This window comes from Nyctibius grandis, chromosome Z, assembly GCF_013368605.1.
Source record: "Nyctibius grandis isolate bNycGra1 chromosome Z, bNycGra1.pri, whole genome shotgun sequence".
Lineage (NCBI taxonomy): Eukaryota > Metazoa > Chordata > Aves > Nyctibiiformes > Nyctibiidae > Nyctibius > Nyctibius grandis.
In genome coordinates, this window is record NC_090695.1 from 69,104,524 (window position 1) to 69,176,612 (window position 72,089).

Here is a 72,089-nt window from a genome sequence, read left to right on the forward strand (position 1 = left end):
TTTAACATGATGGTTGATGGAAACTTTATTTTAGAGACTGTGTCAAATACTAGGCCTAGCATGCATAAACCTGAACTCCAGAGCAATTTGCTAAGCAGATCAAGTCTTCAGATTGCAAAAAGTTACTTATAACTGTTTTTAACTCCTAAACATTTAGATGGAGGTTTAGAAAGCACTCTAAGGGATTCAATGCATTTCTTCCTCTGAAATGTCCCAGGCAACTTAAAAAAAATCATGACCCAACTTTGTACCCAAGACAAAGAGTGTGAAAGTATAGGAAGCAGGAGCCTCATGCAGAAACAATACAAAGCACTATGCAAACATTCGGTCTTGCTTTACAGCCTTGGAAAAACCAGAAGAATTAAAGAACAGTTATGGGGAGTCACAGGGAAGCTCCACCTGACCCACTAGCTTATCACTCAGTTTCCTAAAAAGCAAAACTTATGGCAACAAGGTGATCCTTCCTCTGCCATAGCCTGAAGGCTTCCAAGACTCAGTAAGAGTGCAGCTTTCTGAACTGGAGATTGTTTGTGGCCACCAATACATCTGTCCTCTATGTTTATCATTTTAACTCTCTGCCAGTTGAATCTGCATTGTCTGAAAACCAACCTCGTATTTGATTGAAGCCTGCTGTGTGGCAATTCCTCTAGGTGCTCAGTGGTTATATTATTATGAAAAAGACTCCACAGGCATTTCCTTTTTTCCTCCCTGCCTTCTTTATTGCAGGAAGAGGGAAGACTGGCATAAGGTGAAGGACCTGGTAGCATTTCCTTGAGCAGAAGATGGGATGTTTCAAACTTGCCAGGTCTCTGTTCGAGAGCAATTACATCTTCTAAACAGGGATTGCTATAAAATGACTCCAGAGATCATTAAAGTTGTTACTGATGCTATCTGAGATGGTTTAGAAGTAGGTGTACAAGATGGTCCTTTCCTGGTCAAATGGAGGGTAATGTAATGGACACAGTACCCCATTCCCACATGGTCTCCCAGATCTGAGAACAAACTTCTCTTATCAGCATTTATATGAATACTGTACTGTGGAGGTGTCTGTCAGCAGCTTTGCTCTAAAACACCAAATCAAAGGAAGCAAAGAGTGAGAGCCATGTATTGATCATAGGTCCAGCCCAGCTAGGAGAAACTTTTATCAAAACATTGGCACAGACCTCATTTGCAGATGAACTCACAGATGTAGAAGATGGAGACTCCCTTTTTACAAGGAGTCACATGGAAAAGATGAGGGGTAATGGGTACAAGTTACTCCTGGGGATATTCTGATTGGACACAAGAGGAAAATTTTTCACAATAAGAACAATCAGCCATTGGAATAATCTCCCCAGAGAAGTGGTGGATTCCCCAACATTGGACACTTTTAAGATTTGGCTGGACAAGGTGCTGGGCCATCTTGTCTAGACTGTGATTTTAACAAGAAATGTTGGAGCAGGTGATCCTTGATGTCCCATCTAACATGGTATTCTATGATTCTATGATTCTGTAAGTGAAGGGAACCCACGAGATCCTGAGACCTCTGAAAAAGCTAGAAGGTGTGCTGTTACAAGTCAGTTTTCAAAACCTTGATCCACTTTGTTTTCTTGAGGGAGCCAGAAAACAGGAGCCAACACCTTTGACCTGACTGACAAAATGATGATGCTTGGAATTGACATTGTGTGCTTCTTCATGGACCAAACAGTGGATACATAAGACCTCAGGTTCTAGTGAAATCTTGCATCCCCCTCTATTTAATGCCATATCATTCTTCTTCTGGGTTGACCCAGAATCAACAGAACTTTGGTCTCTCTGTTTTCCCCAGCCCAAGAAATGATTTCTGAAGAGTGAACTTCAAACCGCTTGGCCATTTGTCAGAAATTACCACAAAACTACAAAGAAATAACCCAACAGTAAATCAAAAATCTGAGAGAGAAACTTCTCATAAGGACTACAAAGGAAGAAAAAACCAAATGGCATAGAGAGTTGATTATAACACCAGCAGTTTGCCACGGCAAAGGAGAAACTGATACCAGATGCTGCTGGGAGCCTTTTCATTACCTTGTGCAAGACCTGCAGAGCCGTGAAGGGGCCCCACGCAGCACTACCTCTCTATCCGGGATAAATGTGCAGCGCTTGGGCACAGCAATTCATGCTTGAAAGAGATCTGCAGAGCTAATTATTATTTTATTTGAATGATGAATTCAGAGGCCAACTCCTTGTAAGTTTGCTGCATCCTTTCATCATCTCCCAGCAAGCCTTTTGAAGTTAGCTTGTCTTGAAAAATTACACTGTCAGGGCTCTTAATGTCAGCAGCATTGCTATTTAAACAAGTGAATGTAACAGATGAAAAATTAATCAAAAATTGTTCAATATTGGATGCAAGGGTTGCCAGACCTTATGGCCCTTGGCATGTACTTTCTCGCTTTTTAAATCCTCAGACATCTTTGTCTGGCTCTTTAAAACTTATTTTTAATTCGACTGGCTATTTGGTGATTTGTGAACAACAGCAAGTAATACAGCCATTTTCTTCCACTCTCCTAGAAATGAAGGTCAGCTAGAAACTGGATTGTTTATGTTTAGGCAGTATTTTATGCAATGTTACTCCCTCACTCAGATTGCATCAGATGAAGAAAACATACAGTGCACTAAGGGAGGGAGGGATTTTTATTCTGATCTGATTTTTTTGATTAGCATGATTACAGAGAGTTGTACTCAGCATCTGCTCAAAACTTGAAGTGTACTGCATACCAAAACCATGAGGGAAGGTTGGAAAAAAATTGCCATGATATTGTCTTAATAAGTTTAGGATTTTTTTTTTTTTTAATTAAGTCCCTTTTTAGTTGCCTTGTGGTTTCTGAGCTTTTCAGGTTCACTTGCTTTGTGTTTCCACAGTTTTCTCTGCAACTATGAGGGATACAAATGCCCTTTTCCTAACAAGTGAAAGCAGAGATTATATGAACTCAGTAGAGTCTGCCAGCTGAGTTTTTTAGCAAAAGTGTATCAAAAGCAATGGCTGTTGTAATAAAACTGCTAAAACTGCCAATATTGAAGCTGATAATGAGGCAAAGGACGGACAAGCAAAGAGACAGCAGCAGCAAGCTGCAGCAAGCCAGGGGATAAATAGACGGTGGGGACATTATGAGCAGAGCTGGTAACTCGAGAAGGCAAATGTTATCAGCGTTAATGGTTTGTATAATTTTGAGAGACACTTGCCAGCCTTTGTGGAAATGTGAAGGCTACAGCAGCTGACTGAAAGGTGTGGGCAGGTTTTCTCCACTGAATACGTACCTCACGTGTGGTGCTCTTCAGAAAAAATTGTCACATTAAAGGCTGCTGAGTGCTTTCAAAAACTCCTGATTATTGTGCTATTAACTTCCTGAGTGAAAGGGACAAAGGCAGGACAGCATCAGTGACACTGATGCCACTGTACCCCAGTAATCCTCTAGCCCTTGCCAGACTCCCAAGTAGATTCAGTTTCACTGTGTGTCTGAATGTGGTACAGTGCCATAATTTAACTGGGTTTGATGAAGATAACTCTGTCTCCAAGCCTGTAAGGGAAGGAGAGATTACCTTATTCATCAGAAAAAGGCATACCAACTTGCCCTACGTCAAGGAACCTGGTTAAAGCAGTAGAAACTTGTGGAATTTATTATTGAGTGAGCCTTCATATTGGAGTGAGAAAAATAGAAAAATTTAAAATAATGTTTTCTAAGCTTACAACAGTTTCTTCACTACGTTGGTCATTGTTTCTGAATAATAACTTCTCAGGAAACAAAATGACATCACTGCAACACTGGGCATGTCAAGTATACTATTATCAACATAAAATACGGTGACGGTTTCCTTTACTATTTCTAACATTATCTTGTCATGTTTCTTCTCTTACTCATACTCATTAAATACATAGAAAGAAAAAGAAAATGCTTCCCACTTTTCCACTTTGGTTGCAAAGCCATCTTCCTATCCATTCATACACATTGTGAGGGTTGTCTTTAACATGTCTTTGGATCAAGTCACACAGACCAAGCCAGAAAGGGTTATAAATGGTGCTATAAATGTGACCAAAAGCCAGAGGAATGAAATGTAACACTCAGGGTTTCTACAGTGCTTAAGCAAATATATTCTCATTCCTTTTGGGCAAGGAAAAACTTCTTGCTGCTTTTTGTACAGTATCTAACACATGGTACTTGCGTTAGGTACCTAGTCTTAGTTGTACTTTGGATACCTCCATAGCACAAACGATGAATAACAATTAGTTTCTGTGGCTGCTTTCCTCCATGAGAAGCATGTGAAAACAGATCAAAAGTGTCATAAATAGCTAGAGGAATTTATTCTTTTGCCCAAAACAGAAAGCAAACCCCAAGCAAATATTAGCTTTCTACTACATATTTCTCCCACCTAATTGCAAAACTAAATCAAGCTATAGAAAAATATTTTTCATTTTTCTTCTGAGGAGTTGTTTACAATACTGACGAAAAACAATGGGGTTTTTATTGCTGCTGGAAAATCACCAGTCTCTTTTTGAGCCTTCCATTACTTAAGCAAGGATCTAAGTCCAGAAAACTTCACGTATTTGTAGCTGAATCAGCTGCACAGTGTAACGCGTAACAGCAGCATGCCTGGATTTCTGTTGGTGGAACTGACAGCAAAATTTGGCCTTTGTGATGACATACCTTCAAAGTTAGGAACCACACAAACTACATAACTGCTGTAAATGAAGAAGGGTCTCACGACCCCTTTTTAAAAGGAAGGAAAACAATAAAAATATGGTAGCAAGACTAGAGTGGAATGTTTCACCCATACTGAGTGGGGTTTTTTTGTTTGTTTGTTTTTTACACTGTGGAATAATGTCACTTGGGAAGTGGTCAAGAAAGGGGTGGCATGAGTCCCTTAAAACAAGTTTTCCCATCAGTGATAAGAAGAAAATTTTGATAGAAAAATGAGTGAAAGGGTACTATAGTCCCAAAGCTAGTGGTTTTCATTACACCTGACAGCAACCTCCATGTAATTGTCAGATCACTCTCTGAACCCATCCGAAACCTTTGGCTTCCCTGTCACCTTGTGGCAATGACTTCAACAGTTTACATATGAGTTATCTGAGAGAGGACTTCCTTCAGCTCCTGTCTGAAAACTTCATTTAGTTTTTTCACAGTGAGAGTTAAGGAGTAGCATTTTGTTATTTTTCTTCCTCTTTGTCATTTGTGATTTTTTAAAAATATCTGTCATATCTCCCCTTCATCCAAGTCTATTTTTGCTTTTTCCTCATAGAATTTCTCTTGTACTTCCATCAACCATTTTGCCATTTTCTTTGCCTTTGCAAATGGGGTGTTTTTTTTTAAAGTGGGGTAACTAGAACTGAAGGTGGTACCCAAGGGATAGGTGTATCAGGCCTACGTTCAGTGACATAATGATATTTTATGGTTTATTGCCTCTTCTTTTTCTAATAGTTCTTGGTATTTTCCTTACTGCTTTGGATCAAATAGGAACACATGCACCTATCTTTTACTTTAAGACATCCCACCCAAGTGCAAACCTGAGTCAGCATTACGGGAGAATATCAACTGAATTAATTCAGCTTCAGACAAGGATAACAGAGGGTTAATGTTTTATAGCATGATTTTCAAAAACTCAAATGATAAAAGAGTGGTGTGAAAGAATACTGTAAACAAGCTCAAGAAATATTTACAATACAATGATAAAAGATAGGCTATAGTGAAAATATTTTCTTTCAAATATGGTGCTTACTATATTGTACCACAAATCCACTGATAAGACATTCAATGATATCTGAACTCAATATTAATAGAAAAAAATAGGAAGGAAGAAAAGAATGTAAACAAGATACAAATGTTTGGGGAAAACATCTGAAAATCTGCAGAAACACTTGAGGCAGCCAGGTAGTTTGAAGGCAATATCTGTTGAAAATGTACTAAAATATACCAATAATATCCAAAACCTAACTGAGAAAAAAATTGTGGAAGATTGAATACTGGGATAGAAAAAGAAGCTTTTTACAACAAGCCCAATGGAAAATTACCACAACAGGAGGAAGATTCTCTTTAAGCAATGGAAGTAATCCATAAGTAGGGGGAAAGGTGTTTGTTGAGTAAACTTGGGCACAGCTTTGGAGTGCTGATGGAGTTTTGGGTGCTCCAGACAAGAGACCGAAGTCCCCAAGTGTCTGGGAAGCGGGAGTTTCCATGGCATCTATAACAGCAGCTACTGGGTACCCTGCAAAATTAAAGTGCACTGTTGGACATATTTGGCTGAGATAGTGAAAGCAGATACAAGGATTCAGACAGGCGCCGTCTCCAATGGAAATCATGCTGCATTGCCACCACAGACAGGGGGGTTATGTTTTAATCCTTATGTAAAGTCCTGCATGATATCAGAGATTTTATTTGTTTGCCTTGGGTTCCAGGTCTTCATCTACAAAATGGGGTAAGGTTTCTTCCCTCTCAGATGTAGGCATTTATGGTGGCAAGGGGTGTACTGTACTTATTCTGGTACTGTAATGGAAGGTTCTTCAGTCCAACTTTTGCACCTATTCAGACTGGCCTGTGACTCTCCCACTGCCTTGTAAATATAAAATGAGAGTTGGCAGAAGACTAAATCTAAATCAGTCCAAAGGCAAGAAGCCAAATAACCACTTGGCTGTGCACTGAAAGTTAGAGCATGCCTAATGTCCCCAAATTTTCACAACAATTATTCATTCTTTCCTAGAAGCAGTTGGCTAGTTAACTCAAGAGAAGAAAAACCTGAGGCTTTAAAAGAGAGACATCAAGCACAAAACAACACTATGGAAGAAAAGTGAAGAAAATCTAAAAACAATGGGAAAACCCCCTTTTATCAATGAAGTGGTGAGAGAATCAAAACTAAAGCTTTTCATACTCAAAAAATCAAAGGAAAACAAGCTTGGCAAAACAAGCTTTCCAGTAAAAAAAGTTTAAAAAGTCAGATACTGTGGCAACACGTAGCATTGAATTCTCTTCTTGCACAGATACCCCCAAGTCTTCTTCAGTATAGGCTGTGGAAGTGCGCCTGAGCACATAATGTTTCACTGCCAATCCACTAATCGAGCACTTGCTTCTTCTATGGACCTTGTTTGAATTTTGTAATCCAACCAGTTTCAAAGCAAGGTTTCTGAAAAATGGAAACACTGAGGATACCTACTTAAATGTACACACTGAAACAAACTCATTTCTCATGTCGCTGTCTTTGTCCTGTACTGTTTCACAGTCATGCACTTATATCCTCCAAGGCAAGTTCTGGTTTAATCTGAGTACAACTGTATCTGAGGGGAGTTTTATCCTTTCTTTTTCACATAAGCCATAGGTTATGACTGCTGAGACACCTCTGGAGTTCAGAAAAAGTGTCCTCCCAGATTAAAAGAGAACTAGCAATCAATTCTGAGAACTGGTTACCTGAACCATTTTAATTTTTAAAAAAATATTTTTTAATAAGAGAGAGATTGTTGATCTTAGTGGAAACTTTGCAGTCAGACAAAAACAGGACATAAGGTTGTCTGATGTTAGTGCAGAATCATTCCGCAGTGCTCGAAAGAAAAGTAAGCTGTAAAACTAATTACTAACCCTGTTAGAGCAGATGTATTTGTAATGAAGATGTCCCAGGAGAGGTAACGTGAGACTGAGGTGAACTTCTTATCCCTTACAACAGCTCAGGCTGACAGAAGGTGACTATGTTTGTTGCAGGAACGTGAAGGAGGAGGAACACAAGGTCTGAAGGCACTGCAAGGTGTGCAGGGAAGCAACGCACGGGGAAAACTCCCGTACAGTGCTCTTTGTCATCTTCTCAGTCCACAGGTCAGCAAGCTTGATCACTGCAATGAAGATCAGGACATATGAAGACGTATTTTAATAAGGGTAAATGCAGCTCCATTATCTTCCAAGATACGAGGAAGCAGCTGTGTGGACAGGATGGGAGAGGACTGGCCAAACAGCAGCAGAGCAGAAAAGAAGCTGAGGGTTATAGTGAATGTGAGTCAGCACAGCTATGAAGCTCTGAAGAAAGGATTCTGCAGTCCTGGCATGGTGAAGATCACTAAGAGATAGTCTGAGTGACAACAATCAGAAGTCTAGAAAATACTAACTGAAAGGAAGACTGAAGCAAGTGGGAATGTTAACTCTAAAGAAGAGGTGGCTACACTAGTTAATGTATTCTTAAAATATGTAAAAGGAAACTACAACCAGGAAAGGAATAAATTTTTTTTCCATGTCCGCTGGGCCTAAGTTACACCAAGGGTATATTATGCGGTTTGAAGGAAATGCTTTCTACCAGTAAGGCTATAAAGCACTGCAACAGTGTGTACCAAGGGGTGTGGAAATGCTGTTATTGTGGGTTTCTAAAAACAAGCTGAGCAAGCATGTGGCTGCAGTGACGGAGAGCATTGCTGACCCTGCCTTCAGGCAACGTACAGACTGGATGACCTCTCAGGATCCATCCACAGAAATCCCTTCTCTGATTTTTTTTAAAGGAGCACCAATCTTTTCCTCACTGTATTTTATCTTTTCTCTAAATGAAGTTAATCTGCTTCACAGGAGCCTTCTCTACTCTTGAAGTGAATCCAGGTAGAAAGGGCAGAATTGTCCATGAAATATCCTTTCAAAAACTGTTATAGCGAGGATGCCAAGGACACAGACAGGACAAGGTGCAGCTGCCAATAACCCCAAAGACTGGGGTGAACGAAGACAGTGACTGACTGCAAGCAAGGCATCTTGGGCATGTTTGGCAACATCCTGAGCACAGATTTCACGGTGAAGCTTTATCCCAACTGTGTTATTTCACAGGAGACTCCATTCACATGTATCTTTGCGAGGGAAATTTTCTTTGAACTTCAAATGGGGGCCCAGTCCTCAGTTGGTGAACATTAGTGCTAGTCCCTGGGCTTAAAAAGAGGCAGATTTATCTATATAGTCTGCAGGTTTGGCTCTATAATTTTATCTCAGCAACTGAGCAAATCGTTTTACTTGGTCTTGTCAGAGCATTTGGTGAATTAGTGTTGGTAAGTAAGAGTTATTTTTGAAAGTGAGTGTGTTAATGAGGTAGGAAAGCCTCTGGAGACGGGCAAACACTAACACCACGAGCTGTTCCTAGTTCCTAATGACTCACTGATGCTTCACCTGAAAACGTGGCCTGAAAATAACTTGTTCCAGTACTGAGTGATCCATGCTACTTCTAAAGGAGCTGAAGTAAATGCTCCAGGGCTGCAAGGACAAGTGGGGAAAAAAAAAAATCATAATTTCAAGGAAAATCTCAGCAAAAGAAGCATTAGGTTTCTGGAAGTATTTTAATCACCATTTTTATTTAACAAATTTGGGAAAATAATGCTGGTTTATAAGCTTTTTCCCCCCTCCAAAGTGTAATTTATTGCTTTTGGGGCTTTTTTTCCCTCTTTTTTTTTCAAACATACTTTCTATGCCTGCCAATAAAGGGAGAATATTATACCCTGGAATCTTCCTGCGTACGTTAAAACAGTGCTTGGCAAAACGGTCCTGGAATAACAAGTAACAGCTTTCTTAAAATAGGGTCAATCGGTTCCAGGGGAGGCTATTTACTGGATTATATACAGTTCTCTTGGAAGAAGAAAATCTCTCAAGTGCTCTCAGCTTGACAAACAGTTTTTCCATCATCTGGTTAGAATTTTTGTGCCAGTTAGCTTGCAGCCCTGCTATTTCCTCTGCATGTGTTCTGAAAACCGTGGGGAGGATACACTCGTTATTTTGAAGGAGTCAGGAGTGAGATGCAATTATGGGGGCCTAAGCACACAAGAGATAAAATCTCCTTCCTGCCAGCCAACATAGAGGGCAGTCTGTCTGGGCTCAGAGGCAGCTGATCGCATCTGAGCCCAAGCATTTGAAAAAAAAATCTTAGCAGCCTACAGCCCCACTTGTTTATTTAGAAAGAAGCCATCGTTTCATCTGCAGAGAGGTCTGCAACGAGGTCTGCAAAGCAAGTGCTGGCTTCGATATGATTAATTTCAAACACATCCAGCCTGTGTTCAAGTGAAGTGGATTCATATTATGCTGCCTCTTGACATGTATCAAATCCTGTTGTGCAAGCTTGCCAAGGTCTTTCAAACGTACTTTCGACATTTCAGTGCAGCTTATACCCAGACTTCAAATGAGAGGTATATTTGAATGAGGGCAATTTTTGGTAATTTGCCTGAATTCTGCATTTATGCTTTCTTTGGCCTAATCTGTTTAATTGAGATCTGTTCCCTGGCTGGCTGCCAGTATTAGCAGAGCATGTGGGTAGCAGATTGGTTTACCTATATACTGCAGAAAGACTTTTTTTTCACACTGCTAGAGTCGGACTTGCATGTTAAGCTATCATGGGTACAACAAAATGTCCCCAAAACCGAGCATTTACCATTTGCCTCTCAATATATTTCATTTTTCAACACGTAGATGTGGCAGATAACTTATTAAAATTATATACTCGGGAAAGCCTATGTCAGTATCTGACTTAGTGCAGTATTTAGTTTCCATCCTTAAGACCAGAGAAATCAACAGCGACATTTTCTCTTACTAGGGTATTGAAGAGCTAAGTGTGCAGTGGGAGTACTATGGGGCCCTTGACTATCTTGATTAGAAAGTTACACCAGCTTATGTAAAAGATTTCAATGAATTTTAACACTCTGGCAAATTTGGAGAACCTGTAAATCTCTTTCCTTGTGATACTGAATTTCTTGAACGACCTACTTTACAACCAATTTGAAACTCTAAGCTAAATGATTTATTCTGAATCTCTGAGGAAGATGCTTGTGTGAAGATGGAAACTTCCATTTGGGAGCAAAGATGATGACTTCATCCCATCTGACAAAGGGATTTGAATCCTGTCAGTACAGAACTTAAACCATGGGAAATGCCTCCATTTCATTCAAAAGTTTCTGAAATCAGCTCCAGCACACCTCACCCATTCTCTTGAGACAGATAGACAAATGCTACTGGAAAGGAGGATGGAGAAAAAAATGTTTGACCCTAACACACACACAGCTGCTCCTTGCCTGCTGACCCTTCCAAGACAGCATCCTCAAGCTCCCTGACCTCATTTATGTGACTGGTCAACGCCTCTAAATATTGCACATTACTTATCAAGGCATTGGGAGTAATAATACATGCACTGTTTGACCTGCAAATTTAGCATGTGCCTTGTGAAAACAGTCTGTCAGAAAACTGAAAAAGAACCTAACCTCACCATCTCAAACGGAGTGTACACCTCTGTAGGATGATACGCAACCAGCAACACTATGCTTCTTTAAAAAACTCGGTCTTATTTGGCTCTAACCTCATTATGAATAGAAATTCTTAAAGAATCCATTCTATATTGAAGAGGAAGATGGAAAATCTGGTGGCCTAATGAAGAAGCTGAATCCTCGCTCTAAGTGCAAAATGAACTCATCCCCATGAACATGTCCTCCCCCTTGCTTCTGTATGAGCATTACTATAGTGCTAAGATGGGGCCAAGCAGTTCAGTTAGAACAAGCAGGGCTTGCTCCCTCTCAGCCATCCTGCCACCATCTCCTGCTCCTCCAAGCTGAGCTGCACCTGGGTATCTGTGACCCTAGGAACACTGAGCTAACATCTGCCTGCCAGCTTTCCCCAGCAGGAACTGCTCCCACTCTTACCCCACTTTCGGCTACAAAGGCTGTAGCAAGGCTCGGGAGAGGGTGAGATTACAGGAAGCCTTAAACCTCCTTCTGACCTAAGCCTGGACATTCAAAGGACATTTTTGCAGCAGTGAAAATCCAGAAGAAGACTGCAGCCGATTGCTGGTGCTTGGGTCAGACTGCATTGCCTTTCGTTTTTACAGGAAATGCACATTTCTGTCTCTCCTTGGTGCTGGGTCCCAAACCGAGGGACCATGTGTTTCACTGTTAACAAGCAGGATTTCTCACAGACAATTCCTTCCCCATGCTGTTTCCCTTGGAAACATTACCAGCATGACTGTGCTTCTGATGGGCACTCCCCACTGCCTAGAAGAGGAGAGGAAAGATTCAGCCTGCAGTTTCTGAGCTGATCATCAAAATGTTTATAGGGATCTCACCAGAAAGGGCAACAATCAACCTAAATTTCTATTCTGTGTCATCCAGGCAAAATGCACAGGACTGTACGGCAAGGCAGCATCTGACCTTTGCTGTCTAGCTGGACAATGTTAGCTCAATACTCTCTTCCTACAGGCATTTAATGGGTTTTATACTCATGTTTTCCTGTTGCCATTAGTGAAAATATTGCTGTTTGCTCGTAGGGCTAACTATTCCCTCACGTAACAGTTCACCCATAAACATAGGTGTGAAATCACAGAAAAGCACATTTTTGGACTTAACAAATATAGTGGGACTGGCTGTATTTTTCCTCACTTGGTACATTTCATTCTGAAAACACTTCATAAATGTAAACCCTTTCAACTCAGTTGTGAAATGCAAGATGGCTATGCATGACCTCATTTCATCAGGGAAGAAGCTAGTCAAAGACGATGTGCCTGAAATGCTCACAGAAGGAGTCATGATAAGTGTGACAACGAGACAAGTGCCCTAAAATCTCTTCATCCTATGCTTTGGGTATTAGACAATGCATCCTGTTGCCCCAGATGTGTTTATAGGTAGTGAATGTCATCAAGAACCTTTTGCAAATTAAGTCATGGTACGAATGAAGACAATGTTGTTTTCTGATTACATCCCCTTAGTAAAAAACCTCTCTTCAGCCTGGAAAGACTACTTCCAAGAACAATAATGATCCAGAGTAATTTCTACCACTGTAAAGTGGATACTAAATGTTTGCCAGAAGTTCAACATTTCTTTCATTCTGAGTGCTTAGCTATTTCAACTAGCCTTTGGGAAACTACATCTTTAATAGGAAAATGCCATAAACTGGGATTTCAATAACTAAATCAGGCACAGGAATAAAGAATACATAGTTCTGAGATTAGTCAGAGAGCCAAAATTTTGAAGGACTTGATGAATGTGGCTCCTTGAAAAGCTTAGGAAAGCCTATTGATGTAAATTAATTACACACATCCATAAATCAGAGCAATCCAATGAGCCTACCAGCACTCAAGTATCAGGAACGCTGTCTGGTTACAGTGCAGCTTTAAACAAGTACATGACCAGGTACATCATGATGGAAAGGAGGAGACTGAGATTAGGCTTAGCAGCAAAGGTGGCTGGCATCCCAGCAGACTTGTCTGTGAGCAAGGAGGTCAGTCTGAATGAGAGATGGGTGGCTGTGTAGATATGGGTAGAGAGAAGTGGCAAGGACCAAAGCTAGACTCTGTTTGAGAGAGAATCAAGCACAGAAATCCATCAAAAAAAAAATGCTGGTTTATACTTTGTTTTCGCACTTGGAACCATATAGGGTTAAAAAGATAAATATGACTTAGGACTCTAAGGAAAATAAGAGTAAACAAATTTCAGTTCTGCACTTTGTGTGGCTTATGACCACCTCAAATACCACTGCACGGCAAAAGTGCCACACATTGGAAAAGAAGTCCTGCTGTGTTGTACTGCCAATGATTTTGTCCATGAGTAGATCAGAAATTCACTTGCAGATTTTATTTTGCAATCTCTAGACTTCTTTTGAACATGTATCCTTTCCCTTGCTCTGCTTTCTATAGTGTAGCTGTCTATTAGCATCATCTTATGTGTGTTATTTGTCTGTAAGTAATCCCTCGAGCTTGTATAAATACACCTACTTGTGCTGTGTGCTGGAGCAGAGCTGTGCACGTTATAACAGCTGGCATTCAACTGTCTAGTGAGTAAACATTATGGCCAGGGGTTAAAGTGGCCTGGAATGGTTCCAGCTTACGCCTGCTAGAAAGCTACTGGATTAAATATTTGGTTCTTATCCTCACCCTTTGAAAAGGTAAAGCATGTCTAAAAACTGAACAACATCAGTTTGTTATAACATTTTTTCTCAGGAAAAGCTGTATCTGTGGCAGTCTTCTGCGTCAATGAGCATTTCAGACTTTCAGTTCTTGCTGCCATGGTAAGATGTCCTTCAAATGTCAGAGAATGTGCACTTTAACTTTATGTATACTTGGTGTATACCACCTAAGTATACCACCTAAATTCAGCATGATACAAGCTACATCAGAATATTAGCAAACTATATGAACATGCCAAAGGCTGTTGTTAGATGATATGCTGGTACCATGGGATGCTCTGACCCCTTCAGACGGTTCCTGATCCCACTTCAGAGCCGGGTCTGCCTCCTTGGCAGGCCAGGGTGATCCTGGGCTTAGCAGCCCCCATTGGCACATATGCCAGCAGTGAGAAGAGGCAGCTACAGAATAAGTCTCCTTTGCTAAGTCATGGTGTTTTGAGTGACAGAATTTGCAAGCAAGAAGAAAGGAAGTAGGGCAATTGGGCAGCAAATGCCAGGTCTGGGTGGAGGGTACAAACAGTTCCTTGCAGAGAGGGAAAGATGGAAACAAGCATGACGTGTGAAACAGAGGACATGGAGATTAGCTTCATCCTCACACAAAGAATAACAAGGATCTAGTCATTCTCATCTAAATGTTGAAATTATTTAGACAGACAGTATTTGTCAATTCGAGAAGTAACTCATAGAAAAGAATACAGGCTTCTAAGTGTCTGGTTGTTCTAATTAATGAAACTTCTACTTTTCCTGGACTTATTCACAGGAAACTTCTACTCCTGTAAATAAAAATAACAACATTTACCCAATATAGCAATCGTGTTGTAATCCAGAGATAGAACTGCAGTTCTTTTTTACCACTGTTTTATCACTTTTCTGTTGTTTCTGCATATCCATCCAGAGCTGTTATTAGTTCCATCTCCAGCTGCCTTCACACCGTCGTGGTGGGTTTCCTTCCAGGCTACGATCAATTCCTGACTATGTCAGTGGGAATCTTTTCTTCTGTACCACTGGGAGATGGACTAGCTCTTTCAACAGCTGAAAAATAAAAATAGTGTTATCAGGCACTGTTCTAGATTTAATGCTGACAGATACAGTTTCTTAATAGCTTTTATCATGCAATTAACAGTGACCTTTATACCTTGCTCTTGGTGTGACCAAGGAACTATGCAACAGAAGAAATGCTCCTCAAGGCTGGCATGAGACAATTTTGGACCTTCTAGACAACTGCATGGAGCTCAAAGGATTAGACCAATATATTCAAAATCGTCCACTCAGTTTGATGTGCTCTGCGTGGTCCCAGATACAAAAGACCAGAGATGGCTTACCGAAGAGCCAAAAAAAGAGCTGACTGGACAAGATGCTGGACAAGATGCTTAACTTCCAGATGACTAAAATCTACAGTTAGCTGGATCTCACTGGAATATTTTTGCCTATACTCGTTAACTCAGGAAAAGAGAAGCATCACATTATCAGCAGATCAACTGGATGAGTGCTGGGAATACAATGTGCTGGACCTGCACATGTACAATTTCAATGGGGATACTGATGCCATAATCATCACCTTTTTTTTTTTGTCTTTTCTTGCTTTACACATCTTTTCTTTAATAACTGCTAAAGATTCAGTAGCTATAAAATGCTGGAACTTGAAAATCCCTGCTGTTAAGCATGAAGCTTAGCACTCCTTTCAGAACTACTTTTATACAAAAACTGTGTTTGAAAAGAAAAAAACATTTGAGTATGAACAATATAATTATTCCAGTAATTCATGTTCTGCTCTTTAAAAAAGTCTGTATTGTCCAAAAATGGATCAAAAGCAGTATCATGTGACTAGACTGCACTTCTACACTACAGTATCTGAATACTGAGACAGAACAGCTAAATAACACCTAGTAGGAAGACAACTGATTAATGAAATTACTCCAGTAATATCTGAGAATAACAAGTGTATTCCAGGAGAAGATATCAAGATGTCCTTTCTGTCTTGCAACTGATGTTATTAAAAACCATAAAAATCAGCATTGTTTTGATACTAATGTTTCCTGTGTAGCCTACATCTTCTCATGAGATTTAATGTGAAATCAGCTTTGTGTTTTTACAGAAAAAAAATATTGGAGAAAACAAATGTGTTAGTCCTGACACAGAACTGAAGTCAGGAAACTGAGATTTTACTGGCCACCAGGTTTTTTACCAATCTGAGTAATTTTCTTAACTTCTAAAAAGCTTGTCTTGTAAAAAAAAAATTGTCTTTTTAAGGAGTCTTAACATTTGCTTACAAGGACCTGAACTACTAGAGTAATAGTCATCACAGAGACGCTTTTCAGCAAACAAGCCTTTACTGGAGCTTGGAGCTTTATCCAACAAAGGTTGATTTTACCAGCAGAATTCAAGCAGAAGGATGAAGACACTAAGACAGACCAGGGAAGGATGAAACACAGGAAGCAATGCATGACTCATTTCCACGGGGTTTCTCATTCTACCTGCCTGAGGGTAGCGAAGGAAAGAGAAGGAGAGGTAAAAAGGGGAAAGAATAAAAAGTGGCCTTGAGCAGGATAAAGGGAAGAGAAAAAGACAAGAAGGTCAACAGCAACATAATTATCTGTCTTGGGACAGGCTGTCAACTAAAGTGATAATACTCAGCTTTCTGAAAATCATAAGCCACCTTAATTCATTAAGCATCTACTAAGATGCTTTGCAGATGCTAAATAACCTCCTCTGGCTGCTCTGGTTTCAATTATAATGTAAACGCTACAAGCTGCATGGGATGGTGCATGGCCTCCTTCATCCTGCATGTAGTGAGGTGATTGAATTACTCTTGTCTCTACATCTCTTGAGGGTTACATCCCCAAATCTGAGATGCTGCCTTGCCTTGATTCAGAGTGTAGCAACAATGTGAGCTTTACTCAACCCTGGTCAAGCACTGTTGTGCAAGCTGTGTCTAATTTTTACTCCCAGATACAGTAGTGAGCTACAGCTTAAGCAAGCCAAAAGCCGAAACAGCACCAAGTTATCCCACACCCTCAGTCTCATTTCACTATAACTACTAAAATATGACACACTAGAAACTCTCCACATCCACCTAACTTGTCCTGTGTGTATGTAATGTTTTATTGTCTTAGTCTATCTGGATTATTCAAAATATAAAAGCAAATTAACCCTAGGCACATATCTTACCAACAAACAGACACACCACAGATCATACAACATAACATAACTGTGACCTCCTAAGCTTTCCTTGTCTTCTGTACTAAAGCTTCCTTCAGGCTCAGAGGTCTACAGCGGTATACTGGCTTTCACCTTGCGAAGTCAGGTCATCAGTGTGCCCCTCCCATACACTTTTTGGAATAGCTGCTTGATGCAGTAGCTTTTGTGTGCTGAAGGTGAAGAAATCAGCCTATTCCAAATGATTTCTGTGTGAGTGCTAAGGATAAACAGATGTGGTGAAACATCTAAAGCAGACTGATACCTCTAAATTTGCTAATGAGCAAGTTTACCATAAAGCTGATCAAATACTGGACAAAAATTTATGAATTTACTATGAATGTCTGTGTGATGGCTTGATTCCTCCCTGCCTGAGCCTCTTGGAGTTTGCATATTCACAGATATTCATATCCTGTCCGGGTGATTCGGTCACAAGCATGTTTTGGGTTTCATTATACTCAGCCATTAGCATGTGCATCTGTGACAGGCTTTGTACTTTCACTTTAGCAGTGACCCTTGGCTAGGCATTTTGAAGTTGGTACACAAGATGCCAGACATTGCAGCACACATAATCTATGGACAGCTAATTCTTTACTAGTAACATTCAGCAAACATTTTCAAATCCAGTGTAATTTGCAGGTAATAGCACTGTTTCCAGGATACAAGAAACTCAAGAAAAATTTGGGGAGAATTAAGGGAATATTTGGCATTCTCATGAAGTAAAAAAATTTTTTTTTGGATTATTACTTGGTCTCTTATTGATGATATATAACACCTCTAGAGCAGCTACAGAAAACCCAGCACTGAATAGCCCACATTAAAAAAAATAGCCACTTGCTTTTAGAATTTTTGCTTGGAAATCCTTTAGACAAAAATCTAAAACCCAAAACCTTTTGGTTTTTCATGTTTTCAGCATTCAGAAAGATATTTTTTTTGTGAAACAACAGGATATTTTTTACAAACAAGTGATTAAAACCCAATTACCAAAAAGTAACTACATGATGTTTTCAGCTATCTCTATTCACAAGTCTGACCCCAAAATAGCTCTGAAAATGTTGACCAAAGTATGTTTTCATCTGTCTTCAATTATGCAAGTCAGCCACTGAAGACAAAAAGAGTCAACACTCTATAACCAGCTTTCTGCATTCCATTACAGTACTCTGAACTTCTAAAATAATAAAGTTGTGAGTCATTCCCAAAATCATGAGATGGGCTTAAAATTACAAGATTTCAAAAAATAGATTTGGGGAAGCTTAATTCATATGTTCAAGAGGGTTTTTTTCTAGGCTACCACAAGAATAGAAACACATATTTTCTGAGTATAAGGTCAGATTCTTGTAAGAACACATCTAGAAATCTGGAAATTTTAAGGAATGGCAGGTATCAAAAGGTTTATGCTAAAATCACAAGAGTTCATAGCACTATCAAGAGCAAATCCTGCCTGGGTGACCTGCGGTACTCAGCTTCTGCCATGAGATTGGCATTTATAGTTTGAAGAAGCTGAAAGTCATGGTTCAGAGCAAGGTGCTATTGTGAAAGGAAACCAACAAATCACCTGTAGAGAAACTGTGAGACACACAGGAAAACATGAGATTGCCAGGATAAGTGCTGGGATTCCCTGTATGGATGGAAGAGAGATACATAGTACTAAAAACTCAGTGGAAATGTTAAAGAACCAGACACCTAGATTCTTCTTTCTGGATTTAAAAGGACAAAGGAAAACACTTGGTTTTAGCGTAGGGATGACATAAGGGAAAGCCCAAATTAAATAATTGTTTTTTGGAAGATTACTTATATTGTTCTTCAGATAACAGTGTCTCAGTCTGTGGGACATCTGCTCTCTTTCTCTGTCTGCTCGGACTGACTTCTGGGATAATAGGAAGGTATCACAAACACTCAATTCACTTGTTTGCAGCAAAGGGTCTTTAAAGAAAACAGCTTTTGGCTATCTTTTTTTTTTCCCAACTTGGATTTGAACATCTAGCTTTCTAATCCACAAAGCAGATGTTTTAACAGTGCCTGGGAAATTATTTTTAGCATGTTTTATATGATCTAAACATAATCCAACCAATAGAAACTGCTATTCGATGGTTAAGGTTTTCTTTGAGATTCTTTTTTCTAGTAGATTTAGTGTTTAACACAGAACAGCTGAAGACTGTAACATATTTGGCACAAAAAGACAAAAATTGAAAGTTTTTTCCAGTACAAAATTGTTTGCACTCTTTGTCCTGACAGTGCCACCTGATTCCCTCTGGAAGGATTAAATTTCTCCACATCCATCATATCCAAATAGTGCAATGTCAAGAGACCGGCAATACCCTTAGTTTGCCCATCCATGACTGACATTCAGTACATTTTTGTCTGAGTAGACCAGGAAGTTGACGTAAAGGTAAATTCCAGACTAACATCTTAAGACACAAGCCCTTTTGTGTACTGACTTTTGCTCTCACTTCTAGACTCTCCATAACCTCATTTGGCATGTTAAGCGGTTTCAAGCAGGAGCTTGCATATTGTCACTTTGTAAAAAAATCCTTCCCCATAACCTACATGCATTCAATTCTTAATAATAATAATAAAATCCAGCAAAAATTCCAGGCTTAACAATAAACACGTCAGGATCCAAAAGTGCATCTCGCAATACTGGATCATATTACAGCTGATGTCAAAGCTAACACATTGTTAGTCTAGTAAAAGTACACTGTAATTTATCAGAGCATGTCTGCCTTGATGGTTCTAATATTTTATTTAATAATTTGGAATTACAAAAATAAGGCATGAATTTTAACTAGTATTTAATCTAAGTTAACCAGTAGAAAACAACAAACAGTCTGGGAGTATTTAGAAAGCATCACCAAGCTCCTCGTTCAGCGATAGGTCTCAAGAGTCTATTAAAATAAAAAAGTGTACAGAGTTTTCTCATTGCCAGTACTTACGGTAGTCTGTTTCCTATGGATGTTTTGTGTTTTCATGCTATCCATTGAAAAGATTCTATTTTTATTTTGGTGAATGCAAGTAAAAAAATAAGTACAGTGATGCTACTCATTTGTTACGTCTGGTAATCACTCATAGGATTTCATAGGAATGTGGACAGTTCAGGGTATGTCTCTCTGGGTGCTCAAAAACAGAAGGCAATGAGAGTTTGCTGCACTGTTCCAGAAGAGAAATGACAGCTTTCAGAATCATACCTACCATGCTCTTCTAAAACATGAATCTGTACTTGCCAAGCAAAGCTACAGAATATTCTTCTTATTTTTCTACAGTGTTCAAGGTCTAGTTCTTGTTCACTCTAATGTTCTCTTTTAAATTGTAGATAAACTGCAGTTCATTAAAAATGTATGGTTTCGATAAAATTTCAATTTCCAGGTACTTTAGGAATTTCACAAGTGTCTTAACTCTTCTAAAAATGTGTTTCTTTGAATCTTGAGTCACACTCATTTTGCAGCTAAGCTAAGGATCCCAAATGGACCACATCACATCTGGAAGAGGGATGCGGCCTCACAATTCATATACACAGTTTTGAAAAAGAGATTGAGAGGCACTCCTTGTAACTGTGCTGAGAATGTACTTACATGTGGAAGCACAGAAATTACTTGTGAAATTGTAATTTTTATTGCCCAGCCCATTTTGGTTAGCTCCTTCATTCATGTGCTCTTCAAATTTTTATCTTCATAAGGGGTCTCAAGTGTTTTTCTGTACATATAAGGCAGGCAGTGTCTTCAAGAAAACAAACACATAAACCAACTTTCTAATGTTTCAAAAATATTTTAAAGTAAAATATAAGCATTCTTATACATATTTGGCTTTATCCTATATATAATAGTCTACACTTATTTTCAAGGTAAGGAATGGTCTTTTTATTTGTGGTGAAACACTGGAACAGGTTGCCCAGAGAGGTGGTAGGTGCCCCATCCCTGGAAACACTCAAGGTCAGATTGGACGGGGCTCTGAGCAACCTGATCTAGTTGAAGATGTCCCTGGTCATTGTGGGGTGGTTGGACTAGATGATCTTTAAAGGTCCCTTCCAACCCAAACTATTCTGTGATTCTATAATTCTATGATTCTATAATTCTATGATTCTATTTTATGCATACTATAATTTAGCAAAAAAAAAAAGTATTTCATTATTTTTAATACCTTTTTCTCACATTTTAGGATCTACATTTTTAATTCAAATGTTTCTTCTCTCTCTGGAGCCTCAGGATACCTTCAGCACAGATGTAATACAGAGTTTCCCTAATGTCCCATTTCTTAGAAGCATCTATGGCATAATTATCTTCTTACTCAACCAATGGTTTCTTAATGAATAAAGCAGACACAGTTGTTAGCTTTCATGGGTAGAAAGTCAAAAGGAACTTGCCACAGCACTTTGAAGTTTTCAAGTGTTTTTTCCTTACTGATGCAGCTAAGCAGCTGCAGTTTTCTTAGAGATTGTGCAAATGAAATAATTTATTTTTATTGCACATTCCAGCATAATACACCATGGAATAGATTTACCCCCTAAAGAACAAGCTTTGGGCTAAAGTACTTGCCATGTTGAAAGGGAAAACAAATTGTGATGATGATTGCACTTGATTTGATGAAATATTTCATCCTCAGCATCGTGTGTCACAATGTAAGCAGAATAGCTCCACTGTTTCCTAAAGATTCACCATGTATTTGATCATCCATTAACTGGAAAAAAGCCCAACCTAGATTTGCAGTCAATGTATTTTTTTTAAATCAAAAACTAAACGCAATTACGAGCTAGAATAACAAGAGGTATATGGTCCACTCGTAATGGCCAGCATCACCTCCCTATCAAGAGGCCAAAAAAACCCTACATATTGTTGGTATGAATGTAAAGAACTTGATGTATGTACTATTGGTATAGATGTACAGAACTTGAAGGACCATTTCAAACCACTCCACAGAGAGATACCGAGTGTTTTCATGAAAATACGTTACTTGCTGATCAGCTATAATCCATGCATGCATGGGACTTTATTAATAATGAAGCCCATGCCAACATCAATGAAAGACTGTGAGCTACATGCCTAATTGAGTCAGCTCCAAGCAATGAATTTCAGACACCAGCTAATTTCAGCAGAGGTAACATCAAGACATATGCAGATGAATTCTCTTCCTTCCACAACCTAAGGGTAATATCAGCCACCGTTTCAAAAGGTGAACTGGCCTTTTGGATTCTCTGAAAGAAAATAGCAGCCTGGTGGGGGGTTCTACCTCATTTATACACAATTTTAATTCATCTTTTGCTGCTCTATCCTCCCTCTCTTTTCTTATCAAGATGTCCAAACAGCAAAATAACAAGCAGCAGATATTAGATATTCCTGAAAGACAATTATTACAAGGTAAAATTAATCTGTGTAACTTTGTTAGTAGGGATTAATTGGTGGAGATTAGACAGACTAGCACCTTCAGCCTAAAAAAAAGATGTTTGAGTGGGATATTGATGAAGTCATAGGTGCTGTGGAAAAAGTAAACCGAGAATGGCTATTCATTACTTCCCACAATACCAGACCTGTGTACATAGCAGGTATAACACAAATCCTTTACACACTTCTTTACACAGTGCATAATTAAGATGTGTACCCCTCTGCCACAGCACGTGGTACAGCCCAAAAGAATACAAACCCTTTCAAAAAGGAATTGGATGACCATGATGGGCCAATGCAGTGCAACTGCTGACCACAAAGGCTGGGAGGGCTAATTCAGAAGAACATCATCCTGCACCTGCTCTGCTCTGCTCCTGACCTGGTCCCCTTAGCATTGTAGAGCTAGAGGTCTCCAGTATCTAGCATTATGATCTCTGCAAGAATCACTCAACAACCCGTGAAGAGATTACCACAGAGCTAATGTAATAAGTGCCACTGAGCTCTCTGAATCCAGTCCTTGTAGTTTGGTTCAGCCAGAAGAGATGGTAAATGGATATAACCTGGGGACACACTCACTCTGATTTATTAAGTTGTGCTCAGCAGTGGTGGGGAGGAATCTTTGCATTCCACTGTGTGATTCGACACAATTTAAAGCAACCTTTTCTGATATTATTTAAATGGAGAAAGATTTCCAGCAAGTGAGCTTTGATTATGAAATGCCAGTGCAGAAGTTTGACTCGTGCTTTCCCAGGCACATGTTGGTGTTCAGGTTGGAGGCAGTGTGCATGGAGCAGGAGGCTGGCAGTATGGAGGAGGAGTAAGGGCTCATTGCAGTAGTTGTATAAAAACAGAGGAGCTTTTTAAATAACTCTTCAGAGACTGCCTGCTTTATCCTAGAAGCTCTTACAGAAGTTAGGCTGCCAAGAGCACAGCTATTCAGTAGTCAGTTCAGAGCACCATCACGGTTAAAAGCCTTGTCAATATTTGCATACAGAGGCTTTTAAAATGTTTTTACTAACTCTTTCTGTTTTTTTCACACAATCTCAGTAAGACCATTCTCAGATATTATGTGGAACAAATCATAAAAGTTAATGAAAGAATGGAGGATGAAAGAGCACTAAACTACACTGCAGTAAAAATATAAAAATAAAGTAAAGCAGCTGTTCAAGGAGCTCATTCAGGATAATCAAAATAAAAGGATTTCACATGAAAAATTATTCAATGATGTCTGAACAGTTGATAAATGACAGATTTTCCTTGTGTGCTGTTTGAAGGACGGGTCACCTCTGCAAAACATTCTATGATCTGCATTGTGGTACTACAGCTATTCCCTGGCCTGCTAAAAATATTTCTGGTCCTTTCTTTCATAAAGGAATTAGACACAGGTAAAGAGCAGAGAAAGCTGTAAAATATAATCAGAAGTTGGTGTGCATACCAAGACCTTTAGGGCGTTATGATCAAAGTACAGCAATAGTTGCATATGCCATTTCCCTGAGGCCCACTGTCTATATAATAATCCCTACCATTTTTACCAGGCAATAACTCATTGCTAACTGAATGCTAAAACTGCAGCGATAATAGTCTGGGCTAGAGTTAATGTTGGTCTGTTGAAGGTATGAATCCACTCTGAGTACTGATTCCTCCACAATACGGACAGCAAGACTAATTTCCTGCCACTGGCTTCCATGACACAGCTGCTTTCAGGGCCCCAGGGGAGCTGGACACAAGTCCTACTGAAGTCAGTCATGAAATTACCTTAAATGCTATACTGGTCAGGATTAACTAGATTTCCTCTCATCCACTCTTTGGTCTTCACCGTAGGGGTGCACACAACACAAAGTAGCTATTTCCTGAAATATGATTAGGGGGAAGTAAATGGAGAGGTGGCAAAATGAAAGCGCCTCTTGTTTGGAGAGAGATCTAGGGAAAGGACGTATCTTTCCCTTCTAAAATCCCTTCTAATTTAGGGATTAATGATTTATAAAAATTAGGCACATGCTCCCAGGCGAGTGCTGTATAAATCAGAATTCACACAGAATCACAGAATCACAGAATGTTAGGGATTGGAAGGGACCTCGAAAGATCATCTAGTCCAATCCCCCTGCCGGGGCAGGATTGCCTAGACCATATCACACAGGAACGCGTCCAGGCGCGTTTTGAATGTCTCCAGAGAAGGAGACTCCACAACCTCTCTGGGCAGCCTGTTCCAGTGTTCAGTCACCCTTACAGTAAAGAAGTTTTTCCTCAAATTTAAGTGGAACCTCCTGTGCTCCAGCTTGCACCCATTGCCCCTTGTCCTGTCAAGGGATGTCACTGAGAAGAGCCTGGCTCCATCCTCTTGACACTTGCCCTTTACATATTTATAAACATTAATGAGGTCACCCCTCAGTCTCCTCTTCTCTAAGCTAAAGAGACCCAGCTCCCTCAGCCTCTCCTCATAAGGGAGATGTTCCACTCCCTTAATCATCTTCGTGGCTCTGCGCTGGACTCTCTCTAGCAGTTCCCTGTCCTTCTTGAACTGAGGGGCCCAGAACTGGACACAATATTCCAGATGCGGCCTCACCAGGGCAGAGTAGAGGGGGAGGAGAACCTCTCTCGACCTGCTGACCACACCCCTTCTAATACACCCCAGGATGCCATTGGCCTTCTTGGCCACAAGGGCACACTGCTGGCTCATGGTCATCCTGTTGTCCACTAGGACCCCCAGGTCCCTTTCCCCTACGCTGGTCTCCAACAGCTCTGTCCCCAACTTGTACTGGTACATGGGGTTGTTCTTGCCCAGATGCAGGACTCTACACTTGCCCTTGTTATATTTCATTCAATTTCTCCCCGCCCAACTCTCCAGCCTGTCCAGGTCTCTCTGAATGGCTGCGCAGCCTTCCGGCATCTCAGCCACTCCTCCCAGTTTTGTGTCATCAGCGAACTTGCTGACAGTGCACTCTATTCCCTCATCCAAGTCATTAATGAATATATTGAATAGAACTGGTCCCAGAACCGACCCTTGCGGAACTCCGCTAGACACAGACCTCCAACTGGACTCTGTCCCGCTGACCACTACTCTCTGGCTTCTTTCCTTCAGCCAGTTTACAATCCACCTCACTACCCGATCATCCAGACCACACTTCCCCAGTTTAGCTGCGAGGATGCTGTGGGAGACCGTGTCAAACGCTTTACTGAAATCGAGATAGACCACATCCACAGCTTTACCATCATCTATCCACCGGGTAACATCCTCATAAAAGGCTATCAAGTTGGTTGAGCAAGACTTCCCGTTGGTGAAGCCATGCTGAGTGCCCCTAATGATCCCCCTATCCTTGATGTGCCTAGAGACAGCACCAAGAACAAGTTGCTCCATCACCTTTCCAGGGATGGAGGTGAGGCTGACTGGTCTATAGTTCCCCGGGTCCTCCTTCCTGCCCTTTTTGAAGACTGGAGTGACATTCGCTTTTCTCCAGTCCTCAGGCACCTCTCCCGTTGCCCACGACTTAGCAAAGATGATGGAGAGTGGCCTAGCAATGACTTCCGCCAGCTCCCTCAGCACCCGCGGGTGCATCCCATCAGGGCCCATGGATTTATGGACATCCAGGTCCATATGCAATTCAGCATATAAACTCCCACTCTGGTCAACAGAAAAAGATGGATGTTTTCAAAGAGAGGTTCAAGAGACCCAGAGGCTGAGCAGGTAGACAGCAGACTACTCCATGGGAAGTGCTGACAGCAAATGGGTGCTTAAACACGCACACACCTCTTAGATGTCCCACTTCAACATGCACATTATTCACCTAGTCTAAAAGCACAGAGTCCATACATTGAGGCACAAACTGACTGGGACTTCCAAAATAACATGGATATTTCTAATGGGTTCCCCTCTTTGTATGATGGCATATTGGCATGAGCAATCAGCCAAGAAGGGAAGTGATGGACTGTCAAGTCTCTGAAACCACACTGGATGAAAACCCCACAGTTCCGACCTACCAAGGAAATGTGTGCTACCAGGTGTTTCTGGAGAGGTCATTCCCACCTTCCCTGTCGAAGCTGTACCATCATGCAGAGAGGAATGCCAGAGTCACGAGGCCAGAGAAACAGCCAACAAGAAGGTGCATGCTCCTGTCTCCCAGCTCCTGGGCAAACTCTTCAGCCACCGGGCTATTATGAAAAAGGCCTGACTGCAACTGTGGGAATAATTTTGAGCAAGAATGACCAGAGGTGTTCTCATCTGAAGCTGATTGCCAGAGATCATATGCTTCAAGCTGAGGTCCCCTGGGCACATATGGGATGCACGTGCTGCTCTAGTTCATAATGGCTTTTTAAATGGCAGCAATGTGATACGCTCTGCAGTCTAGATTTAGGCATATTAAGAAAACATGTCCAGCACAGGAAGGTAGGTGATGCTTACAAACAAGGAGCCCTAGCACACAGATGGGACTGATGTGCCTAGTTCTGCCAAGGTCTTAGCCCAGGCACTGAAACAAATAGTGTAGGTGCTACCTGGCATGTAGAGAAGATAGCTCAGGTGCCTCCCAAATGTGTTGCTTACAGGCTTCTCAAGAGCCAAGCCCTCCAAAATGTCAGATGGTTATTACACGTCCACACGCAGGCAGAAATAGGGCCCCTGCTCTGGAAAGCAGTGACAGTCTTCTCCGCCTTCCAGGGGTGCACGGAGCAGGCCCTGAAGAAAAAATAGTTGTAATTTGTCGAAACAACAACATTGTAAACATTCTTTTTTGCCAAAAGTAACATTTGGCTATGAATATAACAAGCTCGTAAATTAAACTTCCCCTGGCAATGCAAAACTATGCGTTACTTATGCCTCTAGTTGATCTGACTTCCTACTGAATATGTCAAACACTAAATAAGTACAAAGGGAGGCCCCAGTCTGGCAAACGCCTGTGCGAGGATGACTCCCTTCATTTTAGTGGTGCAAAAATTTGGTGTGAGTGGGAAGCAAGGTAGGGGAAATGTGGACAGAAGTCTTCACAGGACAGAGGCCTTACATACTAGTCGAGGTATTCTGTTTGCAATGGACTTATCTCAGAGTCTTTCTTTAAGTTTTAAGAAAAATGTTTTTTGCTTTCAGCTTCATTAATGAGACTTCACTTGAGTGAATGTTTTCTGAGCGTACCTTACTTCTGGCCCCTGGCCAGCCCTAAAAGCCATTGTGGTTTCTTCACAGAAATACAGATCTTCACAAAAAATAAAACTTTTCAGCTTGTAATTCCCCAGTGGTCGCCTCTCCAGCCAAATCACCCTTGGAAACATATTTTAAACCATATGAGCAGGGAAAAATATTTGGAACTTTGCCTGTTTTGCTAAGGCTCAGCATCAAATTACACAGACAGAGCTTCTGTTTTTTTAAAAAATATTTTATGTCTATACTATTTTAAAGTACATGGAAAGTAGTATTTTTTTAAATAAAATAAAGCTTACTGGCGCCAGTATTACATCAGTGACTGTAACCATTGTGTGCGTTGTATCCCTGGTAAGGATTTCTCAATCTTTATGCAACTGACTCAGGACACCAGGCTAGATGCAGTAGGAGATGTCAACGCAATTAAGTCCTTCCCTGAGTTCTTTAGGAAAACAACAGCACTATTACTGTTTGATTTATGCTTCTCAGGTGATGTATGCCACATCCTTCATCTTCTAATGGAGACTATGACTGAAAACTGGGATCTAAGCCCAGTTTCATGTTAGAACGTTTTTTTTTTTCATTAGCAAATAAGAGCCAGAAACTTGCAACACTTACTAAGATGAATAATCACCAGTTTGGTCTGCAGCTTAGTGAACATAGATGGAGACAAAGGGGCCAACTCCTTAATTGGTACAAAATGGCAAAGCTGCAGGACTTAAAGGGACTTCAGGGGAGCTCAGTCAATTTATGCTTGCCAAGGATCTGCCCCAAGACATCTGCCTATGCATATGTAGGCTATGTGTACGTGTGTGATAATCATGTGGCATATTGTACTGCAGGGCATTTGATAAAGAAATAAATAAGCAGTTTATCACATAACTATGATTGCGTCACCTGCCCATTAATCTATCTCCCCAATTCAGTCTGGCATTCCTGGCTCTTAACCTGCTTCAAACAGCACCATTTATATTTTAAAGCCAACCTGCCACGGAAGTATTTCCTCCCTCTCCCACACCCATACACACACAACCCCCCCGCGCCAAAGTGGCATTTCCTCATAAATTATACCTTCATGAGGTCCAGGACAGGTAAGATTAATTCTGAAAATTATGAAATTGTCCTGGTTTTAAAGCCGTATGTGTGTATTGTTGTAGTCAATGAAACAAGAAGAACTTTAGCAGCTTCCCAGCAGACCAACTCACTGAAATATACAGAGTCGGAGATGTTGGGCTTTAAAACAAAGAATTTTTATTCATGGAAGTGATCTTAAATTATTTTAGATATGTTCTAAAAGTACTAGTTTTAATTTTTCTCTGCCTCGTGGCAGTCAAGGCACTTTGCTTAACAGGCCAAGAGACACAAGGGACAGTCTCCCGAAAATGTTTTTAAAAGTTCCAAAGTATTTTAGAAGAGTTTTTATATAACATACATGGCAGGAACAGCAAATGCCAAATTTATGCTAATGAAACTGAGCTGCCACAGACTGTACATGTCTCCTTCTACATTCTTAAACACCTATGTCAAAAGATTGTTCAGGCTGGAAAGTCAAGCTCTCGAGAAATAGGAATGAGAAGTTGCAAGATTTCCCAATCACAATGTCATTTCTCCAATCCATATTATATATAAATTACCATATAGTCACACAAACCTGCCTCTGACCCATCCAAGCTGTGCTTCATTCAGTAAGCAGGTGGCTATTCTTTATTTCTTCTTGGTCTTCTCATTTCTCACATTGGCATCCAATTTATTTGACACTATGTACTTAAGCTCTGCACTGCACACACAAGTATTCACTCCCTTCTGGCTGCTGTAGGAATGCTCTCACCGTGCCTTTGCTAGGACCACTTGCAGGTTCAGTCCTCTCTATTCCCATAGAGTGGGAAGTGTGAAGTACTGAAAAAGAAATGCCAGACTTGTCAAAAACGAGTTGCTGGCATTTGATTTTTTGGCATACCTAGAACTTGACTGCATACTGCATGTATGGGGCACCTGTAATCAGCTTCACTGGCTCCTGTGAGCTCTCAGCCATTCTGCAAACCTGTCTGCAGATGTGTTCCCTGGATAGGCAGGAAAATACGCAGCTAATGGCTAGTTGCTGAAGAAGCCCTCATCTGCCTTAATCAGGAAACTAGCCCTCCTTTTACTGCAACTCCCTACCCAAAGAAGCCCAAGAAAGACTCAAAAGAACAAATTGAGAAAAAAAAATATTGTACCCAGTGCCTTGCTGCTCTGCTGTGGGCCGTGCTCAGCAGAGAAGGACTCTAAGTGTCTGCTAAATCCTTAAGTTTCTGGTGAATTATTGAAAAACAAAGCAAAACAAAACAAAACAAAACACGGCCAAATACATCAGGGGTGTTTTCCCCACACAACACAAGTAAGAAAAGATCACATTCTGGCATGAGGGCAACATGCCCTCTTCTTTATTTATCTGCCACAAAATTCAAAGACTTTCTTCAAATTGTAGAGTTGAAGAGTCAACTGAAAATAAATTAATTTAAACATGAATAGCATACTTTATTTCCTCTAAAGCCCCTCTAAATTCAACCTGAAGTAGATACCCAGGATGGAAAACTTTCAGCCTGCACACTTAAAACAATTTGGCAAAATTAACAGCAACAGTAAGAAGGGGCCTTATAATGGGAAACATAAGAAACTGTACGTATAGTTAACACATCTGCCTATGAAATGTGGATGCTAAGTAGACCACCAGATTCCAGCTTTGCCCAGAGTGTGATCTGTATGTATTTAATCAGAGCTTATTATTATGGCCTGTCATTCTTTTCCTGCCTTCTTTTCACATCCCACACTGACACTTTGCTACAGACCATGTGGAGAGAAAACAATACAACAGAACACTTTCTTAAGGAAATTTTTTATCTGTATAAATGATAACAAAAGAGGAAAGAGGGGCTGTGAAAGAAAAGGAGCAAGGACTATGAATGAAGACACTGACAAGGCATGTATGGTAGTTATTCTTTAATGAGTGTGTTGTACACAAAAAAATATGAAGGGAAAGTGAGATTGGCACAGGTTGTGCAAATTGAAAGAGAGTATGGAGGGCACAGTAGATCTTGGAGTGATTGGAGAAGAATGAAAAGGAAAGTGGCTGATAAGCTCTGAAGCCAGGGGCTGGGGAAGTGAAGACTGACAACTTGGACAGGATATAGGTACCAAACTAGAACACCGCAACTAACCCTGCTCCTCCCTCTCCTTCACTCCTCCCTCCCTCTCTCATCAGAGAGAACATGAAGCTTTATTGTATTCATTAATTTGTTTTCAGGAGTCACAAATTATGGTGTGATTTTTATCTGCCAAATCTGTGCATGGATCTGGAACGCTACGATCGAGCCTGACTTTATGAGAACCTAAGTCAGCAGCACCCAGGAGTTTCAGCTAGCACGAGCTCTCCTTCTTTCACATCACTTCTTTGTTCAGAAGGACAGACAGGAGGGTTTGGCATTTCTTCACCACTGTTTCCTTGCTGCCAGTCTGAAGAACCCACCAAAGAATCCTTTGTGCAAATTCCTTCATATCCCATCTGCTTCAAGGCAGAGAGAACCTTCTTCCTTCAAGGTTAATTTGTGGCATAGACTGATAAATCAAATATTTCTTTTTCACTGCTTCTTTTCAAACCCGAGTTCAATAAATTCCCAGGAAAAACTGACACAGCGTGTAAAAAACCCCTTCAGTCCCATTCTTTTGGCCAAAATGCAGCCAACTCATAGCCCATCTTTTTGAAATTGAGCCTTTTTCCCTGCCACATATTGTCTTGGTTTGCCTAGTCTAGGATTGAAACAGAAATAACAAAGCTTCCGTCACCCTCTAGTGATTTTCTCCACAGTGAGCATGTCTTTTCTTTCCTCATTTCCTCCCACTGCTCCCAGTTTTACCTCTGAGTGCTACCCAGAATATCTTATTCTTTCTATATACTTACACAGGAGTGCACAAAGCCTGGAAGTCCTGGAAGTAGAATTCCACTAACCCGTGCTCCTTGGGGACTGCACAAATCACAGTGCCCCTGAAGGGAAGCCCACATTTCCAGTGCTTCCAGATGAGGTTCTCTCCCTTCCCTCAAACACACATTACTGCTTCATGAAGCTACACAGTCTCTGTTTTGCTGGGGCCATGGTGTGTGCACATGTGGTTCATGTGGAGCTTGTCTAGGTCACATTTAGCAGCTGTCTTGGTCACCCTAACTACTTCATCCTAGATAGTAAGATATTTATGTAACTACAGGCACAAGACAACCGCCTCTTCTTCTGCCTTAGTACACAGCCCTCAGCAATCAGATTGTATATTTGATACCCCTATGTCCTGCAATGGGCACCCACATGGTCTGGGGTCTTGCCTTGCCAGTTACTATGGACAATGTAGAATACAGACAACCACTGATAGTGTGGGACAGGGTTCAAACTCAGAACTCCCTCGCAATTTATGGCATCCTACAACTCATGTCTTTTTGGATGCCATTGTGTCCAGCCAACACAGATAAAATTCTTCATTCCATGATGATAGCAACTGCACCTACACGGTGGCTACACCTTTGGTTGTGCAAGCCAGCTCCTGTGCCAGCTACCACGCCACTGTGCACAGTCCACCCAGGTGAGCACAGGGGCAGCTCTGCTGTGGCCATGCAGAAACATATGGCTGCTTCCATTTGCAAATTCAGCATCTTGCTGCCAATGAGAGAAGAACCAACCTGATGTGGGAAGATGGGCTGTGAGGCTGTTGCTGTGAAGTGTTCGTTACCACTCTGTTGCTATCTTGTCTCATACCCTATCTCACATGACTTGCCAATGCTTGGAAGCTTACTGAAGGCCAAGACCAGGTTACACCTGCATCTCTCTGCATTGGATGTTACTCAAGGACACCATATTCTTTGCTCCTTCACCTTCCACCTGGCTTTTGTACTCTTTATAAGAGAAAGATACCCTTTCCCATTGCACTTCACAGAGTGTTTGATGGACTGTCAGAGTCCATTAATTATGTTCGTGGCAATGTTTCATTTAAAGGATTTCCTGATCCTTTACTTCTCCCCAGATGGCAAGCAGAGGCAGTTCCTCTTTATGTCTCAGGGCAGGTGTAGAAAACATAGTACAGTGATATAGTGCACAGATGTAAATGGACTGACCCTGAGCAGGACTATCACTTAAACAGGTAGATGATATCTCATCACCATGAAAAGAACAGTAGATGCTGGTGCATCCTCGTAAGGATGAAAAAGGAAGGACTGCTAAAAGAGCACGCAAAGCAGATGGACAAACGCAGACATCTGCACACTGACTTAATACTCCGTAAACCAATGCCACTGTTAAAATAGCAGTAAAGAACGTGCATTATCTCACCAGCTAATACATGTAAAATATTGTCATGTAAATGGAGGTCATTTCGAATGAACCATCCATCCCCTTACACTACCTTGTAGGAAAGTCTTTAGCATATGTTTTTCCAAACAGTCGTTGGCAGTTCTATATCCCAAGCCTTAGCACTTTTAAGAAGGACAGAAAAATGTTTTGGAAAAGGTCCAAACATTAACTGTTAAAACTCAAACAAAGGAGTATGAGTCAAGAAACTAATCTTTTTTTTATATATCTGAAATGAGAAATGAAATTTGGTTTGGAAAACATTTTTATTAAAAACTGTAGCTGTCTGTACTCTGAAACACCCTGGAGGTCTAAAGATGATATCAGTATATAAATATTCAGGGCTTCCTGAATATTTCTTTTCAAAAAAGACTTTTTTTTCCCCTTACAATTTCTTTGACCTTTAGAAAACAGTCACTATTTGTAGCTTGATTTTTTCAAGATGTTCTCCGGTACATAAAGATGGCAGGGAATGCAATTTAAAAGTCAACTCATGAAACACCATATAATAGTCAGAAGATAGCATTGCTTTAGGCAATATTTTATTAAGACAACAGCCATTCAAAGCATTTTGGAGCATATTGTATCCTATTCAAAGGCGTTCACTTCCTACAATGCTACAGCAAAAGTATTTTACAAGAGAGATGATATTTGAACAATCCACAGGCATACGGATAAAATGTATAGTACTCAGCTGTAATGGAGATGAGTCTTCTTGCTTTACAGAGGACTGTCAAAAGGACTGATAGATAAGAAGGTCAGTCTTTTTTTTTTCCTTTAAAGGAAACAAGACTTTCATGATCTCCCATAGAACAGCTGCAAAAATAACTTCAGTCTGGCATCTGGAATTCCTGAAGGTGACTTGTGGATTTGTGGTTAATGAAACATTGCAAAATAGCACTCACTATGCTGTAAAAATACCCCTAATGGTTTATTAGTCTCTTACAGGACAAAAAATGAAAGGTGCCCCAAGCATGTTACTCTAATTATATAAAGCACAAAGTTAGAAAGAAACAATGTCAGAACACAACCAAACATAGGGAGGTTTCTCTGCAACCTCAAAAGTGGATTACAGATGATTTATGACATTACAAAGCGATCACTGGAGACCTGGGGTCCAATTAAGTATTCTCGCTGATGAAAATCAGTACGCTTTCTCATGATTTACAACTAAGCAAGATTAAAATTTTGTTACCAAAAACTTATTCCACTTGACCTTATGCAGCACAAGAATTTGTTCCTGAAACAGGACTACTCATTCCACAGAGAAGCCATCTGATAAGATTAGCAGTGGGTAATAGATTACTTAGGGTTGAGAGCAAGTAGAGGGCACTGAAAGAACGGTTCTTGCCAAGGTTCAGAAAACACAGTAGGCATTATATATCTACAGTCTTTTTGATATTTCTGTTTTTCTACCTTTACAAGACAAGATTTAGTAAAGTACAGGAAATTACTCTATTTCTAAACGAATGACCTTGTACACTACCTCTTAGCTGAATAAAGAGGGAAGCTCTTTCATCCTAAACAACACTACAGTTCATTAATTTGACTTTTTTTGGGGAAAAAATATCATACATTTGTATTTTTGTCAAATACAAAGCAGTTTTAATAATTTTCATTTACTGAATTTAGCGTTGTTTAATGTGTTCCAATAAAAAATTATATGTCACACAAAACTAATCCAGTGCTCCACGTGGAGAGAACAACCAAGAAAGCTTGCAGGGACATGACAAATGGCTTTACATTCCTGGGGAAATAACTGACCCAAATAGCAGGCCAGTGCTTGCTGATGCAATGGTACCAATGGTTCTAACAGTCATGGAACAACTGCAATTGAGTTTTCACCATGTTGCCAGTGTGGAGAAGACTTTCCCCCTTCTCACTGTTTCCAGGGCATGTGCCATGAACAAAGCCCATTTCCATCTGACTTTCTTAGGGAGAAATACTGGCTCCCTGCATAAAAATCTCTCCTGACACAGATGGACCATATAGACAGACACTCCCCTTCAACCTTAAATCTGCCAAGTTTTAAGCACTTAAGTTGAAGTTCCGGGAAGAGGGGGAACACAGGGCTTTTTGCTGGCTATTTGTACAGGGGTGATTTTCATCCACAATGACCACAAAAGCCTACTTGTTTCAAAAGAAATGTAACTCGTATTCTTCCTGTGCCTTTTCAGGTATGTAGTCTGAGCACATGAACTTATTTATTACATAGTTGTACCTATCCAATGGAAAGTCTCATATCCAGGGACATCCTGCAGATGTGAACATTACTGGAGTTACACTGAATCTAAAAGGCCAAAAGTGGAGAAAAATTATGATGCTTTTCACCGGTGATCAGGACAATTTCCCTACAACATTCACGTTTTCTGAAAAAAAAAAACAACCCTGTTTCTCTTTTGCTGAGCTGTCAAATCAAAACATGTAAAAGACAAAGGTATTATAGTCCTTGTTAAATGGTCCAGCACAGTAAATGCTAATGTGATAATGATGACAGTGATAGTTCAATATATGTTAATTACTTATTCAAAAACAAGGGAGAAGACAGGAAAAAAGAGCAATTTCTCTTCCCTGTTATCTCTACCATTTCTCCTCCATTTTCTTTTCCTTCCTATCCTCATAGTTTTTTTTTTATTTTTTAAGGAACAGATGTCTTGCCACCTCTTGCCCAGCTCTTCAAAGTATTCTACTAGATCTAGTCCGCAATTTCAAGGTCAGTTACAAACTGGGCGTGGTTTGACTGAAAGGGAGATTTTTGCCCCAGCCACTTACACACTACTGTCTCAGGCTGGATGAACTCTGCCTGTCTAATTCTGAATGCCCTTGAACATCAAAGGTCTAACTCACACTTCAGGGTTAGCAGGGTCACATTCCACCTAAAAGAAGACTAATACTGCCTGAACCATTCACAACAAACTTTTTGTTTGACAGTTTCTGGCCCATTTTCTGTTCTCAAATGATGTGCAAGCAAACTTATATTTTGTCACATTCTTTAGTAATTCACTGAACACTTTACGTGAATTCATTTAAATAATGGCTTGCTCTGAACTACCTGCTCCGAGCTGAGCTGTAAGCCTTGAATTTTTGTAGTGTGCCATGGAAGGTTCCCAAATCCAGAGAAAGATTTCAAGGTGGCCACCCAAATGATCCTGATGCACATTCTCACAGAACTGCATTTAGGTATGAGTTTGTACAATGCTTTGTCTTTGACAAATAATTTTGTAAAGGGAAATTCAACTAAGAAAATTGGCAAAAGGCAACCGGCGAGGCCATAACAGTATCAATAAATATGGTCAAATAAAGGACCTCTTCTCTGCTGTTTTTTCCTAAATGTCAGCAGGGACTGTAAAAAAATGCAATCAATAAAGGGCTTGAGAGAGAAAAATGTAAGGGATAAAATGGAGGCACAAGGAAAACAAGTATAAAGATGTTATCACAAAGGGGCGGGCAACCATTCCACAACAGAGTAAAGAATGGTGAAAAAAATGTGAAAGATACTGGTACTACCCACATGCATATATGATCCTTTGATCTCACCTTGAGGAAACTCATAACCTTTCGGTAAGCGTCAGATTATCCACATCAGAACATACTGCTAAGCTTTTCAGTGTATGAGAGTTCACTCCAGTTGAGGAGAAATAACATGTTGGAAGTCACAAGGCCCAGCTAACCCAAAGCAAGCAATTAGTTAATGATCCCACTTTTCTGTCAAAAAAACATGTCTAGAGCAGTTATATAACTCAGGTTAAATTTAGGTTAAAAACAACTATGAAATAGACATACCTTTTGAAAACAGGGTATTATAAAAAGTTTTCAAGAGGACTAGCTTTGCAATCCCAAAAGATGCACCATGAGTGTATTGCAAAACCTCATCTCAATAGCATCTGTATAGCATCTTCCCGCTGGTGTGAAACAAGTATAATGGAAGAAAGTGTTCTGTGAACTTAACTCAGACCGTTGCTGGAACAAATCCATCTTGGACCTTGAGAAAGAGACAAACAGAGAATAGGGAACTCTCTCTTCATACAGCTAAATTGAAGAAGCAAATGCCAAATGTGGAAGGCAAGGACAGGGTATAAATTTGTACGGCTATTTTTCTCCTAGAACATGAACTTTAATCTAGGGAATATTCTTCCCACTATTTCTAAGCCTTTACATTACAGCTTGTAGCCCATAAGCACAAGCAAGGTATCCAGAACACCATAAAGACTGTGCACAAAAGGAAGAAATGGGTACTAAATAGATTGGTGGGGTGAATGTATAAAACTGATGGAAGAACAGAATGAAGCAAATGTAAATGCTATTGACTGGATTTTACAAGAATATTTGTGATGGTGTTTTACTAAATCCTAACCCTAATCTTCTTTAGCTCTACATAAGGTCTGAAGGCTAGCACATCAGATAAAAGCGACTAGACAATGGTATACAAACAGCAGTTTCTCCCACAGCATAATGAACTGAATTGGCATGGGTATCATGAATAACTTATTATGCAATAATTACTCTAATAATTAATCTTATGAATACCACAGGATTAACATTGACAGAAAATGACCTGTGTGGGAAAATGAAATATAGCTATGCACAATGGTATTTAAAGGCGGTAGAAATTTGCATCAGTTGTAAGAGATGTTTCCAAACAAAGAAATCTACTGAAAGAAAGTGGTAGAAACCCCTTAACTTATCACTGCGGACATTTAAAAATAAGCCAAAATAAACCACTGGAAAATCTAACACAATGACTAATCTCACGCTGACTGCATAATCTTGCAATAGGGATGAAGAATGTTCCAAAACCTCTTTTCCATCTCTAGTGTCTAATATCTGTAAGCCTCCGGACATGTTTGGGCTATCCAGCCACGGATATTAGGTCTGGCTCCAGAAAGCAGCATGATGCCAGCGTACAACTCAGTTCCCAGAGTTTGGGAAATCTCCAGAGCACCGCTGTTGCTAACCACTTTCCCAAAAGTACCAACTTTAGTCTCATCTTTACAGTCTCCCTAATCTGATCTATCCCCTTTGGGGAACTTTGAAAAGAGCAGTTGCCTCAGGGAAGCAGAAAGACAACAGTATAACTCACCTCCCTGATGTACACGAAGAATGATTACTGTTTGTTAGGAAGAACAAAATACTCATTTGCAACACGTCTGAGAATGGTTGGTGACTCAGTGTGTTTTGATGTATCAAAGCCCTGAACACAGTATTCCACCTGAAAAGAGAACCACAGTTATTATGCGGTGAGGTTATCGAGATCTCCCACCTCAATATTTTAATACTTATTATTGGCACAGGGACAAGTTTATGACTGACTGTGTTTCTCCATAACTTCTGAAGCCCTTAATTTTTGTTAGCTGCAGAAAGAAGGTATATTTTCAAAGCTATCTGTGACTATGAATGATTCCTTTTTGAATGTCAAACTAGAAAATCTGATTTTCAAAGGTTAGGTGCTCAACATACTCTGAAAATCAGGCTGTCTGGAAATGTCTCAGACTGTGCCCCTAATATGGATGTAACTGAACCATTAATCATTTTTGCAAATTAAAATTTAAGACACAAAGACATTCTTCTTTCATCCCAGCATTCAGATACCACAGCTAAGGGCGTAGTAGAGGAATGGAGCGGAACTCTACTGACATCACTTAATTTTAGGTGAAGTGTAGGAAGAAAGATGCATGTACCTGCATGAATATAGCTTCTGTTCTTGTCACAAAATCTACTAATTATCTAAGCTATTTCCCTCCATATAAAAATCCATCTTAATTCCTTCTTCTCCTCTGGTATTTCAAGGAAATGAACAAATGAACTAAAGGGAGTTTAGACTGCTGACCATACCAAAAGTTTCACTGATTAACTAAAACTGCCTTTTAAAAGAACTGGTTAAATAAGAGCAAATCCTTGCCCAAGCACACTTAAATTAGTTTATTTATTGAGTTACACTGATTTATTTGAATTTGATAATCTGGATCAGGACTCTGAAATATTTGCATGCCTACCTCATGTTTAGTAACTATTTAGTCTATGCACATTTTGTTTTAGTACAATGAAAGAACGAAACTCTTCTAAGAAGGTGTAATAAACAAGTCTGTCACTCTTTTATAGCAGGTCAACTCAATAAAGACATCACCATTTCTCGATGATACGAAGCCAGCTGTGCTTAGAGACCCATTGAAACACACTCAAAATCAGTTTATTAACTCCAAATTTATGTTGAATTAGATTTTTATTACATTAATCAAATTATTTTGAAAGATAGTTTTATTTTAACTACAGCTACTTTTGTGTGTAAACAAGGCCTTATGCAAATATCATCACAGGATGCATCAAGGTTACCTACTAAATTGAACAGATTGGGGATATGCTTTTGAACGGCATGTTTCACTGCAGCCATCTTCAAATTCTAATACAGAAATTGAATTTGGGGGTAGAAGAAGTACGAGACCAAATTAGGCATTACCCTTCCAGAGTACATGTTACATTTGTGTTGGTGTAATCTGAAACCACAAAAATGAAACTGCTACTCTTATTTGTGTCCTTCAAACTATACAGAGTGGAACCCTGCTTACCCACAAAGGTACTCGTTTCTTCATGCTTCTCATACAGGAAAACCCAGAATTTCCTATTTCTTGCAAATTTGTATTATATGAATTTCAAAGTAGCACATCCAGAAAATGAAACACAAAGCTATTAGCTGCTTCACGGAGTATATGGTTGTAAACATTTGAAAAATCTGAAAACAAAAAAATAAACAAACCAAAACCAACAACCAAACAAAAAACATCTAACTGCTTTTATGTGTCCATATGTTGACAGGTCCAACAAAGAACTCCCATAATACTGTGACGGATGAAATTGGTTTGACATATTGACAGCGTGTGTGGTTTACATTCATCTTTGTAGAACATGGTTATTTAAAACCTTTATCTAACTGGCTTAACAGGTGACCAGAAATGTGTTGCCTTCACAATTACTTTTGCCTTTGTTAGTACCAAAAAAGGGTTGGAGTCCTACTCTGCTCTCAGATTTGTTTTAACAGCATGTGTGGTCTAGTTTGTAGTTTAGATTGGAACAGAGTTCAAAAAAGCAGAAGTCCAGCAAAGTATTGCGCAATATTTCCATGTTTACTGTACTGGATGCACTGGGTAAATACTCTCAATGATACTTACTATTTCATATATAAATAACAATCTCCAACTTCACAAAGATGCTACTCAATTTTTAAGTAAATACTGTAAATGGAAAAGGCATATTGAAAAAAAAGGAAACACTGAATTAAAAATCTATTTAAGGCAAGTTTAGGTATCCTCTCAAGTGGATGGACCTCAAGGCAGGGACTAGGGGAGCAAGGTCCCTCCCACTGTAACAGAAGATCAGGTTTGAAACCACCTGAGGAACCTGAACATAAGTCTATGGTTCCCGACAAGATGCATTGCAGAGTCCTGAGGGAACTGGCTGATGTAGTTGCCAGGCTACTTTCCATGATATTTGAAAAGTCACGGCAGTCAGGTGAAGCCCCAGTGACTGGAAAAAGGGAAACATTGCACCCATTTTTAAAAAGAGTAGAAAGGAGGACCCTGGGAACTACTGACCTGTCAGCCTTACCTCTGCCTGGGAAGATCATGGAACAGATCCTCCTGGAAGCTATGCTAAAGCACATGGAAGACAGGGAGGTGATTTGACACAGCCAGCATGGCTTCACCAAGGGCAAGTCTTGCCTGACCAACCTAGTGGCCTTCTATGATGGAGTGACTACAATCAGCAGACAAGGGAAGAGTTATGGATGTCATCTACCTGGACTTCTGTAAGGCCTTTGACATGGTCCCCCACATACCCTTCTCTCTAAACTGCAGAGATATCAGTTTGATGGATGGATTAGTCGACGGATAAGGAATTGGTTGGATGGTCGCATCCAGAGAGTAGTGGTCAATGGCTCAGTGTCTGGATGGAGATCAGTGACGAGTGGTGTTGGTCAGGGGGTCTGTATTGGGACCGGTACTGTTTGATATCTTCATCAATGACACAGACAGTGGGATCAAGTGCACCCTCAGCAAGTTTGCTGATGATACCAAGCTCAGTGGTGCATCTGACATGACTGAGGAACGGGATGCCATCCAGAGGGACCTGGACAAGCTTGAGAAGTGGGCCCACACGAACCTCATGAAGTTCAACAAGGCCAAGTGCAAGGTCCTGCACCTGGGTCGGGGTAACCCTCAGTATCAATACAGGCTGGAGGATTGAGAGTTGCCCTGTGGAGAAGGACTTGGGGGTACTGGCAGATGAAAAGCTGGACATGAGCCAGCAATGTGTGCTTGCAGCCCAGAAGGTCAACCATATCCCGGGCTGCATCTAAAGAAGCGTGGCCCGCAGGTCGAGGGAGGTGATTCTCCCCCTCTACTTTGAGACCCCACCTGTGGTATTGCGTCCAGCTCTGGAGCCTTCAGCACAGGAAAGACATGGACCTGTTGGAGCAGGTCCAGAGGAGGGCCACAAAAATGATCAGCGGGATGGAACACCTCTCCTATGAGGAAAGGCTGAGAGAATTGGGGTTGTTCAGCCTGAAGAGAAGGCTCCGGGAAGATCTTATTGTGGCCTTTCAATACTTAAAGGGAGCTTATAAGAAAGATGGAGACAGACTTTTTAGTAGGGCTTGCAGTGATAGGACAAGAGGTAATGGTTTTAAACTAAAAGAGGGTAGATTGAGACTAGATAGAAGGAAGAAATTTTATACAATGAGGGTGGTGAAACACTGGAACAGGTTGCCCAGGGAGGTGGTAGATGCCCCATCCCTGGAAACAGTCAAGGTCAGGTTGGACGGGGCTTTGAGCAACTCGGTCTAGTGGAAGATGTCCCTGCTCATTGCAGGGGGACTGGAACTAGATGACCTTTGGAGGTCCCTTCCAAACCAAACTATTCTGTGATTCTATGTATGCAGTTAACCATTACAGCACTGTAGTTGCAGGACCCAAGTCATTAACGTTCCAAAATTACTAATGATATCCTGCCTCAAACTCTTCCAAACAGGCCACTTTACATTCTCTTTATATGTCCATTCCCTTCCTCAATAAGACAAGACTATCTGCACTTCTTTTTGTTCTCTGCTGCCATAACACCTCAGAGACTGAAGTACAGTCAGTTGCTTACAGATTGAGTCACTCCCATTCCATCCAGCATACATGTTAGTTCATTTCCCAGGCTATCTTCTGGGAGGCAACCAGGGAGCACCTCCACATGTAGCACACCCCAGAGTCAACACAGTTTATCCTACACAGTCCCCAGACAGTCCTCCAGTGCTACATCAGCATGCTGTGCTCTCTGACACGTTCCCAAATCATGCCCCATAGCATGCAACACATAGTCTCAAGAACCACTCTATAAACAAATCACACTGGCAGTCTGCAGCATGTATTGAGTGGAAAAAGGCTATGAAGTATCATAGGGTGTCAACAGGAGCCCCAGGCTGATTGGTGTGCAAGCAGACATGTGCAACCTGTCCTGGAAGCGATCAATCCTAGATTATATATAGGTGAATCAATTCAAAATAATTGGCCTGAAGGCCAAGTGTTGAGTGCCCTCAATAACGTTCACAAGACTCTACACTGGCAAAGATAACCTTAAAAATGTATAGCCTATGTAGCAAAGTCTAACTGATCCTACAACATGAAGTGCAGTAGTCTCATCAGCTATGAGCTTCAACTCAATGGGGTGACTGTTGACCCAATACAATTACTTACTGTCCTCTCTGTTCACTATTTTTCTTTCTGACTAAAGCAAGAGAGAGGAGGGATGCTCACGCTGGAAAGCCCCGCACATTCTAGGGAATAAATGACTATTTTGGGGAGTATTCACACCTAGTTTAGGTGGCTAACTTAGGACAACAATTTCCCAAACAGCCCTGCACAGTCAATAAAAAGATAAGCTACTCCAGATATGGAGCAAGAACCTAATATAGATGCCTTCACCTGCCCTTCTCCATTGAAACAGACGCCACATGGGAAAGCATTATATTAATTCCCCCCCACACCCCAGTTTGTGCTGGGAAACTGGTAAGTCACAGGGTTTTTCTTTTGTAACTTTAGAGTGCAGAAGTTATTATTTATGGGTCTCTGAGGGTACATCAAACTCAAGAACTCAGCAGTATGTACATGTCCCTCTTCAGTCATCTACACAGGCTACTGTGAGTGACACCTTACTGGGGCATTTCTACAGGATGAATGTTGGTGTATGAGCAGGACTTTTACTGCCTCCCAAGACCCCCATGCACCATAATGACAAGGTTCTGAGAACTACTGACAGAGTTCGATAAGAGGCTACCTTTCACTGACAGGTGAAATCCTCTGTTAGCAGAGAATTCAATCCCTTCTTCAGGAGGAAAAACAGCTCTCTCACTGTGTTATCTCCATCAGGCACATGCTAAGATATTACTGGATGCACAAAATGAAATTTTATCAGCTAGTTAATTCTCAGGACTCCTGCCAGACATTTTTAATAGCAGTCGTAAATCTCTGGAAATGTAGAAAAAGCAATATAATCCAATAAAAGAAATGTGCTTAGAAATCATTTGAGAGGAATTAACCACATATATAGGTCATGTATTTTTAATTACATCTGAATGTGAACTGCTAAATTTTAAGGTTAACTGGTTTGGTGTCTGTCCTGGTTTGGCCCAAACCAGGCCAATTAGTCTTAGAGAAACCAAGGTCACTGCTAAATTCCTCACTGCTTACGAGTGAAGAGCCAAAGGGGGGTCGCAGCTGCAGGGAGGAGCAGACAGGGCAGGTGACCCAAAATTGACCAACGAAGTATTCCATCCCATACACGTCATTCTCACTTTCCTATTTATCACTAACCCACTGCCTCCTGGAGGTGGGGCCCAGGAGGGAGGGGCCCTCCTGTCTCCCACTGATTGGTACCAGCTTTGCCAATTTTCCAGTTAAAAGCCTGCAGGTGTGATGGCAGGGAGAGCTACTGCATTTTCCCCTCTGCCCATGCTGGGGGGAGCAACTCTGCCTGAGGAGGATTTCCAAGCTCTCGATCTTGGTTTTGTATATATTTGTATATATTTGATTATTTCTATTATTCTTATTATACTCTGTTTCATTACTATAGTTTATTAAAACTGTTTTAACTTTCCAACCCGTAAGTCTCTCTCCCTTTTCCCTTTCCCTTAGGGTGGGCGGGGGGAGAGAGTTAACAGAGAGCGTCTGCCACAGGTTTAATAGCTGGCCCACCTTTAAACCGTGACAGTGTCTTATCTGATTTTCTTATTTTTCTAAACACTCTCAATGTGAAATAGGTCAGAGAAAGAACTAAAGAAAACACAAGGTGGAAAGGAGATCCATTAGGAAAGGATGTGAAATAAAAAGGGGGAAAAGACATCAGGAATAAACAAAAAGGTGCCAAGAGTCTTTCCAATAAATCCAGATCAGGTACATACTGGCTTTTCTGGCTGCCAAAATGACCCCTAGTGATGGAAGGCTGCTACTCTATAATAATTTGGAGAGCTGGTGTAAAGAACAAAACTAATAGCTAAGACAGTAAAGGATGGTGAACAGAAAGCATAGCAAACGTGGGAATTCAGAATGCTGTCAGATCTTATTTTACTGTCCAGTCATGGGATATATATTCCTATATGGTGCTTTGTGAAAAAGAGCAAGAGTTGCCTTCCACATTACTTTTAGAGCTACTCTGAAAACTGAAAAGCTGAATTTGACAATACCATTTCTGTTGTTAGAAAACTGGCATCAGAGAAGAGGGGCCAGGGAGTTAGTACCCCAGCTTTAGTTCCACACAAGAAAAGATTTCCTTCCTCTCACACAGCACTGTGAGTACCAAAGTTCTTACCTAAAATGGCAATTATAAAAATGGACAGAATCCAAATGGTCATTAAATAAAGACAGACTAGTATGTTTCAAACCATTTTTCGTTAATTTATTGACAAAGGATATATAATGCTGGATCTAGATGATCCTATTCTACATGGCTAAAAGGTGTGGAAAGTGAAGAGCCCAGCTATTTTCTGTTATGATTTTTCTCAGTTGTGTGATACCAAATATAATTCCAAATTCCAAACTTCAAAGTCAACATTTCCATTATTATTATTACTGTATGCAACTTGCATTTCTTTAACTGAAAGGTGTACATGAAAACTCTGCCTATGAATGTTGCAGTGCTTCATGACATGCCCTGGCTTTCAGACCAGCAGGCAAAATGAACGCTGTCCCCAGCCAGGGAAGCCTGTCAGCACTAGTGGGACCATGCACTGATCCACTGACGCTCCTGCTCAGGCAGCGTCAGAGCAGAGTCCTCCCAGCCACAGAAGGATGCGAGACCGGGAGTGAAGGCTCCTCTACTCCCCCTCCTGGGAGGTCCGAAGTTCAGCTGCTGCCATTCCTCACAAAGCAAACAGCCTGCTTTCTGCTCCAGAAATGAAGGACACCCGGGCTGGATGGATTTTGCAGATGAAGGCCGGAGCTGGGAGAGGGCAGTGCTCATCCCCCAGCTGTCCGCAGAAGGCAGCCCCACTGGAACAGATAGCCAGCCATTCCTGCTCTCCTGTGCTGGGGAAGCTCAGGAGGCCCCTGTCCCACGCCAAGGCGCAATCTGGCCCCACTGCAATCCCCTCCCTCAGACTCCCTATGCCTGGAACATCCTGGCATCCAGGTCCCCTCCTCTCCAGCTGCACCAATGTGAACCGGTTTCCCTAGCCATCAGGCAGTGCGGCAGCGCTTTGTACAGCGTCTGAAACGTTGTCTCCAACTTACTCATCCCAAACTAGCTGACTTCCACGGTAATGGTGTTATTACCAGTGAACACGGCTGCAAAGTAATGCGTGAACGAGCCCAGTGTAGATAGCAACGTGTGTTTACTGCACCCTGCCTGAATGGCATCTGGCATTTTAAATAATACTATTAAACAAGAATTAAAAGAAATCGCTCTGAACTAGATTGATGAAAGTGGGGTTTCTGAATGCAGTTTTCAGGGATTTAAAAACACAAGCAAACACATTTTCGCACCAGAAGAGGCAAAACTGCACTGAAGGAGAAACACAAGCAGCTTGTCAAACTGATGACAATGGAGCAAATCCTTACGAATGCTTCTCAACACATTAATCACACTGCCTCCCAGCCACACCATACTGCCATTCCACCTTCCACGCGTTTTCAGACAGACATGAGTCCACACTGCACAGGATCCCAAGATCCCCGAGCTTCTGGAAAATAGATTTAGTCTTAATTTTTGTGACAGATGGAGTTGATAGTCTAAGGATGAAAAAAGCGCCAGGTTTGACAGGCAGCAGATAGCGATGCCCCTTGTGGCTGGAGACGATGTTGCTCTGGAATTAAGGTAGCACTGAAACGAAAGGCAATGGCTAGATGCACCCCTACTGATTTTGTTATGCGCCTCTCGTTGTGCCTTACTATTTGTATTTTTGTGTCTACTACTTTATAAGCAAGTAAAGCAAACGGAGAGTGTAGCAGGAAGGCAGGATGTCAGCAAGGTATTTTGTTTTCAGTGAAAACACATTTCATCCTCTTAACTAACAGATTTTAAACAACTTTTTACTAGTTGGCAGATCTTAATAATTAACTATCAAAGAACTATACTGAGATCTACTGTATTTCTGTCAACAGGTATCCTCGTAGGTAAGCGTCTTAAACCCGTGCAGAAAAACCCCAGGCGAGAAGCTGAGCTGAATGAGTTTAAATCCGGTGGGGGATGCGGTAAGTGAAAATAAATTTGCAATACTAAGCTATGGCAAAGCGGTACTTACATGGTCGCAGTACACCACTAACAGGGTTAGCTTTGCTCTCCCTGAGTGTACTAACACACTGAAACCAGGAGCTCTGTTTAGATTTCAGCAAGAACAAAGTCGGTCCCATTTCGAGCCTGATCCTCCCCACCGTTCAGGAAGCAGCTCTGCCCCCACTTGAATCAGTGGGAAGTGTGGGTACACACATCACTCGGGCTAGAAACCTTTTTTTTCCCCCCTTGCTGTAAGGAGCAAGACCATTTTAAGAGCAACATGCCTGCAAAAGCAGCACGCAGATCCACGCCGCCTGCCCTTTCGCCTCCGCGGTGAGGCGGCACAGTGCTCCCGGGGCGCCCGCTGCTCCCGGGGCGGCACTGTGCTCCCGGGGCGGCACTGTGCTCCCGAGGCGCCCCGCCGCCCGGCCAGCGATCCCCCATACATGCCGCCGCCGCGCGCCTCCCGCCCGGCCGCCGCACCGCCTTAACGGGAGGAGGGGCTCCTCGGGGGGCTGTCACTCTCCCTAAGCCTTTCCTTTCAAGCTTTGAATGTGAGCTGCCCTTCAGCCCCCCTCCCTCCTTCCCTCCCTCCAGCAGATCGTAAAGAGAGGAGGGGGAAAAAAAGTTTCAACAACAGCCTGGACCAATGGCAAGTGGCGAGGCAGGGAAAGGGGGCCGAGCGAAGGGAGAAAAAAGTGGAGAAAAGGAGAAAGAGAGCGAGAGAGCGGAGGCTGGGGGAATGTGTAAAAGAAGAAGCGTTGCTAATTTTTTTTGTTTGTTTGCTTTTCCATGCATGCATAATGAGGCCTAATCAGAGCACGTTGCTGCTGCTCGGAGGGCACTTTTGTATTTAAAGCCTTGCAAAGAAAAAAAGGTCCACAGACGGATCCGCAGAGCAGCTTGCAGTGCTTGTTGACAACAGAAGCATCAGTCGCCCAGAGAGAAAGAGACCCTGAAGGCTGCTTCTTCTCCTTTCCCCGTGCTATCTTCTTGCTAGCGGGGAGAGACATTTCTTCTGCCCTTTACCGGAAAGCGCAGCCCGTACCGAGACGGAGTGAGCGGAGCCGGGACTCAATGGGATCGGCGCGGCTGGCATGTACAGAGATGCTGCGAGCGGAGAGTTAAAAGCTCCCAAGGAGGCAGCAGCAGCAGCAGCTGGGCATTTATTTTGTGAAAAAAAAAAAAAAAAAAAAAAAGAGAAACGGAACTGCATGAGGAGCAGGACAGCATTATGAGCTCTCCCGGCGCAGCCTGCAAGTCCTCGAGCGCACTCGGGACACGCTCTCCTCCGAGCCCCCGTTTGCACTGATTCCCCCCACCTCTCCGGGCGCCTTCGCCGTCGCCGCCGAGCCGAGCCGGGAGCAGCGGGTGGGGGGCACGGGACGGCCCCGGGCGCCTGCTTCGTGCCGCGGCCCCGCCGGTTTCAGCTCCCGGGGACTGGAGGGCCCCGGAGCCGGCGCGGATGGATTGATGCGAGGAGACCTCATGCACACGGCCGGCGGGAGTTTCGCAAACTTTTCCACGGGCGGCAGCTCCTTCTCCTCCTCCTCGTCGTTGTCTACCAGCGCCTCTCCCCCGCTCGCCTGCGGCAGCAGCCGCCGCCGCCGCCACCCGCGATGGTGGCCCGCTCACCCGCTCGGCAGGGAGGCGGCGGCGGGCGCCGCTGGCCGCGGCCGGCCGCCTGGCTGTGGCTGGCGGCGGCGCTGGGCGCCGTGTGGCCGCCGCGGGGCTCGCTGGTGCAGGGCCGGCGGCTGATCTGCTGGCAGGCGGTGCTGCAGTGTCAGGGGGAGCCCGAGTGCAGCTACGCTTACAACCAGTACGCCGAGGCGTGCGCCCCGGTGCTCCTGCAGCAGCCGCCGGCGGGAGGCGGCGGGGACGGGCCGGCCGCCGCTGCAGGCTCGGCCGCCTCCTCCAGGCGGCGGTGCCCCAGCCACTGCATCGCGGCCCTCATCCAGCTCAACCGCACCCGGCGCGGCCCGGCGCTGGAGGACTGCGACTGCGCGCAGGACGAGAACTGCCGCGCCACCAAGCGCGCCATAGAGCCCTGCCTGCCGCGCACCAGCAGCCCGGCGGCCGGCGGCCCCGGCGGCCCCCCCGGCGGCGGCGGCCCCGGCGTCATGGGCTGCACGGAGGCGCGGCGGCGCTGCGACTGGGACAGCCGTTGCAGCCTGGCGCTCAACCGCTACATGACCTACTGCGGGAAGCTGTTCAACGGCCTGCGCTGCACGCCGGAGTGCCGCGCCGTCATCGAGGACATGCTGGCCGTGCCCAAGGCCGTGCTGCTCAACGACTGCGTCTGCGACGGGCTGGAGCGGCCCATCTGCGAGTCGGTCAAGGAGAACATGGCCCGCCTCTGCTTCGGCGCGGACATGGGCGGCAACGGCGCCGGCAGCAGCGGCGGATCGGACGGCGGCCTGGAGGAGTACTACGACGAGGACTACGAGGAGGAGCCGAGCCAGAAGGGGAGGGACGACGCGGAGGACAATGCGGGCTCCGAGCCCGGCTTCCCCGTGCAGGCGGATAGCGCCGGCCGGCCTGCCGTCGCCGCGGCCTGGGCGCTGCTGGCCTCCATCTTGCTGCCGCTGCTGCCGCGGCTCTAGCCCCTCTCCCTCCCTTTCTCCCTCCCTTCCTCTGCGCCGGGCCGGGCCGGGCCCTCCGCGCCGCCCCGCCGCTGGCCTTCTGGCGGGCCCGACCGCGGCGGCGGGCGCTCGGCCGACGGGGCCCTTCCGCGCGGCGCGGTTTTAAATGCTCTGGCCGTTACTCTTCCGACCGTTAGTCCGGGCGCCCCCCGCCTCCACGCTATCCCCTCCCGCATCTCCCCGAAGGCGGAGGTCCCCCCTCTGCCTCTGCTGCTGCCCGCCGCGGCCGTCCGCACCCTTCCCCCGGCCTGGCCTGGCCTGGTCTCGGCTCCTCGGCAGCCTCCGAGCCGTCCGCCGGCGCGGTGGCCGGAGCGGAGCGGGCGGCCGCTGGTATTTCGGGTGTCGGTGTGGAGTGTGCACTATGCAATTGCTGCCACCCTGCCTTCGTGTTAGCAGCGAGCGGCCGGGCTAACAGACTGCTAGCGAGGCCGCGGCGGGCTCCCCGCTGCCGCCAGCCCGGGAGTCATAGCAGGCTGGTAGTGGCTGTTCTAAAGCGTTTTGACATGAAGGTTAGAAAGAGGTGAGCTACCCAAACTTGCTGCCAAAGCTGTTGCCGTGCTGGTTAGTCAACAACTTGATTATCATTCGCCAAGTCTCTCTCTTCGCAATGCAGTGGTGCCCGAAAGGGGGTTACACTGCATCTGCCGTTAATTAAATTTAAGGTAATAGCAGACTGAATAAATTCTGTGGTTTACAGCACTCCCTCTTGCACACACATCTTCCCTATAACAAAAGCGTGCTAGCAGCTATCTCTTCCTCTTTAACCTAGCGACATAAAAAGATTTTTTTTTCAGAGTTGTTGGCTATACTGAACAATGCAACTTTTGTTTTAAAAGGGCTCTGCACTGCCATCTTTGAAAGACACTTTTAAACTCGAGAACATGTATGTACAAATATCCTGAAAAGTTATATTGCCTCTCATCATATCAGGGTGCTGACCTCTGGTAAATCTTATATAAAAAATGTATTTAAAACTGGAATTTGTTACCAGTCGCTCTTCTTTGTATATAGAATTTTATAAATTGTATGCTTTGGGAATAATTTATTTAAAAAAAAAATAAAAGTTTTAAATGCACATCCTATTTGCCAGATAGTTGCATTTGCTGTTGTTTTCTGTAAAGGTACAGAATTCATTTTATGTTTAAGGGGATACCGGCAACAGCGATTCAGTCAAATATTCTCTAGAACATCAAATGTACAGTGTATTTTATAGATTGGAAGTTAACTTTCTTATTTGGAGAGACTTTATGAACGTTGTAGAATTGTATAAATGCATTTCTGAGCTGCCTTAAACCTTGTATTTTTTATAGGAGGCATAAGAAAGGCCTGTGTTTTAAATATGTACGGCTTTTTGTATTTTCTAAACATGTAAATTAGTAAAGAAAGAGCTTTAAATAATGGATGTAGTGAAATTGTTTTCCAGGGACACTTGAACTCTCAGCACCCGAGATTGGAGCGGGGTGAGGAGGGGGGAGCGAACCACAGAATAACAAACCAAAACCAATCAACAAACAAAAATGTCTGTCTGCCTGTAATACTTTACATAGATGTAAATTACTGCTATTCTTACCTTAATGAATAATTACATGCAAGAAGTAAATACAGCTTTGAAAGTACTACTTTAAAAGAGTGGTTGATTTTATAATGCGTTGGCATGGTAACTTGCCAGTGCCAGAAGGGAGTAAAGCAATTCATGGACACTGCTCCTCTGTGTATGTGGAATTACTAGTGCGCCGTGCTTTCTTCGTGAAGTGGAGGCATGTTGCTCTCGCTGACACCCTTAGAAATGCTCCTAGGCCTGCAAACAAGTAAATGGTGAGAAATACATCACAGGGAGGTGGCAAGCGTTTTGAACAAGGCTTCGCCCAGGCAGTGGCGCGCGCATCAAGGGGACTGCAACAAAACGCGTGAAAGTTTGCCATTCAGCCTGCCTTCTCCCACAACGAAGAATGCAAAAGTAAACACACTGGAGGGATCGGCAATTACTAGATCTTGTAATATTGTTCTTAGGAGTTGCTTTGCATCGTGCTGAAGCCTGGTTTGCTGCCAGAGCTACTGATCTACACTCAAATGCCCTTAGATAAATAATTACACTCTTAAGCTGTGTCGAGTGCTGATACACTTGACCTTGTAAATAGAAATGTTTGCAGGAGGAATAAACTCCAGCATTGGAAAATCTTTTAAACATTAACACAAGAGAGAGAGCTCAGTCCTCTGGGGATTTGAGTTTGGACTGCGTCAAGCTAGGCACTCACAAAAAAAAAAAAAAAAAGGAAAAAAGGGGGGGAAGTTTATTTATCTTCTATTCATGGTGTTTATTTAAAGATTTTCGTTTTAAATGCTGTGATTGGAAGGCGAGTCAGAAGTTTAAAAGCTACCACAAATAAACTTTGACTGAGGGGGCGACAGATTAGCAAGATAGTGTCTTTTTCATCTTACCAGATCTTGACAGAGGGCAAATCCACATCTGTCTGTTGTATAAATCAACAAAATTAGAAATCCCTGCTTCTGGATTAGTTATTTCAATGACAGATTATTTTATTATTTCTTCAGGGTGTGAATTTGATTAGATCACCCAATGATAAACGCATACAGGTGCACGTGCACACGCATAAACCAACCCCCAAACAGTTGTGATTCCAAACAAGTATACGAGTATGGTGCACAGTTATGATCTGAAGCTCATTTTTAAAGTCATCTGAATGGTTGAGTAAGCTTATTGTTAAAACAAAGCTGGAGATGTTGTTTCTTCAGGGAGAGGATAGAGCAGTTGGGTGAGACTTGTAAATAGAGACAGCTTTCTGTACAAAGTGCTGAGTTCACAACTGCTCAGGGAAGATCTTAAATATTTTCTCGTGTTCTTCAGGAGATGCTCAGAAACATGTTTTCAGTTTGTCAGTAGTTAGTGCCCACAAGGACTATTTAACTCGTTGATGAAAAATTAAGTCCCAGCTAAAAGCCTTTATTTTTCTTCAGTTAGGAGTAAAGACATCAGCACTAGAAAAGGACTGATAATTAACTGCTACAATAAACTCAAGACTTGATTTTACAGGCTCCTGTCAAAAGCATCTGCCTGGAATAAATCAACACTGAGCACAACTAGGCAGAGAGGACTTATCTGTATGCTTCCTTCCCCACAGAAAGTGGATTGTTTTAATTTAAATAATTGTACAATAAATACAGCTGAACTAATTCTGTCCTGTGAGCTCCTCCCCATAAGGAGATAACTCTGTGGGATTTGTCGTGTTGTCAGAGTAAGCACTATTTCCAGGAGGAATGGCTTCCTGTATTGGTATGTGTCCCAGCCTACAAAGCCTGTGCAGATGTTAATGTCCATCAAATTCGTATTTCTTTTGCTTGATTTTGAGACAAATAGAAATTCTTGAAATGTCAAGGGATGTAGCAAGGACAGCTTTATGCGAGGAAAAGACTTCACATTCCCTGACAGAGGGAGATTTTCCACAGGAAAGGAAGTTCTCTCATTTGTCTGGATGTTTGAAAGTGCTCCTTGCCAAGGTTCTGTCCAGCCAATCTCTTCTAGGGGGGAGAAGGAACTCTCCACCATTTCATGTAAAATAATCCAGTAGGTTCTGCTCTCTTTTCATTCCCAGTTACCAGGTTTGAATTCTTGGTGACAGTTTATTTGTCTTTGGAGGCACTTCAGTGACAAATGTTTAAGGGAGTGTGGGACAATGGTGGAGAACAAGGAGGCAGTTCATTGAACTGACAGTGACCATACAGTAAATAGAGGGAGATTCAAGCTTCACTGATCACCCAAGCGCACAGCAAAGCTTTTGTATGCAATCACAATGGACATAACATAAGGTCTCTGTTTATTTTTAACAATATGCACCAATGTATACAGGCAGGCATACGTAGCTTTCAAAATTGTTATGAAACGTAGCCTTACAATGAGGGAAAGCAAAGCTCTGGTTTGGCCAAGTCTTTCATGGTCACATTGCAGAGCATGATAGATTTTAGTTATAATCTCCTCTCCACTCCTCCTAAGAGCTGTTAGTCTTCCAGATTTCTCACTGCAGGCATGCATCTATAGTGCCTATGGTAGGGCTGCAAAGGTGGTTGCAGACAGCTTTTCAGGTGCAGAACAAGAAATTCCACCTCAATGCAATGCAAAACCAGTACTTACTTTTTGGTTTGTTTTTTATTTTAAGTACACTGGAGGGTGAGAGGAACTCCAAAATAGCCAAGGTGCATGTATAAAAAGTATTAGGGCACAAAATCATCACCAGCTGAGCCGTGGAAAACACTGCTTGAGCGACTGAGTTGCATTGCATCTTCAATGTCACTAAACCAAATTCAGACCTACAATCGGTTTTGTTCCTGTCCCCAGTAATAACATCACACATTTCCACATTGCTTGAGATAACATACCCATTGCAAGTTGTTAGGAAAGGGAAGTAGTCTTTCGACAGAAAGCATTTTCAAATGGGAAGAGTGGTGCTTCTCTGGGATTTCAAGTCTGTGATACAGATTTGTAAGCAGTAAAGTTGAAAGTTACTGTATTTTGCTTGAGGCATTGGCTGTGGTAGACAGTTGAAAAAGCTCACATTGACTGTCTGAATGACATAAGTAATGCTCTATTAGCATAAATACTTTCTAAGACATCCATTTAATCAATTTCTTAAATAACAGAATGATCTACTACAAAATAGTGGACTGTATACACTATATTTTGGCACAAAGATGGTCATTCTCCCACTAGTAACCAGGGGCTCTAAATAAATGATTTCAACAATGTTTTATTAAAGGAGGACAAGAGCCCTCGAGCTGCATTAATCGGGGAGAAGTCGAGTGGCACTTTTGTTATGGAAATGTTAAACACATAATAGTTCAGGCAAACAATGTGGAGCCACTTCATTCTCTCAGCCATGCTGACACCTCTTAAAGAGGAACTGCAGGGAAGGATGTGGGAAAGATCTGCTTTCCGAGGAAGCTTTCAGCTAATATTTTGGATATTTACCTCCAAAACTCAGGCAGTGCAAATGTAACTGAAGGGCATAAAAACAAAACAATAAAGAGAGCTGATTGATGCAGCTATTGCTAGTGATCAGCATTTAGTGCCCAAAATCAAAATAGTCATTGACAAAAAAACCCTTTTTTTTTTAAAGTTCTTTTCATGAATTTATTATGAGCCAAGTGGATATTATAGTAGAAGGTGAATGTGCATGAAAAGACATTTTTGTAAACACACAATGACATAGTGCTAATAGTATACTTTGGAAGTACGTCAGGGAGGGGAAGGAGGAACACCCTTGAGTAAAGAAACGACAGACTGAGGTTTCGTAGGATGGGTCAGAAGGTGAGGTGTAGGCAACCCAGAAATACGTTAATAAAGTGATACAGAGCAAATACATGCCTGTGCAAAGAGAGATTCACTTTCAAAAGTGGTATTTAGAATGGGTGAGAGGAAGAAAGGGTGAGGAAAGGAGATGACCATTGTGTAGAGAAAGTTTGGAGAATGAACAGGTAGTGTACTTGCTAGTAAGGAGAAAGAAGCTACAAAAATTATCAAGAGGTTAGCTGAGACACAGACTGAAAATAACAGAGTGGGGAAAGAAAGGTAACTAACTGGCTTTAGTAATGTTGGCAGGGCCAGAAAAGGAAGAGTAATGTGGAAGATGCATATTGAGCTTTGGAGAGATTTTTTTCTCATCTCCAGAAGATGCAGAAGGAGGTTATCATCCCCATGTTCTTGGTGTTCATGACGCTGCACCTTGAACACTGGGTCCAGTTTTGAGGCAACTCCTCCCTCAAGTTCGAGAAGGATATTGAGAAACTGGAGGGGTTAGTGGAAGGCTGACAGGATGGCTAGTGTTTATGACCAATGAGGAAAAAATGAGGGAGCTGAACTTTAGTCTGGCTGAAAAGAGGCTACCAGTAATCTAATGGCAGCCTATAGCAACCGGAAGGAGCCTTGTAAAGACTACAGGGCCAGATACTTCTTGGTAGTGTTAGAATCACAGAATCACAGAATGTTAGGGGTTGGAAGTGACCTCGAAAGATCATGTAGTCCAATCCCCCTGCTGGAGCAGGATTACCTAGATCATGTCACACAGGAACGTGTCCAGGCGGGTTTTGAATGTCTCCAGAGAAGGAGACTCCACAACCTCTCTGGGCAGCCTGTTCCAGTGCTCAGTTACCCTCACTGTAAATAAGTTTTTCCTCATATTTATGTGGAACCTCCTGTGTTCCATCTTGCACCCATTGCCCCTTGTCCTGTCAATGGATGTCACTGAGAAGAGCCTGGCTCCATCCTCATGACACTTGCCCTTTACATATTTATAAACATTAATGAGGTCACCCCTCAGTCTCCTCTTCTCCAAGCTAAAGAGACCCAGCTCCCTCAGCCTCTCCTCATAAGGGAGATGTTCCACCCCCTTAATCATCTTCGTGGCTCTGCGCTGGACTCTCTCTAGCAGTTCCCTGTCCTTCTTGAACTGAGGGGCCCAGAACTGGACACAATATTCCAGATGCGGCCTCACCAGGGCAGAGTAGAGGGGGAGGAGAACCTCTCTCAACCTGCTAACCACACCCCTTCTAATACACCCCAGGATGCCATTGGCCTTCTTGGCCACAAGGGCACATTGCTGGCTCATGGTCATCCTGCTGTCCACTAGGACCCCCCAGGTCCCTTTCCCCTATGCTGCTCTCCAACAGGTTTGTCCCCAGCTTGTACTGGTACATGGGGTTGTTCTTGCCCAGATGCAGGACTCTACACTTGCCCTTGTTATATTTCATTAAATTTCTCCCCACCCAACTCTCCAGCCTGTCCAGGTCTCTCTGAATGGCTGCGCAGCCTTCCGGTGTGTCAGCCACTCCTCCCAGTTTTGTGTCATCAGCGAACTTGTGGACAGTGCCCTCTATTCCCTCATCCAAGTCATTAATGAATATATTGAATAGTACTGGTCCCAGTACCGACCCTTGAGGGACTCTGCTAGACACAGGCCTCCAACTGGACTCTGTCCCATTGACCACCACTCTCTGGCTTCTTTCCTTCAGCCAGTTCACAATCCACCTCACTACCCGATCATCCAGACCACACTTCCTCAGTTTAGCTGTGAGGATGCTGTGGGAGACTGTGTCAAACGCTTTACTGAAATCAAGATAGACACATCCACAGCTTTATCATCGTCTATCCACTGGGTTATGTCCTCATAAAAGGCTATCAGCTTGGCGAAGCATGACTTCCCCTTGATGAAGCCATGCTGAGTGCCCCTAATGATCCCCCTATCCTTGATGTGCCTAGAGACATCACCAAGGACAAGTTGTTCTATCACCTTTCCAGGGATGGAGGTGAGGCTGACTGGTCTATAGTTACCTGGGTCCTCCTTCTTGCCCTTTTTGAAGACTGGAGTGACATTTGAGTGACATTTGCTTTCCTCCAGTCCTCAGGCACCTCTCACATTCCCCACGACTTAGCAAAGATGATGGAGAGTGGCCTAGCAATGACTTCCGCCAGCTCCCTCAGCACCCGTGGGTGCATCCCATCAGGGCCCATGGATTTATGGACGTCCAGATTGCTTAATTGGTCCCTGACCCAGCCCTCATCAACCAGCACAAACTCCTCCTCTATCCTGACTTCCTCTGGGGCCTCAGGGGTCTGGAGCTCCTCAGGACAGCCTCCAGCAGTATAGACAGAGGCAAAGAAGGCATTCAGTAACTCTGCCTTCTTTTTATCCTCTGCCTCGAGGGCCCCCACCTCATTCATCAGTGGGCCTACATTGCCTCTAGTGTTGGTTTTATCTGCAATGTATTTGAAGAAGCCCTTTCTGTTGTCCTTGACCTCTCTTGCAAGGTTTAATTCCAAGGAGGCCTTAGCTTTCCTAGTTGCCTCCCTACATCCTCTGACAACAGACTTATATTCCTCCCAAGTGGCCAGCCCCTCCTTCCATGATCTGTACACACTCTTCTTCCACTTGAGTTTGCCCAGCAGTTCCCTGTTTAACCATGCAGGTCTCCTGGTACCCTTTCTTGACTTCCTACCTGCTGGGATGCTCTGATCTTGAGCTCGGAAGAAGCAGTCCTTGAATGCTAACCAACTATCTTGGGCCCCCTTACCTTCTAGTACCCTGTCCCATGGGATTTCCCCTGGCAATTGCTTGAAAAGGCCAACGTTGGCCCTCCTGAAGTCCAGGGTTGTGATTCTGCTAGCTATTCTGTTCCTGCCACATGAGATCCTGAACTCCACTATCTCATGGTCACTATAACCAAGGCTGCCCTCAACCTTCACCGCTTCAACCAGACCCTCATTGTTACTGAGAATAAGATCCAGAAACGCTCCTCTCCTAGTTGGCTCATCCACCCTTTGCATCAGAAAGTTACCATCAATGCACTGGAGGAACCTTCTGGACTGAGGATGGCTGGCTGAGTAGGCCTTCCAGCAAATATCAGGGTAGTTGAAGTCACCCATGACAACTGGGGCCTGTAATTGTGAGACTGCTATCAGCTGCCTGTAGAAGGCCTCATCACCGTCCTCATCCTGATCCGGTGGCCTGTAATAGACACCCACAACAGTATCACCCATGCCAGCTTGCCCCTTAATTCATACCCACAAACTCTCAACTCGCTCCTGATCCGCCCCTGGATAGAACTCAATACATTCTGGTTGCTCACTCATGTAAAGAGCAACTCCACCACCTCTCCTTAGTGGCCTGTCTTTCCTGAACAGGACATAGCCATCCGTGACCACATTCCAGTCAAGCGAGTTGTACATGTTTGTACATATGTGTATGTAGAAGGTATGACAAGGTGCAGTAGGCACAAGCCGTGGCTGGGAGGTTCAGACTGAGCATTAGGAAGAACTTCACGAGCAGTGGTAGTTCATCACTGGGACAGGTTTCCCTGAGAAACTCCAGCACCTTTATCCTTAGAGGTTTTCAAGCCTTGGCTAGCAAGAGCCACAGCTGACTTCACCTAGTGTTGGCTGGAATACAGCTTCTAGTAGAAGGTGGGAGTCGATGATCTCCAGAGGTCCCATCTAAATGAATTTCTATAATTCTGTGATTTAAATGTTGACATGACAATGGGACATCCAAGATGCTGTTTGGGTAGGTCTAGAGTGAGATCAGGCTCAGGAATACATATGTCACACTCTGATAGAGACAGTGATGCAGGGAGGTTGGGAAGAAGAGGTAGCTGTTACACATGCCCAAAAGGCCAGAGGCGGTGGAATACAGTTGGGAAGTGGTCAATGGAAATTTAGGAGGAGAGTGGAGACCAAAATATATAATTTAGTCCAGGACCTGGAGACAAGAGGGAGAGAAGAAATATAATACAAGCGAAATACTGGAATGTAAGGGACCATAATGAGGAAAAGGAAAGTGTCTGTCTGATGGTAACACGAATTGGAAGATGGGCAGTTTGGAAAAAGGATGGACAGGACTGGGAAGAGAATTTGGAGGAAACTGAAAGTGCAGAAGGGATCTCTCTTTCCTTTCCAAGAGAGAAATACTTGTTTATAAACATGTCTTTGGCACTCATCACCACAGTATCTTGCTGCCTCAAAACAATAGAAATACAAGACAACTGAATATTCTCCCTTGTAAGTATCCCTACATACAAATATAGACAATGAGGATACAGCCTGCATTTTTAACATAGTACTATCTGAGAGATTACAGTACTCTGTGTAGTCACAAAGCACACATCCTCATGGAAATAAACATAGCTTGCTAGATGTCCTCTCAATATAGAAATCAAGCCACATCTGTTTATAATGTCTTATACTAAAATAAAGCAATCACCTGCTACTTTATTGTGTGAGTGTGTATTTCGCTTGCGCTAGTTTTCGTTATTTAAAAAATATATGAGGTTAGATGGTTTAAACAGAACAAATACAAGCACTAGTTTCCTGTCATCTCCTGGCAATGGTGCTAAGCCTTCTAATTCAGTGGCAGCAGTTGAGGAAGTGCTATTGTAGGCGTGACCTTTGTAGTTTTAGCATGATGACACCTAAATCTGGAAAATTCTCTACCAGGATTCTTGCCTGTCTTCTGAAATCCTATTGCATTCTGACGTAGGAGAGTGAAATCACAAAATGGTTTTTAGACTGTGGATAAGAAAGTGCCATCAGAATAACTACTCAGTAGTGATGCTCTCCATGTTATCTCTTTTCAGGAGCTACGGTGTCATTCTAAACTGATTAAAACATTTTGAATGTCATGTAAAAGTGGATTATAGCAGGAAGTAAAGCACCTCTCTGCAGAAACTCTTACGCTATCTTACTTTTCTTTGTCTTATTAGTGTGTTCGGGTGTATACCATATGTTTGCAAGTTAGTCTAAAGGACATGGGGAGGGGAAGTCAAGTATAGATGTATGTCTTGGTCTTTGCATCCCAGGAATTGAGGCCATGGAAGCAAATGCAATATAGGAGTATGTATTGTATAGAAACAACTGAAAGAACATTTGTAACAAATAGCTTGTCCAAAACATCTCATCTTTTTATGATATAGAGTCTTCTTTGCATAGTTCCACATCATTGACTCCCGTCAGAGGTAGTCTGAGTTTGCAATAGTGTAACTGATGTCAGTATTTAACCTATGGCTTTATTTCTGTGCTTAGAGTGAAAGATTACTAAGTTAGATAAATGATGGTTGAGAAGACACAAGGTTATGTGACTCAACAGGCAACTAACGCTTGGGTTTGGCCTGGTGTCGCTTAGAGAGTTCACCAAAAACCTGATGAGGTGAGTAAAGCTGAGTGCCTGGATGTGTTGAAGAACATGTTACTATGCAAAAGCTAGGGGAGGACATGTTTGAAAAAGGAGCAGATAAGAAAGATATGGAAATCTGAGAAACAGTGAAACTTTTTCCCTTTTAGGTTGTGTAAACCTTGAGTGGTTTAATTTTTGGCAATATTAGGCCAAATTTTAGAACATATTGACTGCGTGTAGAGTCTGAATATAATCCCTCCCATTATATTCCGAAATAATTCTGACTCTTTTCAGAGCTCATTGGGAACACTTTGGTCAGAGTATTGTCTGGTTTGCCCAGATATGTGTGCAGTAGGCAAGGAAAAGAGCTGTAGCAACCAAGCACTTCCTCTGTGTTAAGAAGCATCCTGTCCTGTAAGCTGTATGTGCAAGCTAGCTGAAGTCTGCCTTTTTGATATTCATGGAAGCAAATTTTATTTTCTCAAACAGTTTGGTAGGCAAAATTTGCTAAATTTATGAGAGCAAGTGAAAGTGTGTGGTGATGCTTTCTCAGCCCAGATTTGAAGCTCAGCATGGTCTCAGTGTTCTGCTGTGCAAATTGAGGGAGATGGTTGCACATTGGTAGCTCTGACTCATCAGATATTCCTGTTTTTCAGTAGGGATATCTGAGGCAGAAATTGTTCCTATCCCTGGCCCTGATTCTACCCAGGCCCTACTCTCATATCAGGGTATAAAAACTGCTTTAAACTACACCTGCCTTTCAGTTGTCTCCTGGGATGCTACATCGTCTAGGTACTGCTGCTTGGAAAAGTGTTCCAGCCTTAATCCCTTTTACCCCTGCTGTCCGTTGGTGTGAGGAGATTAAGGTAGGGTGCAGAAAGCTGGTTAAACTACCTCAGCTCTGTCTAGAGAGTCTTCTACACTGGGGCAGTTCTAAATATCATGTCTGCTGCCAAAATGGGCAGGGACCCCATCATAGACTTTTGCCAGCCAGACTTCTGTTAAAAAATGGGAATAACAGTAATAAGTCAGATACAGCCTTTTGAAATGGTACAAATATGACCTTGACTCATTGTAGTCTATAGGAATCCTTTAACTTCCATTTGTTTTGACTATTCTTGTGATCCTTCAGTGGGCAAGCCTTATGGCAAAATGGTTCTGCAAACAATTAGAGTTGCTTTGTATTTCATGTGTCTGTTTTGGGAGGAGTAGTGTGAGGAAGAGATAAAAATGTATTCAGAACATTGCCTAAAATTTGGAGCAACCTTTTGTCCTGATTTCTTGGTTCTCAGTGATGATAATAAGCTAAGTGAAAACATACATTATTTTGGAAAAGTTTCTCTAACTATTTATAACTTTTATGAGTTTCATTTCAACATTTAAGTTACCAGAAGTGCATAAATACTGACAAAATTGCAATGAATGTGTCAAGACTCTAGGTCAGAAGAAAAGTAATGAAAATGAAAATAGCATTTTCTGCAAGGTTATAATATAAATTGTTTACCTTGGGAGATAACATATAAGTAGCCCTGGGCAGCGAGACAGTCTAATGTATTCTGGGGAAAAAAACCCACATTCTTTCAGATTCATTATACTAAAAACATAAATCTTAAGAAGGATATATGCTTTCAAAACTTATTTAATCTTTAAAACAATGGCAGTTTTATTCAAAATTGCACTTAATTTCTTTGAATTTCCTTGAATAACTCTGAGGATATGCATAACTTCAAAGAAAATAACAATATCACACCAGAGCTGAGACTTTAAACATAAAAACCTTCAGGAAATTCTGGTCTAGATGAGAGATTTTTTAATTTTATTTTATTTTAAGTAACTACCTGTATTTAACAATAGCTAAATACTCACTGTGGTGAAAAAGTGACGAACAGTATAATACACCAGCCAGACTTGCTTTTCTCCTAAGATTCCTATTCTTCCATTTGTTTCAGATTTGCTTAAGAAAAAAAAATGTCAAAGACACGGTTTCAGAAACACACTGCCACTTTAAGAGGATACAACATGCCTATTAATAATTGTATTACTCCTCTATTATTGTTAAGAATAATGAAGGAATGGGAGCGTTGGCCCCCAAGCTGAATTTATCCTGAAATGTTTTCAATTAACTCTTGGCACTGGCAGGAAAGCATCAAACCTTTCCCATGCTGAAATATGGAAAATCTGCAGGGAACATCCCAGCAGGAGTGGAATTTCATTAAAACAGGCACATCATAATTCAACGACTTCTGCACCCTCTTTAAGCCTTTCTATTGATAAGGAGTCCGAAGTGATTTTTATGGATTTGCAAGGAGAAATGGTTTCATAAGATCTTTTCAAAGAGTTTGTTTTGGCTGAGGCTTTTGAGTTATTATCTGCTCCCTGATGAAAAAATAGTAAGACATTTGGCATAACTGTGACTACTAGGTAAGAGGCAGAACTGAAGAGACTTTAAGCAAAATTTTATCCTTCAGACAGCCACTTTCTGTAATCTCTATAGGAACTGACTCCACAACTATTTTCCCAGATCTTTTAAAGAAAGTATTGCCATTAAAACCTGCACTTTTGAACAACTAAATGTGGAGACTAAAACAGGCTTGGGGCTAATTACACATTCAAATACAGACACAGACATTTAAAATGAAACATACTCACACATTTAGTAGTAAAATATTAAATTGATATGTGTATTGATTTAATAAAATGCGTACCGCTTTGCCCGAACATGGGTTGTCTTAAAATGTTTGGCTATACTATGTGTAAATAAAATTAACACATATGTGGGATATGGGAAGTGTGTATTTTTATATGCTGCTGATTTCTTAACACTTTTTTTGCTACAAAGTGCCCTATGATTTTATCTTGACGTATCATCTCCACCCCCAGCAAAATCATTTTTCCTATCAAGATATAGCTAGGATATAGAGACACGAATTGCTGCTTTTTGCAAAATAGTAGCATTCATGTTTATTAACCTGTACTATAATCAAGTATTTACACTAATTCCCACAAAAGACACAGGCTGCATTTAAACTCTAAGATTGAATATCTATGTCAGTCTTGGTTTCCCTCTTATGAAGTGGTATTTAAAACTTACAGGAATATCTTGTCTTTTTTCTACCCAGTGTTCAAAAAAAACACCTACTTATTTGCTGCCATTCCCTCAGTCACACCGCTACTCCTGGGGCAGGAAGAGCATCATGGAGAGTTAGGAGAAGTCACGGTTTAAGGCTGGGCCGGCTATTAAACCGATGGCAGATGCTCTCCATTAACCCTCCTCCCCCTGCCCCAGAAGGGGAAGGGAAAGGGAAAAGGGAGAGACTTACAGGTTGGAAAGTTAAAACAATTTTAATGAACTATAATAACGAAAAAGAGTATAATAATAATAATGGAAATAATTAGATATATACAAATATATACAAAACCAAGATCGAGCTCCCCCGATGTCGGCCACGTCCCCACCGGCACTGCAGGGCAGGCTCCGGGAAGGCCAGGCTGGGCCCAGCGACGGACGGGAACTGGATTCAGGGATGCACGGATCGGGATCGGGGGCAGCAGGAAAACGGACAGAGTCCTCTTCGGACACGGCCGTAGCAGAAGGGGCGAGACCCTCGTGATCTCCTCTCTTTATACTGAGAATGACGTGTATGGGATGGAATACCTTCGTTGGTCAATTTTGGGTCACCTGCCCTGTCCGCTCCTCCCTGCAGGTGCGACCCTCCTGCAGCTCTTTGCTCGTAAGCAGTGAGGAATTTAGCAGTGACCTTGGTTTCTCTAAGAATAAGTACAGCAAGAGCCTTTCTGCATAACATCCCTACCCGTGCCTCAGTGATAACTACAAACTTCGAGCATTATCAGTCCTGGAAGCAGACACTGTCTGCACAACAGGCAGGTAGTTTCGGAAAGTGCAGTTACTTGAAGAGACTTAGGTGAAAGGGAAAATCACTGAAAGGTAAAATTGGTGTGTTTTACACCAAACCAGGATAGAGAGCCAGCTGCTGGGGCTGGCATCACACAAGACACAGGTTTTGGGGAAGACGCTGAAGAAGGAGGTGGTTCCTTGGGTGTGGTTACTGTTGGCAGGGGCATCTTTTTTTCCCATCCCTATGGCACTGCTCCAGAAAGGCCCCCAGGATAAGAGTCTCCAGTGCTGACGTGAGTATACAACCTATCCTCCTGAGACTAGAGTGGCGTGTGATAATGTGATGCCTTAGTCTGCCACACTAACAAGTAATTGCTAGAGTCACATGGTTATCCTTTAGCAAACTTGCACTGCAGGAGCCCATTCCAGTTAGGCAAGGACAGGAAAACTCATATAACCAAATCAGCCCATGTGATTTGAACCTACACTGTCACAATTTCACTGCATGTCTTTCATTCAACATGAACAGGAGGACTGTGCAGACACACGTATACCCATATTTTTACAGCAATCTGTTTTTGTCTTCAGCAACCAAGATTTATTCTCAGGTTTCAGCAGAATGGTACTCATTTGTAGCATACAGTTTTTCTTTCACATATATGACAGATGAAGTAACACTATAAGAGTTACAGTACCAAAGGTTCTATTTTTCTGGAAGCACTGCAGGATTTTTCTGCCTTCAGTTTGCCATGTTACACCTACACCTTCTGTGTCCTTGGCATCCTGCACCACAGAGTTCCACTGCTTAGCTACACACTCTGAAGAAGATTATCCTTTTCTTTGGTGGGACTTTGCCACGTGAAACCCTACTTTTTTTGTGGGAAAAAAAGAAGTTTCTTGACACCTCTCCCTTGCCCCACAGTGATTTTATAGTGCTTTTTTACATCCCTTCTCAATCCTCCTTTTTCCATGGAGTCATTCCATCCCTTTGATCATTCTTCCTGCTCTTTTCTGTACTACCTCTAGTTTTATTATAATATTTGGGGATAAGAGGAGCAGATCTGCAAGTGAACTATAGGAAGACACTCCCCTTCTTTTATATGGTTTCCAAGTTCAAGAATATGTGGATGGTTTTGAACCTGTTGATTCAGAGAATTAATCATGACAGAATATTTCTAGTTTGGGGTGTCTGAAAAGTAATGACCACCAATGGCTACTGTTGCCCTAAATGCAATGACTTGAGTGTCACAGCTCAGTTCGCAGTGGATGAGTCTAGTTGAGGACAGGAATGTAATGAATGCAAGAGGTTTAGATTTTTCATTTCTGTCAAAGTTTGTTGCATGATAGGGCAAGCACGTTAGTCTTTTTTTCTCTTTGATTTCTTTAAAAGATGGCTAACATGCTGTAACCTATACAGAGATGGAAATTTAAATTAACTGATCTTTATGATACTTTCGATGCCCAGTAATTGGGAAGATTTACCAGGGAAAGGATTGCACTGCACATTCCCCAGTTTATACACATTTCCATTATTTTTTACTATTATAGCCCAGGCCTGCTGCTGCCTTGGTAGCTTTACTGTAGTCCATTCAATGACCATGACATAGATTTGAAAAGACAAATGTTGAGCACTACTAGTTATTAAGGACAAATTCCACTTTGGTCTTTGTGCTGTTTTTGGCTGGGATAGAGTTAATTTTCTTCATAGTAGCTGGTATGGAGCTGTGTTTTGGATTTGTGCTGGAAACAGTGTTGATAACACAGAGATGTTTTAGCTTTTGCTGAGCAGTGCTTACATAGAGTCAAGGCCTTTTCTGCTCCTCACACCACCCCACCAGCGAGTAGGCTGGGGTTGCACAAGAAGCTGGAAGGGGACACAGCTGGGACAGTTGACCCCGACTGTCCAAAGGAGTATTCCATACCATATGACGTCATGCTCAGCGTATAAATCTGGGGGAAGAAGAAGGAAGGGGGAACATTTAGAGTGGTGGCATTTTGTCTTGCCAAGCAACCGTTACACGTGACGGAGCCCTGCTTTCCTGGAGATGGCTGAACACCTGCCTGCCAATGAGAAGTGGTGAATGAATTCCTTGTTTTGCTTTGCTTGTGTGTGCAGCTTTTGCTTTACCTCTTAAACTGTCTTTATCTCAGCCCACAAGTTTTCTCACTTTTCTGATACGCTCCCCCATCCCACCGGGGGTGGGGAGTGAGTGAGTGGCTGTGTGGGGCTTAGCTGCCTGCTGGGGTTAAACCACAACAATCTCTTACCTGTTTAAGAGTTTTTTGCTGTTGTCATCATTAGGATTTTCACAACACACCTACCCGTAAAATGTCCAGCACTGCTTGCTACCCTTTCTTTTCAGACTCGTATCATGGTCTTCCTACTTAAATAGAAAACCTTGCATTTTTGTCTTTTCTACTCTGGGTGGTACAACATCCTATACCAGCCAAAATGTCGTAGTGTGCTCTGCTTCTTCTCCTTGTGATTTTCCACCATAAGGAAAGTTTAGAACAGTGCTGTATCTTTCATGATATTCCCAGAACTCATTCACTTGTCATGAACTCAGTATTATTTTTAGGTTTATTAAGGTAGTGCCTTATGACACAAGATCAGTGATCGGGGTCTTGTTCAATGAGCTGGGTATTCAAAAGGCATTTCTTACCAAGCTAGAAATTCCTTTTGGACCAAATACCTTTTAGACCAAATTCCTCAGGTCTAGAACACCTGATCTAGCCTACTGATGACATATGTATGATCACATAAAGCTTTATGAAATTAGGACATTTGTTTTTACAGGTTATTGTCAAAATGCTTTTCAAAATGCTGACTGGGACAGCACAATTATAACTGTCAGCACAGACAATAGTGTTTAAGAGCACTAAGATAATAATTAATTGCAGTTTAATTCTCCAGAAAAGTCAGGTATTCACAGTTTCTATTGACACCAGTTGCTATTTATAAACACAGCCAGGGTGGCTTATGAATTACAATTTTACCCAAGATCCTTCACTACCCTTCCCTGCCTTCTCCCAGAGCCACTAGAAACATGAAGGCAAAATCCTCTTCTTTTGTTCTTTTAAACAGGTTTTTATTCTTGACCCCTTAGGAGTATAATGCAGTAGTAGCCTAGGGAACACCCACAATTTGTCCTGTCGGGACATCTTATATTTAAAGACAGTTTGAATGAGACTGATTATGAAACTATCTCTGTGTTGGAAAGAGGAATACAAGCAGTATGGTCAAACCATGATATTATCAAAGATGTCTAACATAAGTGGGAGTGCAAAAAAAAAAAAAAAAGTGAATTATCTCAAGTGATTACAGCATAGAAGAACAGCACAGAAATGCAGAACTAAAATCAGAAAGTCCAACATATAAGCTAAGAGATAAACAAAGCTGACGAAGAAATAATTCCATGAGTGCATAAGGGATCCAAGAAGACAAAAAACTGGCCTTGATGCACTGGTTACCTTTTGAGATGTGATGGTGAGAATGCCAGAATGCTTAGTTCCATTTATAGTTTCCTTAACTACAAATTGTTCCTTAAAAAGGTCACTTACAAACAGTGTTAGTTTAGCGTATCAATAAATAAAGGGCAAGAACTCAAGTCAGAATAGGGAAATACAGCTTGATACAATAATTAAATTAGTTAGATATTTATACATCTATGGGAGATTAATGCTATAGTACTTACAAAGTTGGATGAAGCAATTTCAGACAGAACCTTTAGCTGTTATTTCCAAGAATTCATAAAGAGTAGATGAAAATTTAGAAACCAAACCAAGACAAGCGCTTTGTGAACATGGGAAGGAGGAAGGGAAGGGAAGGGAAGGGAAGGGGAGGGAAGGGAAGGGGAGGGAAAGGAAGGGGAGGGGAGGGGAGGGGAGGGGAGGGGAGGGAAGGGAAGGGGAGGGGAGGGGAGGGGAGGGGAGGGAAGGGAAGGGAAGGGAAGGGAAGGGAAGGGAAGGGAAGGGAAGGGAAGGGAAGGGAAGGGAAGGGAAGGGAAGGGAAGGGAAGGGAAGGGAAGAATAGTAAGGAGAGGTAAGAGTTTTCAACAACATAAAGGCTGTTGCAAGGAAAAAGGGAATAAGTTATTTCTTATGGTTAGAGTTGGACACGTATCTACTCAGGACTAGATTTTCCCTCACTGACAATTTTTAAGAACATCTGACAAGATGTAACTGGTCTGGACTAGTGTTATGAGTTAACTTGGTAGGTGCTGAGCCTCACACAGTCCCTCTCTCATTCCCCACCAGTGAATAGGGAAGAAAATTGGAGGGCAAAAGTGAGAAAACTCATTGTTTGAGATAAGGGCAGTTTACGGTTTAATAGGTAAAGCAACGCAAAATAAGGAATTCATTCCCTCCCTCCTGTTGACAGGCAGGTGTTCAGCCATCTCCAGAACAATAGGCCTTCATCACGCATAATGTTTACTTGGGAAGACAAATACCACAACCATGATCATAACCCCCTTTCTCCTCCTTTTATTCAGTTTTTATTGCTGAGCATTATGTTACATGGCATAGGATATTGCCCTGGTAAGTTGGGGTCAGCTGTCCCAGCTGTGTCCCCTCCCAATCTCTTGTCCACCCCCAGCCTACTTCACTGGGGACAGTGTGGGAAACAGAGAAAGCCTTGACACTGTAAGTACTATTCAGCAATAACCAAAGCAGTGTGTTGTCAACACTGTTTTGGTCAAAAATCCAAAACATAGCACCATATAAGCTGCTATGAGGAAAATTAACTCCATCCCATCCAAAACTAGTACAACTACATGTAGAGGACAGGACTAGATGATTCAGAGGCACTCTGGAAAACTCAAGACTTGGCCATAGTAGGTGTTTACATACGGAAAAACAGTTGAAAGACAGAACTGTAAAATAGTTTATAAAACACCACAGCATATTTCTCCATCCTTTTGCATATTACCTTGCACAAGTCCTGTTATCCTGAATTCTGTTTACAGATGCACATAGTGCACTATTACTTTTTGTATGCTGTTCTTCCTTTCTCTTTTGAAGTAAAATGTAATAGTTGGTATGTTTAAAACACAAGTCTGGATTTCAGTCATCTCAAGAAATATCCCTAAATTGTCCAAGATTTCCCCAAGAATACAGGCTGAGTGACATCCCTTGTGTGCAGTTTTTTATCTTCATCTTACAGAGAATTTTGCAGAAGACAACCTTTTTTTCATTCTCTTCTTGTATATATTTATACGTGTACAGATACTCATATATGTATTATAAGCTGTGTATTTATCTTAGCAAGAAAATGTCAAAGTGAATCTGCAGTTAGAATGGAAAGTGCTGGCATTTATAATGACCTGGTACGTGTGGTTCATGGTTCTACAGGCTGGCACTGGTCTTTGAGAAAGGTCTGTTACTTGGAAAGTTGGGTTTCACTCTTTCAGTAGATGACCCCAAAGTGTGGGGGTCACTCTTCATCATCAGTGAAGAGCTGTTGATGATGTTTTTCATTCTCATACATAGTGAGCTTTTCGAGGTACTTCATAAGTTTTTTCAGTTTTTCATTATAAACCTACACAAAATGTCTTTCATGCCTCAGAGAGAGATAATGTAATGTGTTCTTTATACTATGTGATGCTTTTGTCTAATTTGAGCAGAAAATATCTGCTAGAAGGGGGAATCTGAGGATTTTTCACCTTCCATGTACTAAAAAATGAGCATAATTTCTTTTGTATAAAAGTTATGATCTTGTATTATATCAATACAGTAGTCAATTTCAGTAGGTGTGGAATAGGACACATGGCTCATATATCCCACATAGACAGTATATGATGAGTACAAAAAAGGCAGCATTGATTGTCTTGTTTGCCTTTACTGTAACCTTTCAAGGTTGAAGTATTTTGGCCCTTTGTACATGTAGCAGGTTTTCATTCTGAGTACCTACCTTTTAAGGGGTTATATGCACAATTTCTTTGTGTATACTTTCTTATAAATGTATAACTTAATTTATTAACCCTCCCTCTAAGCTTGTATTTCTAATTGCATGTGAAATTACACCTGGAGCTGTAGATTATTATTTGCTTTTATGGAGAACTTTATTTGTGTTTAATTTCTGAAATGTATGAATTTGTTGCAAGGCTTCATCGCAAAGACTGTGAACACCTCAAAGCATTGTAGCACACTTCCCTCAGAAAGTCTTTGTGAAAATAGGTATGCTATTATTATCCCCAGTTTGCAGATTAGGAACTGAGGCTCAGAAAGAGGCAAGGTGACTTGCTCAAAATCACGTGGGATCTGCCCTTCCCTGGGATAGGTCAGTGACCTGCTCACAAGCCTTTGGGGTCCTCGAACACTAGGTATTGACAAGGACAACAGAATAATAGTAGTAATTATAATACATAATTTTTGTAGCTATTATTATTTTAGCTTCACCTGTGTTAAGACAAAGTCTTCTATTGTTGTCACTGAGGGGTTTGTGTTAAAATCAGATAGCACAAGAGCCCCTTATCATTAGTTGACAAAAGTTATTTTACTATAAGGTTATTCTCACTGTCATTGGTATTATTCTAGAAATGGGATATTTTTATATTTCCTCAAGCATAACTTTCTTCTTTATACAGGCATTAGTGCAGTTACCACACATTCATATGTACCCCAGCCATTCCCTCAGATCTAGGCTTCAGGAAGTTCAAATCCAAATAGTTTTCAAATCCAAGCTGCCACTTTGATTTCATCACATCAAACCCTTGTTGAGATCAAACCTTTGAAATGAAAAAAGATTTTTAATCCAGTTACCCCAGATGGGGTACAACTCTCCAGGTCCTGAGAGCTGCAGGATCAGGAATTCTCAAACTCCCCGCACCCACCCATGCACACATATGCAGGCACAAACAAACTGCCCAACTTTACATGCTTTGCTCACAAACAGTACTCCAAACAAGCCTGTGTCTAACAACAGGGAAACGCCTTTCTCCCATCGTCTTTCTGATATAAAGGAGCATCCACACCCCCAGCACGGTCAGCTCTGTACTTATTTTGCAGATGTAATTTTTCTTATTCGGTCAAATGATTTTGAGAACTGGATGAAATTCATAGTAACTGTAAATGATGCAATTCGCTGTCTACCTGTAACATTATTTGCAAATGGATGGAGTGAACTTTCTGTTTCAAAATATCTTTGCTTCACTTTCACAGTACAATGCTTAGTCTTGGATTCAGTCTTCAGACAACTTTCTCCTTAAGATAAATGTTGAAAGACCGTGGATAATTCACTGTGCATGAAAGCTGGAATTAACAATTCCATTATCCTGTTTATAATTTTTAGAATCAGAAATTGTCTGTTATGCTATCATATTCAGATTACATGGTAGGGTAATTTGTAGAGATAAAAATTACATTTTACAGCAATAAAGCTGGATAATCCATTCTTACAATTGTAAGAATTCACATGCATTGGTGATGTTCAGTAATACTCTATATTCTGGTAATTTTGGTGACATCACACTCAAACTACATCCAAAAAGTATGTATGTACTGCTGCTAAGTGGGTTGGTATGTTGCTCTGTGACCCATGAAATGGGATCAAGAAATTAGTCATGAGCAGAAAGGCAGAATATGATGGGCAAAAGAATCAGTGAGAAAACAAAGCCATGTTTAGTTTGTGGCAATTACAGCTGGCATGTCTCCAAATATCAAGTGTATGTGTGTCTATGTCTGTGTATCTGTGTGCCTGTGTGTATACATGTATGTATTTATACACACAGGCACACACTATTTATACATAATCACTTTTAAATTTATTTTTTATTATTTTGATACTGGTTGGCTTGCTCTAGGATGAGCAGCCAAAGGAAATGGCTGCTTATATTCTCACAAATGTTGAGTGACTTAATATAGTTTCTATTTCATAAACATCAGCATAAGGACAGAGGAATAAAGAAAATTAGGCAATAAACAAAGTAGAAGAAATTGTGTCAGTTACTTTTCTAAGGGATTAATAATGAAGGAAACAAATGCCTTTGAAAATGACAAAGAAATAAAGCAATATTCATAAACCTCAGGTTTATGTTTTTGGTTTTTTTTCTGAATGAAAGTAAAGCAGTGAAGCTTTCGTCACGATGAGCAGCAGCCCAGAAGTAGACAGACAGCCTCCTCTGTGTGGGGAAGATTTATAGGGACCCCTCCCGGGCCCTTTGCAAGTCCAATTCATGGGCTCCCCTGACCAAGGCTCAGAGCTGTCGCTCCAAAAAGGGAAGAAGGGAAGG

The 72,089-nt window shown here is 41.9% G+C and overlaps 1 protein-coding gene and 1 long non-coding RNA gene across 2 annotated transcripts; one reads left to right on the forward strand and one right to left on the reverse strand.

The window, feature by feature from the left end:
• Positions 1-7,469: 7,469 nt before the first annotated feature.
• On the reverse strand, positions 7,470-38,142 carry LOC137676762 (uncharacterized). Its single transcript, XR_011050132.1, has 4 exons — positions 38,028-38,142; positions 36,731-36,929; positions 14,686-14,918; positions 7,470-7,825 (listed from the first exon to the last, which is right to left on the reverse strand). It is a non-coding gene; the product is annotated as an uncharacterized lncRNA (long non-coding RNA).
• Positions 38,143-47,345: 9,203 nt separating this feature from the next.
• GAS1 (growth arrest specific 1) lies at positions 47,346-51,032 on the forward strand. Its single transcript, XM_068423787.1, has one exon. The coding sequence runs from the start codon at positions 48,307-48,309 to the stop codon at positions 49,288-49,290; it is 984 nt and encodes a 327-aa protein (XP_068279888.1). The 5' UTR covers positions 47,346-48,306; the 3' UTR covers positions 49,291-51,032.
• The last annotated feature ends 21,057 nt before the right edge of the window (positions 51,033-72,089 follow it).

Bases quoted from the DNA above. Each gene is read 5' to 3' on its own strand.
- GAS1 (XM_068423787.1), top strand. From the start codon at position 48,307: ATGGTGGCCCGCTCACCCGCTCGGCAGGGAGGCGGCGGCGGGCGCCGC.